The sequence below is a fragment of the Somniosus microcephalus genome, chromosome 31 (assembly GCF_052327205.1).
Source record: "Somniosus microcephalus isolate GS21.2 chromosome 31, FLI_Smic_1.0, whole genome shotgun sequence".
Classification (NCBI taxonomy): domain Eukaryota; kingdom Metazoa; phylum Chordata; class Chondrichthyes; order Squaliformes; family Somniosidae; genus Somniosus; species Somniosus microcephalus.
In genome coordinates, this window is record NC_141017.1 from 14,796,465 (window position 1) to 14,868,553 (window position 72,089).

Genomic DNA, 72,089 nt, shown 5'->3' on the forward strand with positions numbered 1-72,089 from the left:
AGGCCCGCTTACAGTCATTGCTCCATTTCCATGCCACTCCCGTTCGTAATAGGGCGTTCAGTGGGTGCAGAATTGTGGACAAATTCGGTAAAAACTTATGGTAGTAATTTACCAATCCGAGGAATGACCTCAGTTGCGACACATTTTCAGGCGCTGGGGCCTTAACAACCGCTTCAATTTTGTCCGGGGACTTATGTAACCCCTCTTCATCAATCACGTGGCCACAATATGATATCTGTTTCTTAAAAAACTTGCACTTGGGGCGGTTGGCTCGTAGCCCATGTTCCCGTAGTCTAGTGAGCACCTGTTCTAGGTTGTTAAGGTGTTCACTGTCATCTTCACCTGTCACTAGGATGTCGTCCAAGTAACACTGAGTCCCCGGAATCCCTTGCAGGACTTGTTCCATCGCTCTTTGCCATATCGCCGGAGCTGATGCTACTCCGAATACCAGTCGATTATACTGGTAAAGACCTTTGTGAGTGTTTATCGTGAGATACTTCCTAGAGGATTCTTCAACCTCCATCTGCAAATATGCTTGTGCTAGGTCAATTTTAGTAAAACGCTTCCCTCCAGATAGCAAGGCGAAGATATCTTCTATCCTTGGAAGAGGATATTGTACTGTGTGAAGGACAGGGTTCACCGTCACCTTGAAGTCCCCACAAATGCGAACCTTCCTTGGCTCCTCAGACTTAATGTTTAACGTTTTCTTCATGACAGGAACAATGGGTGTCGCCCACTCGCTCCAGTCTACCTTAGATAACACGCCTGCCGTCTCCAGATTCTCCAGCTCTGCCTCGACGGCTGGGCGAATTGCATATGGTACCGGTCTTGTTTTGAAAAACTTGGGAATTGCATTCGCCTCTATTTTTATCGAGGCGGTTACGCCTTTAAGAGTGCCCAGTTCTTGTTGAAAAACCTCTTCGGCGTCAGCTAAGATTGTTGATAATTGTCCAGGAGTGACATCGTCATCCTTTTTACCAGCCACCGTCAGTGCCTGAATGGAGTGCCAGTCTAAACTTATCTTTCTGATCCATTCACGTCCTAATAACGGTGGTCCACCATCTTGCAGAATGTAGAGATACAATTTCCGTATTTTCTTGCCGTTGTATTCGACAGGCACCCTTATTTTCCCTCTGGGGTATACTTTTTGCCCCGTATACGTCCTCAAGACAATGGATGTCTCTCTCAAAGGTATGTGTGAGAATAGTCGCCCGTAGTCTCGTCGATTCATGACGGTTAGCGCTGATCCTGTATCCAATTCCATTTTGACTTGAGACCCTGCTATCGTGAGGGTGACCCAAATGGTTCGGTGATCCTCTTTTGCGATTACGTTGTGAAGTTTGAGACAGCTTAGTCTCTTGTTCCCGGATTCACTATCGCTCATCTGGTCTTCGGAACAACTGTCCGTCAGCTTTTGTACTTTCCTGTACGGTTCCTTAGTAGCCTTTTTGTTGTCGTTGGTCTTCTTCCCAGACCTGCAAACTCGTGCAATGTGTCCCATCTTTCCGCATTGCCTGCATATTTTGTCCTTGGACCAGCAGTCCTTCTGGTCATGGTTAGTTCTGCCGCAGCGATAACATTTTGCAAATTCCCGTGTCATTTCGTGGGTGCCGTATTCCTGTGGCTTTTGTTGTATTTCCGCAGCTCCCCTGGCTGCTGCTTCGTATGATACTGCCACGCTGAAAGCCTTATCTAGCGTTAGCTCTTTCTCTGAGAGTAACCTCTTCTGGGTTCCTTCACTCAGGAGTCCACAGACAAATTTGTCCCGTAGTGTATCGGCCAGTCCTGCTCCAAACTGGCAGTGCTTTGCTAGCTTGCGTAGTTCCGTAAGGTACTCAGCATTGCTCTCATCTTTATGCTGAGTTCTCCTGTGGAATTTAAATCTTTCTGCTATCAGCAGCGGTGCAGGGCTTAGGTGTTCCTGTAGGACAGCAACAATTTCGTTAAAACTCTTCGCCTTCGGTTTGGCTGGAGTAATCAGGTCCCGCAATAGGCCGTACGTTCTAGCGCCCATTAAGTTTAGCAATACCGATGCCTTTTTCTGATCGGCTATTTCGTTTGCCTCGCAATATACCTCGACTCTTTCCACATACGTGGTCCAGTCCTCCATTGTATTATCAAAGGCAGTGATACAGCCAGTCTTCGGCATCTTGAAAATCTAAAATGGCGCCTCCCGCGCTTTGCCTTCTTCCCCGATTTAACAAAATGGCGCCTCTGGCGCTTTGCCTTCTTCCCCGCTGATTAAGATGGCGCCTCCCGCGCTTTGCCTTCTTCCCCGCTGTTGCTAGCGCTGCTTTCCGCTGTTTCCGTTGTAGCCTGCAGCTCCTCGCGGTTCCCTGCGCGTTTAATATTTCTTTTTTTTATTATTTTCCCATCGCGGAACAACCCTGTGGGACTCTAGCCTCCCTCTTCTCGGGTCCGTACACTGCCCGGCTTCGTAGCTCCACCCTCTCTCTCTCTCCTCTTCCCGACAACGCTGCTCGGCCCCGTTGCAAGCCACCCGCTCGAGTTCGCGACCGCCGCAGCCCAGGAAGGATCAGTGTACTACCTGCCACCAGCCCGATTAGCTGAAGCACCGTCGGCAGGAACCAGGCCCCGCTCTCGACAGCTTCTCCAGCAATCTTCAACTCCGCTGACTCAGGGGCGGATGCCCACGGTCGACGCCCGTTTCTACTGCTTCTTTCTTCCTTCTGGCCTCGACCTCTGCTCACTTCGCTTCAGGAATGGATCCCAGGAGGTGGTGCAGACTGTAGGTAAGTTCGTATCTGCTCGTTGCCAATATTATGTCCGTGTATGATTGAGACACGGACAGCAGGAGTTGAACAAAACAAGTCTTTACTGAATGGAGTCAATCGGGAAACTGAAACCACAGAAGATTGCTAGCGCCTTTTATACAGGGGTGGTCACTGCCGGTACTGCAGTCTGAGACCAGTTATTCCCTTAAAGGTACATACACAACAAAACCCCTTACACATCACAAGAGAGAATGATTTCTTTCTCTGCATTGTAGTGAACCAGCACATCCGAGGACAGCATCACTTTCTTGGACTGTTCAAATGAAACCCTCAGTTCCTCTTCCCACTGCCACTGTGTCTCCTTGCACAGACATTTGTGAAGAGGTGCTAACACTGTTGACAAATTTGGTAAAAACCTGTTATAATAGTTTAGCAGTCCCAGGTAAGCTTTTAACTCCGTCCCATTGGTAGGAGCTGGGGCCTCCTGCAGTGCTTGTACCTTCTCCTTGATTGGATGGAGCCCGGTGGTGTCCACTCTGTGTCCCAGGAACACGTCCTCATTCCCCAGGAAAGTGTACTTACTCCTCTTGAGCCGTAACCCAGCCTTATCCAATCTTTGTAGTACCTCTCTCAGAGTGCTCAGATGCTCCTGGTCGGTTTTTCCCGTCAACAGAATGTCATCCAGATAGATTGAAACATGTGGGATCCCTTGCAGTACACCCTCAATAGTCCTCTGGAAAATAGCTGGACTAGATGAGACACTGAATGGTAAGCGGTTATAGGTAAACAAACCCTTGTGTGTATTTATGGTTACATACTTCTTGGATTCCTCATCGAGTGTAATCTGCAAGTATGCATGACTCATATCCAGCTTCGTGAATTTCTTCCCTCCAGCCAGGTTTGCAAAGAGATCCTCTGTTTTGGGAATAGGATACTGTTCTAGTTTAGACACCCTATTTACTGTCAATTTATAATCTCCACAGAGTCTTACCGAATTGTCTGGTTTTAAAACAGGTACAATGGGAGCTGCCCATTCTGAACATTTCACGGGTTCCAGAATGTTCTCTCTCAAAAGACGGTCAAGCTCAGCCTCTACCTTCAGTTTCATGGCATACGGCACAGGTCGTTGTTTAAAAAACCTTGGCAGTGCCTCCTTGTCTACATAAATCTTAGCTGGGGGGCCATTAAATGTGCCAAGTTCTTCCTTGAACACGTTCTCATGTTCAATCAACACTTCTTGCAAAGACAACTGTTTGCCTCCCTCTATTTGATTTATTGCTCCCCAATCTAATTTAAGTTCTTGTATCCAGCCCCGACCTAACAGGTTTGGTCCGGAACCTGATACTACAACTACAGGTAGCTGTTCCACGGTGTCCCTGTGTTGCACAGTTACAGTAGCTGTACCCAATGTCGCCACTCGTTCACCGGTATATGTTTTAAGCTGCATAGAGCAAGACTTTAACTCTGGAACTTTTGCACGGTTCCACAATTTTGAGTACGCCTCCCTGTTCATAATGGTTATGCCGCATCTTGTATCCAGTTCAAAGTTGACCTTAGAGTCATTTACTGTCAGTTGCAAAGTGAGAGGATCCACTTTTGGAATGTTCCCTACCATACTATGCATTATGAACATGTCGTCTTCTTTCTCAGCTTCTCCGCTGATGTGATGTGCTCCCTGTTTTTTCACTTCTCTTCCTAGGTTTTGCTTTCCTCCCCCTTTTGGTTTGTATTCCTCCACGGTTGCTTTTGCCCTGCATGCACATTTTATGTGTCCTTTTTTCCCACACTTGTGGCACTTTTCCTCCAGAAACCTGCATTCCCTCGCCAGGTGATCGCCATTGCATCTATAACATGCCTTTACATGCTCACGTTGTGGTTTCTGACGCATGTTTAACTTGTGCACAACAACCTGACCTCCAACTTGCTTTTTAGTAGCCCAGTCTGAACCTTGTATTTCTTTTACATCTCGGTTCGCTGTCTCTATGGCTTGAGCCAGTTCCAACGCTTTCTCATATGTAAGCCCAGTCTCGGACAATAATCTCCGCTGCATTCGATCATCCATTATCCCGCAAACTAGCCTATCTCTCAGCATGTCTTTCAGGTTGCTGCCGTAATTGCAATCGTGTGCCAATTTCCTCAACACCGCTACATAATCCAATACAGTCTCTCCCGGTTTTCTGTTCCGTGAATTAAATTTGAAACGCTGTACAATCTCACTCGGTCTGGGATTGAAATGGTCCTTCAGCAAGGCCACTAAGTTAGCAAATGATCTGTCTCCAGGCTTTTCAGGACTGCATAAGTTTGTCATTAAACTATACGTCTAACTTCCCACGGAAGTGAGCAAAATAGCTCTCCTTTTTCCGACATCATTTATATCATTTGCTTCAAAGAAATGCATCAGCAACTCGCAGTACTCATCCCAGGTCTGCGTCTGAACATCAAAAGCAGAGATCTTTCCTACCGTAGCAGCCATGATCCGTTATTCAGTGTTCCTTTTCTTTTTATTTCTTCGTCAAGATGTGATCTGTTGATCCTCATCGCCAATATGTGATATCCGAGTGGTAAGGTCAGAAACTGAGAGAAGCGAGATATTAGGAACAAAACCCAACTGTTTATTACACGGTGTAGCAGTGAAACATCTCTTACAGGCTGCAAGCAAAACACACAATTCTTACTGCACGATGGCAAGATGGAGGATTCACCTCTGAGTCATACCCATAATGCAATGCCACATTACCGTATAAACTGGTGTATCAGGACATTGAATACATGACCCATTACCTTAAAAACTGGTGAATGTGAACCCTTAATATTTGGCTGCATCTGGTGGATAACTTAAACATTACGTCCCAGATTAATATAGGGCCACACCTGAAATGTTAATCTATCTTTCTCTCGTTCAGATGCAAGTCAACTTGCCGTGCATTTCCAGCATTTTCTGTTTCTATTTTAGACACTAATGGATCCTTTTTGCCTTTTTGGTCTTTGCCCTCCTTCCAAATTCCGTCACTTCCAACCTAGTGTCTTTCCCTTGTAAAACAACCCGAGTCATTCATTTAAGTGAGGAGACCTTTATATAAATATATTCCTGTTGTTGCTTGTGGATTTGTTTCGATCAGCTTTTTACCTCTAATGTTGATGGCTGGAACAAATGTGCATTGTTTTAATATATAGTGCCTCGAACAGTGCGGTTGAAGCCTGGAAATGAGAGGGACATTATAGCGTGACACACGGGTAAGTAAGGTTAGAGTGCAATGGCAACTGTGTCCCTTCTTCAAGCCGTATCTCATTTGTTGTAGAGCGTGATTGGTGAATCAGAAAACTCAGCTAGTTTCTTTTGGTGGAATGCGATTGGTTGCTTTTGTGAAATGCGAATGATGAGATAACCAATTACAAAGCGGAAAAAAACCACACAGACATTAATCAACTAGAAATTTTGTCGACAGAGCAACATTTGTTATTGTAGAGATTATAAAACCGCTGTAGAAATATAGCGCCTTTCACGACTTCTGGTTGTCCCAAACTGCTTTACAGCCAAAGAGCTACTTTTGGAGTGTAGTCACTGTTGTAATGTAGAAAACGCAGCAGCCAATTTGTGCACAGCAAGCTCCCACAGACAGTGGGGAGACCAAACGCAGATTGGGTGACCGCTTTGCGGAACACCTCCGTTCAGTCCGTAAGGGTGATCCCGAGCTTCTGGTCGCCTGTCTCTTTAATTCTCCGCTCCACTCCCACTCTGACCTCTCCGTCCTCAGCCTCTTACACTGTTCCAGTGAAGCTCAACGTAAACTCAAGGAACGGCACCTCGGGCTAAAAATTGAGTAGCTGGGGCGCTAACTTCGCCGGGGCGCTAAAAGTAGCACCCCGGAAAAATTAGCGTCCCCGCGCCGGAAATTGAGTGGTTGTGCCCCAAGAGGGAAGTGGGGTGCTACTGGAAGCGCCCCGCATCCCTCTTGGGGCGCTGTGAGTCAATATTGCGGCGTTATGTGCTGCAGCACCACACGCTGCGGCACGTCGCGCCGCGGTATTGCAGGCCTTCCTCCCCTTCTTAAAGGGGAGGGGCCTTGTGCAGCACGACCTGGGGCCCAGCTGGGCCCCCCGGGGATCGGGAGTGCAGGCAAAAGAGCCTGGCACTCAAAAGAAGTGCTGGGCTCTTGGACCGCAGCCAGCACTCCGTGGGGGGGTGGGGGGGGGTTTCAGGAGGTCTGGGATGGGAGCGCAGGCAGGTGCTAGCAGGTGGCCAGCAACAAAAATGGCCGCCCCGCACCTCGCCTTTAAATTGCGCCTCCCCGGCCGCAGGTACGCCCCCATGACCCCGTCAGACATAGTGTCTGGCGGTAAGTCAGGGGCGCTCCCGAAGATTGTGGCCAGGGCGTGAGCAGGGCGCTGCGCACGCCAATGATGTCATCGCCAGCGCCGCAGGGCGCTACCGGTTACCGCCACCACTAACCTCCCGCTGAATTTTGCACTGGAGTGTCAGCCGAGCGTTTATGCTCAAGTCTCTGAAGTGGGACATGAGCCCACCTCCTTCAAAACTCAGAGGCGAGAGTGAATCACAATCACAAGAATCACAAACCCCACAGTGCAGATAGAGGCCATTTCGGCCCATCGAGCCTGCACCGAAACATATCCCACCCGATCCCCGTAACCCCTACACCAACACATATCCCACCCTATCCCCGTAACCCCACGTATTTAATCCCCCTAACACTAAAGGTCAATTTATCATAGCCAATCAACCTAACCCGCACATCTTTGGACTGTGGGAGGAAACCGGAGCACCCGGAGGAAACCCACGCAAACACGGGGAGAATGTACAAACTCCACACAGGCAGTCACCCGAGGCCGGATTCGAACCCGGGTCCCTGGCGCTGTGAGGCAACAGTGCTAACCACTATGCCACCGTGCACCTACCCACTGAGCCACGGAAGTGTGCACCAATCCTTCTGTGCTCCAGCAGTTGCACTGGCCTGAATTTTAATAGGGAGGTGGGTTGGGAGCTGGGGGGATGCGGGGGGTGGTGGGGAGGGGGACTCTGAAGCGGTAGGGAAACCCGGGAGAAGAGTATGATTTGGACAGGTTGGGTGATTGGGCAGATGCATGGCAGATGCTGTATAATGTGGATAAATGCGAGGTTTGGTGGCAAAAACAGGAAGGCAGATCATTATCTGAACGGCAATAGATTGGGAGAAGGGGAAGTGCAACGAGACCTGGGCGTCCTTGTGCACCAGTCGCTGAAGGTAAGCATGCAGGTGCAGCAGGCGGTTAAGAAGGCAAATGGTATGTTGGCCTTCGTAGCGAGAGGGTTTGAGTACAGGAACAAGGATGTGTTGCTGCAGTTGTACAGGGCCTTGGTGAGACCACACCTTGAGTATTGTGTGCAGTTTTGGTCACCTTATCTGAGGAACGATGTTCTTGCCATGGAGGGAGTGCAGCGAAGATTCACCAGACTGATACCTGGGATGGCAGGAATGATGTATGAGGAGAGATTGGGTCGATTGGGCTTGTACTCGCTGGAGTTTAGAAGAATGAGAGGAGATCTCATTGAAACTTATAAAATTCTAACAGGACTAGACAGACTAGATGCAGGAAGGATGTTCCCGATGGCGGGGGAGTCCAGAACCAGGGGTCACAGCCTAAGGATAAGGGGTAAGCCATTTAGGACAGAGATGAGAAGGAATTTCTTCACCCAGGGAGTGGTGAACCTGTGGAATTCTCTACCACAGAAGGCAGTAGAGGCCAATTCATTAAATATATTCAAGAAGGAATTAGATATATTTCTTAAGGCTAAAGGGATCAAGGGATATGGGGAGAAAGCAGGGACAGGGTACTGAGTTTGGATGATCAGCCACGATCGCATTGAATGGCGGAGCAGGCTCGAGGGGCCGAATGGCCTACTCCTGCTCCTATCTTCTATGTTTCTATGAGAACGGGTTTCCCGCAGGCCTGCCAAATTTCACAGCAGGGCCTGATTTGCATGGCTCTGTTATCCTCCAGTATCCTGGCCAGTATTTATCCCTCAACCCACATCACTAAAAAACTGGTGAATTACATCATTGCTGTTTGTGGGATCGTACTGTATGCAAATTGGCTGCCGCATTTCCTACATTACACTTGGGGGAAAAAAAGAAGCACTTTATTAGCTGTAAAGCACTTTGGGACGTCCTGAGGTTGTGAATGGCGCTATATAAATGCAAGTCTTTCTGTCTTCAATGTTGGTGCAGAGTAGAGGAAGCTGTGCTGTACTTGTTCTGGGAATGCTGGCACTTGGTGCCTGAAATTTAAAAACGCATCCTGTTCCCCAGCACCAACAACCCGAACTTAATGAGCACTAAATGCATTAAAAAATCATTTAAAATGTTAATTAACCGTAGCTGTTGAATTCAGGCAGACCTATTTCCTGCACAGAGTGCTCTCGAGGCATGGATTAAATTATTAGGGAAAAGCACTAAAGCCAAGAGTATTAATGGATTTCAAGACAACTAAAACGTTTTTGGCGAGATGATTGAGGGATATAGTGACAGGGGAGGTAAATGATGTTGTAATCAATAAAAATACACAACCTTGTGTTCCAAATGGCCTCTTCCAGTTTCTAGAATATCCCTACCCAAGGTCCTGAATCCCATAATTCCTCCTCCGCACTTCACCAAAATTGTCATTCACTGAAGGTGATGCTTCATCAGTTGAAGTGACCGATCACGCTTTCAGAAAACAAGATGAAATTAAAGGGTGAGATTATCAGATGAACAAGCTCATAAAATAAGTCCATCAGTGAGTCTCCTCAGTGACACTTCCCTTGGACAGTCCATTGATGAGTCTCCTCAGTGACAATCTCCTTTAGACTGTCCATCAGTGAGTCTCCTCAGTGACACTTCCTTTGGACTGTCCATCAATGAGTCTCCTCAGTGACACTTCCCTTGGACAATCCATCGATGAGCCTGAACAATGACACTTCCTTTGGACAGTCCATCAGTGAGTCTCCTCAGTGACACTTCCTTTGGACAGTCTATCAGTGAGCCTCCACAGTGACACTTCCTTTGGACAGTCCATCAGCGAGTCTCCTCAGTGACACTTCCTTTGGACAGCGCATCAGTGAGTCTCCTCAGTGACACTTCCTTTGGACAGTCCATCAGTGAGTCTCCTCAGTGACACTTCCTTTGGACAATCCATCAGTGAGTCTCCTCAGTGACACTTCCTTTGGACAATCCATCAGTGTGTCTCCTCAGTGACACTTCCTTTGGACAGTCCATCAGTGAGTCTCCTCAGTGACACTTCCTTTGGACAATCCATCAGTGTGTCTCCTCAGTGACACTTCCTTTGGACAGTCCATCAGTGAGTCTCCTCAGTGACACTTCCTTTGGACAGTCCATCAGTGAGTCTCCTCAGTGACACTTCCTTTGGACAGTCCATCAGCGAGTCTCCTCAGTGACACTTCCTTTGGACTGTCGATCAGTGAGTCTCCTCAGTGACACTTCCTTTGGACAGCGCATCAGTGAGTCTCCTCAGTGGCACTCCCTTTGGACAGTCCATCAGTGAGTCTCCTCAGTGGCACTCCCTTTGGACAGTCCATCAGCAAGTCTCCTCAGTGACACTCCCTTTGGACAGTCCATCAGTGAGTCTCCTCAGTGACACTTCCTTTGGACTGTCCATCAGTGAGTCTCCTCAGTGACACTTCCTTTGGACTGTCCATCAGCGAGTCTCCTCAGTGACACTCCCTTTGGACTGTCCATCAGTGAGTCTCCTCAGTGACACTTCCTTTGGACTGTCCATCAGTGAGTCTCCTCAGTGACACTCCCTCTGGACAGTCCTTCAGTGAGTCTCCTCAGTGACACTTCCTTTGGACAGTCCATCAGTGAGTCTCCTCAGTGACACTTCCTTTGGACTGTCCATCAGTGAGTCTCCTCAGTGACACTTCCTTTGGACTGTCCATCAGTGAGTCTCCTCAGTGACACTTCCTTTGGACAGTCCATCAGTGAGTCTCCTTAGTGACAATCCCTTTGGACAGTCCATCAGTGAGTCTCCTCTGTGACACTTCCTTTGGACAGTCCATCAGTGATTCTCCTTAGTGACAATCCCTTTGGACAGTCCATCAGTGAGTCTCCTCTGTGACACTTCCTTTGGACAGTCCATCAGTGAGTCTCCTCAGTGACACTTCCTTTGGACAATCCATCAGTGAGTCTCCTCGGTGACACTTCCTTTGGACAATCCATCAGTGAGTCTCCTCAGTGACACTCCCTTTGGACTGTCCATCAGTGAGTCTCCTCAGCAACACTTCCTTTGGACTCTCCATCAGTGAGTCTCCTCAGTAACACTTCCTTTGGACAGTCCATCAGTGAGTCTCCTCAGTGACACTCCATTTGGACAGTCCATCAGTGAGTCTCCTCAGTGACAATCCCTTTGGTCATTCCATCAGTGTGTCTCCTCAGTGACACATCCTTTGGACTGTCCATCAGTGAGTCTCCTCAGCGACACTTTCTTTGGAACGTCCATCAGTGAGTCTCCTCAGTGACACTTCCTTTGGACAGTCCATCAGTGAGTCTCCTCAGTGACACTCCCTTTGGCCAGTCCATCAGTGAGTCTCCTCAGTGACACTTCCGTTGGACAATCCATCAGTGAGTCTCCTCAGTGACACTTCCTTTGGACAGTCCATCAGTGAGTCTCCTCAGTGACACTCCCTTTGGCCAGTCCATCAGTGAGTCTCCTCAGTGACACTCCCTTTGGTCATTCCATCAGTGAGTCTCCTCAGTGACACTTCCTTTGGACAGTCCATCAGTGGGTCTCCTCAGTGACACACCCTTTGGACAGTCCATCAGTGAGTCTACTCAGTGATACTTCCTTTGGACTGTCCATCAGCGAGTCTCCTCTGTGACACTTCCTTTGGACAGTCCATCAGTGAGTCTCCTCAGTGACACTTCCTTTGGACAGTCCATCAGTGAGTCTCCTCAGTCACACTCCCTTTGGTCATTCTATCAGTGTGTCTCCTCAGTGACACATCCTTTGGACTGTCCATCAGTGAGTCTCCTCAGTGACACTCCCTTTGGCCAGTCCATCAGTGAGTCTCCTCAGTGACACTTCCTTTGGACTGTCCATCAGTGAGTCTCCTCAGTGACACTTCCTTTGGACAGTCCATCAGTGGGTCTCCTCAGTGACACACCCTTTGGACAGTCCATCAGTGAGTCTACTCAGTGATACTTCCTTTGGACTGTCCATCAGCGAGTCTCCTCTGTGACACTTCCTTTGGACAGTCCATCAGTGAGTCTACTCAGTGATACTTCCTTTGGATTGTCCATCAGCGAGTCTCCTCAGTGACACTCCCTTTGGACTGTCCATCAGTGAGTCTCCTCAGTGACACTTCCTTTGGACAGTCCATCAGTGGGTCTCCTCAGTGACACTCCCTTTGGACAGTCCATCAGTGAGTCTACTCAGTGATACTTCCTTTGGACTGTCCATCAGCGAGTCTCCTCAGTGACAATCCCTTTGGACTGTCCATCAGTGGGTCTCCTCAGTGATGCTCCCTTTGGACTGTCCATCAGTGAGTCTCCTCAGTGTCACTTCCCTTCGACAGTCCATCAGTGAGTCTCCTCAGTGACAGTCTCTTTGGACAGTCCATCAGTGAGTCTCCTCAGTGACACTTCCTTTGGACAGTCCATCAGTGAGTCTCCTCAGTGACACTCCCTTTGGACAGTCCATCAGTGAGTCTCCTCAGTGACACTTCCGTTGGACAATCCATCAGTGAGTCTCCTTAGTGACACTTCCTTTGGACAGTCCATCAGTGAGTCTCCTCAGTGACACTCCCTTTGGCCAGTCCATCAGTGAGTCTCCTCAGTGACACTCCCTTTGGTCATTCCATCAGTGTGTCTCCTCAGTGACACTTCCTTTGGACAGTCCATCAGTGAGTCTCCTCAGTGACACTCCCTTTGGTCATTCCATCAGTGTGTCTCCTCAGTGACACTCCCTTTGGACTGTCCATCAGTGAGTCTCCTCAGTGACACTCCCTTTGGCCAGTCCATCAGTGAGTCTCCTCAGTGACACTTCCTTTGGACAGTCCATCAGTGGGTCTCCTCAGTGACACACCCTTTGGACAGTCCATCAGTGAGTCTACTCAGTGATACTTCCTTTGGACTGTCCATCAGCGAGTCTCCTCTGTGACACTTCCTTTGGACAGTCCATCAGTGAGTCTCCTCAGTGACACTTCCTTTGGACAGTCCATCAGTGAGTCTCCTCAGTCACACTCCCTTTGGTCATTCCATCAGTGTGTCTCCTCAGTGACACATCCTTTGGACTGTCCATCAGTGAGTCTCCTCAGTGACACATCCTTTGGACTGTCCATCAGTGAGTCTCCTCAGTGACACTCCCTTTGGCCAGTCCATCAGTGAGTCTCCTCAGTGACACTTCCTTTGGACTGTCCATCAGTGAGTCTCCTCAGTGACACTTCCTTTGGACAGTCCATCAGTGGGTCTCCTCAGTGACACACCCTTTGGACAGTCCATCAGTGAGTCTACTCAGTGATACTTCCTTTGGACTGTCCATCAGCGAGTCTCCTCTGTGACACTTCCTTTGGACAGTCCATCAGTGAGTCTACTCAGTGATACTTCCTTTGGATTGTCCATCAGCGAGTCTCCTCAGTGACACTCCCTTTGGACTGTCCATCAGTGAGTCTCCTCAGTGACACTTCCTTTGGACAGTCCATCAGTGGGTCTCCTCAGTGACACTCCCTTTGGACAGTCCATCAGTGAGTCTACTCAGTGATACTTCCTTTGGACTGTCCATCAGCGAGTCTCCTCAGTGACAATCCCTTTGGACTGTCCATCAGTGGGTCTCCTCAGTGATGCTCCCTTTGGACTGTCCATCAGTGAGTCTCCTCAGTGTCACTTCCCTTCGACAGTCCATCAGTGAGTCTCCTCAGTGACAGTCTCTTTGGACAGTCCATCAGTGAGTCTCCTCCGTGACACTTCCTTTGGACAGTCCATCAGTGAGTCTCCTCAGTGACACTCCCTTTGGCCAGTCCATCAGTGAGTCTCCTCAGTGACACTTCCTTTGGACTGTCCATCAGTGAGTCTCCTCAGTGACACTTCCTTTGGACAGTCCATCAGTGAGTCTCCTCAGTGACACTCCCTTTGGACAGTCCATCAGTGGGTCTCCTCAGTGACCGTCCCTTTGGACAGTCCATCAGTGAGTCTCCTCAGTGACAATCCCTTTGGACAGTCCATCAGTGAGTCTCCTCAGTGACACTTCCTTTGGACAGTCCATCAGTGAGTCTCCTCAGTGACACTCCCTTTGGACAGTCCATCAGTGGGTCTCCTCAGTGACCGTCCCTTTGGGCAGTCCATCAGTGTGTCTCCTCAGTGACACTCCCTTTGGACAGTCCATCAGTGAGTCTACTCAGTGATACTTCCTTTGGACTGTCCATCAGCGAGTCTCCTCAGTGACAATCCCTTTGGACTGTCCATCAGTGGGTCTCCTCAGTGATGCTCCCTTTGGACTGTCCATCAGTGAGTCTCCTCAGTGTCACTTCCCTTCGACAGTCCATCAGTGAGTCTCCTCAGTGACAGTCTCTTTGGACAGTCCATCAGTGAGTCTCCTCCGTGACACTTCCTTTGGACAGTCCATCAGTGAGTCTCCTCAGTGACACTCCCTTTGGACAGTCCATCAGTGGGTCTCCTCAGTGACACTCCCTTTGGACAGTCCATCAGTGAGTCTCCTCAGTGACACTCCCTTTGGCCAGTCCATCAGTGAGTCTCCTCAGTGACACTTCCTTTGGACTGTCCATCAGTGAGTCTCCTCAGTGACACTCCCTTTGGACAGTCCATCAGTGGGTCTCCTCAGTGACCGTCCCTTTGGACAGTCCATCAGTGAGTCTCCTCAGTGACACTCCCTTTGGACAGTCCATCAGTGGGTCTCCTCAGTGACCGTCCCTTTGGACAGTCCATCAGTGAGTCTCATCAGCGACACTTCCTTTGGACAGTCCATCAGTGAGTCTCCTCAGTGACCGTCCCTTTGGACAGTCCATCAGTGAGTCTCCTCAGTGACAATCCCTTTGGACAGTCCATCAGTGAGTCTCCTCAGTGACCGTCCCTTTGGACAGTCCATCAGTGAGTCTCCTCAGTGACACTTCCTTTGGACAGTCCATCAGTGAGTCTCCTCAGTGACAATCCCTTTGGACTGTCCATCAGTGAGTCTCCTCAGTGACCGTCCCTTTGGACAGTCCATCAGTGTGGCTCCTCAGTGACACTTCCTTTGGACAGTCCATCAGTGTGGCTCCTCAGTGACACTTCCTTTGGACTGTCCATCAGTGAGTCTCCTCAGTGACCGTCCCTTTGGACAGTCCATCAGTGAGTCTCCTCAGTGACACTCCCTTTGGACAGGCCATCAGTGAGTCTCCTCAGTGACCGTCCCTTTGGACAGTCCATCAGTGTGGCTCCTCAGTGACACTTCCTTTGGACTGTCCATCAGTGAGTCTCCTCAGTGACCGTCCCTTTGGACAGTCCATCAGTGAGTCTCCTCAGTGACTGTCCCTTTGAACTGTCCATCAGTGAGTCTCCTCAGTGACCGTCCCTTTGGACAGTCCATCAGTGAGTCTCCTCAGTGACACTTCCTTTGGACTGTCCATCAGTGAGTCTCCTCAGTGACACTTCCTTTGGACTGTCTATCAGTGAGTCTCCTCAGTGACACTCGCGCTGGTCAATCTTCTCTCTTGACGAGTTCCGCACTTGCCAGCTCTGGACGGTCACTGTGTTGCAGTTACAATCAGTTTCATTGAATGGTCACAAGCAAAGCCACACATTATAAACACAAAGATCTAAAAAAAAAGTGCATATTGCAAATTTAATTGATGCAAAAAAAATGTGGAGTCACCTTGGGAGGAATATGAACCCCAAAAAACAGGTGGTTGGGGTCCGGTGGGAGGTTAAACGTCAGAAATCTGAATCCCAACCCACCTGCAACTCGCCCGCTTCCGGTCATTTTGAAGCATCATTTTAACGGGCGCGGGCGGCAAACTCGCTCCCAGGCGGCGTGTTAAATTTTATAAAGAGGCTGCGTGCCTCATTTGGAAGCACAATTTCAAATTGATCTCTGGGCAGCCGGGTTTCCTGGGCCTCGGGAAACCTGGCAGCTAAAGGAAGGTGTACCTACCTCGCCAACCCCCTGCGAGCGGACAACCCCTTTCCCCAGACCCTTCCTATCTCCCCGACCTCACCCACGAGGCCTCCAACCTCCCCAACGAGGCTTCCGATCTCCCACTGCCGGCCTCTGCTCCCCCCATCCCCCCATTCCCCCCGGCCTCCGACCCCCCCATCCCCACGAAGCTTCGGATCTCCTCCCTCCTCTCTGCTCCCTGGCTGTGGCCGAGTGTCTCAGGCCTACCCGCCCGACAGCCAGCCAGCCAGCCTCTCAATCTGGCTGGCAGCGGTCAGGGAACAGAGAAAAAAAATGTTAATCAGGCCCTGCCGTTAAAGTTGACAGGGCCTGAGGGAAACCCGTTCTCCCAGGTTTCCCAACCACAATCCAGCTCCGCCGCTCCCTCACCGCCTCTGAGTTAAAATCCTCCCCAAGCCTCAGCACTGTGGTATTTTTGAGAACTTGAACACACAGAATCGGTTTAGCAGGAGTAACACACTCCATTGTCGACAGAACTGTGATAAGTCTAGATACACCAGTACTACTTGTTTATCAGTGTTAATAATGGGGGTTATCCTGGCTTGTACCAACTGTGGCTAAATTTGTTCTATTTGGATCAATTCATAAGAGTGTGGTCGTTGGGATTGGTCTGGTTAGTGATTGAATGTGGGTGAGCCGGGCTGAGCACTTGCTAAGAACAAAGGGGGTAAAGTTGGTTGCTTTGCACCTCCCGTTAGCACCCCAAGGCAAAGCAACTAGCGCCCGGGCACGGCGTTGCTAACGCCGCCCACGAAATTCAGCGGGAAGTTAGCGGCGGCGGTATCGCCCCGCAGTGCTGTGGCTCCGGCGATGATGTCATCGCTGTGCGCAGCACCTCGCTCGCGCCCAGGCCACAAACATGGCTCGCGCCCCCTGACCTACCGCCGGACGCTATGTCCGACAGGGTCGGGGGGGGCGCTTTTGCAGCTGGGGTGGCGATAATTAAAGGGCAGGTGCCGGGCGGCCATTTTTTATTGGGCCACCTGCCAGCCTCCTCTGGCCTCCTGCTGCAGGGTGACGGCCGTGATCCGTCAGCCTGGCACTCCTCGTGAGTGCCGAGCTCTTTTTACCTGCACCCCGCTCCCTGGTGGGCCAGCAAGGCCTTCAATCAGGGGAGGAAGGCCTTCAGTACCGCGGCGCTACGTAGTGCTGCGATATTCACTGGGAGCGCCCCAAGAGCGACTTGGGGTGCTACCATTGAATTTCGGGCGCGGAGCGCTAACTTTTTCGGAACGCTAAAAGTAGCGCCCCGACCAAGGTATCGCCCCAAAAGCGCGAGCCAATTCTCCCCCCAAACCCTTTACCCAAGTTTCACAATAGAAGCCGGCCTCCCACCTTGCAGCCTCCCTTAACTTGAGTTCATCCAAAACTCTGCTGCCCGTATCCTAACTTGTACCAAGTCCCGTTCACCCATCACCCCTGTGCTCACTGACCTGCATTAGCTCCTGGTCTGGCAATGCCTCGGTTTTAAAATTCTCATCCTTGTTTTCAAATTCCTCCATGGCCTCGCCCCTCTGTAATCTCCTCCAGCCCTACAACCCTCTGAGGTCTCTGCGTTCCTCCAATCCTGGCCTCTTGCACATCCCTAATTGCCGGCCGTGCCTTCAGCTGCCAAGGCCCTAAGCTCTGGAATTCTCTCTCTAAACCTCTCCGCCTCTCTCTCTCCTCCTTTAAGACGCTCCTTAAAAGCTACCTCTTTGACCTGTCCTAATATCTCCTTATGTGGCTTGGTGTCAAATTTTGTTTGATATCGCTCCTGTTAAAGGCGCTATATAAATGCGAGATATTGGGGGTGATTTTGCCAGCCCCGGGGAGGCGGGTATGGAGGCGGGACTGCCGGGAAAATGGCAGAATCTGGGGGCGGGTACCCATCCCGCCCCATCCCGCCCCAGTGCCATCTTCCCAGGAGGCGGGTACCCGACCCGTGCTGGGAGCTGCCTCCTCGAGGCGGGAAGGGGATTAGTGCCTGTTAACAGGTAGTTAACGGGCAGTTTTTTTGCTAATCCCTATTTTGAGCCCTAAAGTGTGGGCTTCCCGATGGCTCCGAACCTCGCCAGGGTCAGCGAGGCGAGCCGTGGGTCTGCAGGGGTCGGAGGGGCCGAGACGTCTGGTGTGCAGGTGAGTGATGGGTGCATGTGCACAGAGGTAAGTGTGTGAGGTGAGCGTTGAGTGTTTTAAAAGCTTTACTTACCTTTGCTTCTTCCTGCAGGCTTCATCCCTTCAGGTCTCGGGAGTCCCTCAGCTCACCGGCAGAGAAAGCAGAATGGCCGCCTCATTCTCAAATGCATCAGCCTTCTGCTCAGGAAGGTTTTCTAACTGAGTCTTGAGCAAAGACTCAACTTAGAAGACAGATTGTCAGTGTTTGACAGCTTCACAGAGCCGTCAAACGATGACAATTCATCTGTCAAAAGCTCTTGACAGATGAAACGTCACTCACTGACGTCACCAGTAACCGGCTTTCCCTTAATTGGCCTGCTAGGCCCACTGGGCGGGCTTAACAAGGTGAATCAAAAGAAAATAGCGTGGGTTGGCCACAAGTCGATGGAGGCGGGACTAAAACCTGACAAGTGGGAGTCCCGCCTCCAAACGCTCCCCATTGAGAAAATCCAGCCCCTTGTTGTTGTTGAAACAGTGCAGTCCCTGGGCCTCACTGCACACAATCCTTCTGCATCTTTCCTCCAAAGTTTATTTGGAGGAAGGGACCAAGTGCAACGTATCCAAGTTTGCTGATGATACAAAGATGGGAGGGAAAGCAGTAAGTGAGGAGGACATAAAAAACCTGCAAAAGGACATAGACAGGCTAAGTGAGTGGGCAGAAATTTGGCAGATGGAATATAATGTTGGAAAGTGTAAGGTTATGCACTTTGGCAGAAAAAATCAAAGAGCAAGTTATTATCTAAATGGAAAGAAACTGCAAAGTGCTACAGTACAAAGGGATCTGGGGGTCCTGGTGCATGAAACACAGAAGGTTAGTATGCAGGTACAGCAGGTGATCAGGAAGGCCAATGTTGCAAGGGGGCTGGAGTATAAAAGCAGGGAAGTCTTGCTGCAGTTATACAGGGTACTGGTGAGGCCACACCTGGAATACTGCGTACAGTTTTGGTTTCCATATTTAAGAAATGGTATACTTGCTCTCGAGGCAGTTCAGAGAAGGTTCACTCGGTTGATTCCGGAGATGAGGGGGTTGACTTATGAGGAAAGGTTGAGTAGGTTGTGTAGTGTATGTAACCGTCTACCTTTAAGAGACTATTGTATGTAACCGTTCACCTTTAAGAGAACTATTTTAGGTGTGGCACTACTTGTTTGGCTTCTGTATACGGTAATACCGACGGTGACCACACCGGTATATAAGTGCTGTGGCATGATTTATAGGGCAGATTCGCCCTGACCTTCGAATAGTAAAGTCCTGTTGTATGTTACTCCTGAAGTCTGTGTCATAATTAACTGCACAACCCACAGACTTTACAGGTTGGGCCTCTACTCATTGGAATTCAGAAGAATGAGAGGCGATCTTATTGAAACATATAAGATTGTGAGGGGGCTTGATCGGGTGGATGCGGTGAGGATGTTTCCACTGATGGGTGAGACTAGAACTAGAGGGCATAATCTTAGAATAAGGGGCTGCCCTTTCAAAACTGAGATGAGGAGAAACTTCTTCACTCAGAGGGTAGTAAATCTATGGAATTTGCTACCTCAAAGAGCTGTGGAAGCTGCGACACTAAATAAATTTAAAACGGAGATAGTTTCCTAGCTGATAAGGGAATTAGGGGTTACGGGGAGAGGGCAGGGAAGTGGACGTGAGTCTAGGTTCGGATCAGCCATGATCTTATTGAATGGCGGAGCAGGCCCGAGGGGCCGTATGGCCTACTCCTGCTCCTACTTCTTATGTTCTTATGTTTATCGAAGTGGTCTCTTGCTCCCGACAACTGTCTCTGCACAGACCAGATGGGTGCTTTTACTGGCCAGGCTTCACTGCAGTTGAAAAATAAAATTTCAACACATTGAGAAGTGTGGATGAGTCAGTTCCTTGTGGAAGAGGCAATTTTCCTGTGATTTCTCTCATTCGGGCTGGCTCGTCACTTCCTGGGATTAATTAACATCGCTGCTGTGAATTTCTCACCCTTCTTCCTGCAGCTTGTTCTCTGTCCATGAGATGGAGACAAAGGTCCACTGGTGGAACCTGGCACTCGTTGTTCAGAACCTTCTCCACAGCTTCTCCTCTTTTACATAGTTACATAAGCCCGGATGTTGCGGTGGTAATGATTCCGAAACTGTCAGCGTTCGCCGTCATTACCTCTCTGAAACGGACGGTAACCTCAGGATGTAGCGCATGCGCAGATAAACGCAGAAATCCTGAAGTTGCGGTCATTCACTCCCTGCTCCGCCAAAGGCTGCGCTGTGAAACTCCCCATAGCCAGCAATCAGTGAAATCACTTGACCTGACACACACTTCCCCTTTTCCACTTTAAAAAGCTAAGCCCTGTTGGAATCGGTGTAACTGGGGTTTTAACCGACTAGTGACTGCTGAGCAACCGTTCTAGTCCTAAAAAACTCACGTCATACTCGTGGAATGTCAAATTTCCCTTTTATGATAATAATTGCTAGATCGGAGGCTGGGGAGGGGGATCGGAGGAGGGGGAGGGGGATCGGAGGCTGGGGAGGGGGATCGGAGGAGGGGGAGGGGGATCGGAGGCTGGGGAGGGGGATCGGAGGCTGGGGAGGGGGATCGGAGGCTGGGGAGGGGGATCGGAGGAGGGGGAGGGGGATCGGAGGAGGGGGAGGGGGATCGGAGGAGGGGGAGGGGGATCGGAGGCTGGGGAGGGGGATCGGAGGCTGGGGAGGGGGATCGGAGGAGGGGGAGGGGGATCGGAGGCTGGGGAGGGGGATCGGAGGAGGGGGAGGGGGATCGGAGGCTGGGGAGGGGGATCGGAGGCTGGGGAGGGGGATCAGACACTGGGGAGGGGGATCGGAGGAGGGGGAGGGGGATCGGAGGAGGGGGAGGGGGATCGGAGGCTGGGGAGGGGGATCGGAGGCTGGGGAGGGGGATCGGAGGAGGGGGAGGGGGATCGGAGGCTGGGGAGGGGGATCGGAGGAGGGGGAGGGGGATCGGAGGCTGGGGAGGGGGATCGGAGGCTGGGGAGGGGGATCGGAGGAGGGGGAGGGGGATCGGAGGCTGGGGAGGGGGATCGGAGGAGGGGGAGGGGGATCGGCGGCTGGGGAGGGGGATCGGAGGCTGGGGAGGGGGATCGGAGGAGGGGGAGGGGGATCAGAGGCTGGGGAGGGGGATCGGAGGAGGGGGAGGGGGATCAGACACTGGGGAGGGGGATCGGAGGTCGGGGAGGGGGATCGGAGACTGGGGAGGGGGATCGGAGGCTGGGGAGGGGGATCGGAGGAGGGGGAGGGGGATCAGACACTGGGGAGGGGGATCGGAGGTCGGGGAGGGGGATCGGAGACTGGGGAGGGGGATCGGAGGAGGGGGAGGGGATCAGACACTGGGGAGGGGGATCGGAGGTCGGGGAGGGGGATTGGAGGCTGAGGAGGGGGGTCGGAGGCTGGGCCGAGAACGAGGGGGATCGGAGGTCGGGGAGGGGGAGCGGTGGTCGGGGAGGGGGATCGGAGGTCGGGGAGGGGGGTCGGAGGCTGGGCCGAGAAGGAGGGGGATCGGTGGTCGGGGAGAGGGATCGGAGGTCGGGGAGGAGGATCGGAGACTGGGGAGGGGGATTGGAGGAGGGGAAGCGGGATCGGAGACTGGGGAGGGGGAATGAAGGCTGGGGAGGGGGATCAGAAGAGGGGAGGAGGGGGATCGGAGGTCGTGGAGGGGGATCGGAGGACAGGGAGGGTAATCGTAGGACGGGGTGGAGGGGGACCGGTGGGCGGGGAGGGGCGGGGGAAGCACTTTCAATCGGGGGAAGGGCAATAGTGGCCAGCATTCTTTAAATGTGGGGTCAGGAGGGTCACTCCTCCTCCCGGCTCCACATTGAGGTAAGGACATTCCAAAAACTTGCCATATAGGTCACACGGTCTGGTTTTACTGAGTGTAGCCGGGCAAACCATGCAGCGGGGGCCTCAAACATGCTCCTTATTCAGATATGCAAAGGGCCTAATGTCTGTTTCAGGTGTGGGCACTGGAACATCAATATTTTTTCCTTTTCCAATATGGCGAGTGGCGCATTTCCAGCTGGGAACGACCGAGCGCTTGCTGCTCAATATACTGGGGGCCTTAGCAGGCCGGTTAGCGCCCGAAAAAATCAGATGCCGCCCGGCCAAATTTAAAGTGCCTGTAAATCTAACAACCGGCCTACACGAGGGCAAGAGGAGCAGATGGCATTTCAATTCAGCCCTAATCTATAAGACTGCCTCTACTGTGTCAGCTGGAAGCAGTCCAGTCGTAGCTTCTGCTCTGATAATGTTTGGGTTTGGTGCAGCCTGATGTCGCTGTGAGGGGGCCTTCCAAGTGAATGGTCATGAGGTAAGAATTGGATGGGCGCCTGTAAAAATGGGGAAGAGAGGAGAAAGTGATAATGTTTCTGACGGGGTGAAGTGGCGGAGAGGGAAACGGCTCTAGAAGTCCTCTCATTAAATCTACTCTACAGGATCCAATAAAAGCCAAAACTCCTGTTGCCCAAACAGACAGTGTTTAGACTGTTCCCAGCACTTCAGAACAAAGGACGCAAGGCCACCGCGCTGGCAAGGCAAGTTCAGAAGCTGTGTGCATGATTCCTGCAATCCAGGTTAAGTCGGGACAGCTGTAGACAGATCCAAGTCAAATTAACACACCGTTCCCTGTAGTTAGAAGCTTTCTTTTTCCATACACAATGAGTTACTGGAGCTTGGAACGCTTTGCTTTTGAGGCAGAGGCTGTAACATCATTTCAAAGGGTATTGGAGAAGTACCTGAAAAAGGAAGAATATAAAAGGGTAGGAGGGAGTGGCAGGGAAATGAGATGAGGTAGCTCTCGTTGATTAGTGCCCTGGCCAATATTTATCTGTCAGATAACATCACTAAAACAGATTATCTGGCCATTATCTCATTGCTGTTTGTGGGAGCTTGCTGTGCGCAAAATTGGCTGCTGTGTTTCCTGTTATGAATCTTATGATCCATGAAGAAAGACTCATGAAATAACACTGGATGGCCAGCTGGTGGCGCCGTCCAAGGAGTATAAATACTCGGGCGTGGGCCCAGCTTGCCCAGGGCATTGCGTAAATAGGAACTAGTGAAAGATAACTAGACCTCCATGTTTTGAAACAAGTTGATTAAAGCCTTGCTTTATACTCGAACCAAGTGCGTAGTGAGTTTTATTACGTCATTTCTGTTGTGTCTGTACCTTTCTACCTAGGCACAATTAGGACTCAGAACTCAGAGATTCAAACATGAGGTGTTTTATTCCAAAAAGAAGGTTCTGGAGAGTACCGAACAAAGAGAACTAAAACTTAACCAAGAGAACAACCCCAACCATTTATCTGCTGTGACAGCGCCACCGCAGGTGGGAGGAGAACACACAATACATAACATATTCCTCCCCTCTTAAATGAAAGGTCCACATTATTCCTCAACAGGTAAGTTACTTTCAATGCACTCAACTAACCAAGGGTAGAGGTAGACTGCCTCAAACCCTGACTTTACCCTGGGGTTTATTCTGCCCCAGTCTTGTGGGTAAGACACTAAGCCTACAGATACAAGCGTCTTGGAGGCCGCCGCTCTCTGATAGGATACTGGCGGTCATCGCTGGCTTCCACAGCAGTAGGCATTCACACAGGCCTAGATAGAGAAGGTGCCTGTGTCAGTTGAAAGTCAGGAGTTTGCACAGGTGGAACAGTCTCTTTGACTTCCTGTGTTGGAGAAGAGCACTGTGGCAAAGGATGCTGGTTTGCGGTATCACCTGTAAACAGTTCAGGCCAACCAGCCATTGGAGCCTCTGTGGCTGTCTCTGCTCCTAGCAACAGTTGATCTGTGTGTCTTCTCCAGACGACATGCTCAGCAGTCTCAACCGTGTAAGACACAGGGCCCGTCTGCGCGATCACCGTAGCAGGAACCCATTTCGGTCCAGTGTTGTAGTTTCGAGCTAGGACGTGCTCTCCAGGATGAAACCGTCTCTCCTTGGCTCTTTTCTCTCTCTTTTCCACTTGAGCTTGTTGTTGACGATGGACAACCTGCTCTGCCCTTGGAGGTTTGAGTAAGTCAAAACATGTCCGCAACTGCCTCTTCATCATGAGCGAAGCGGGAGAAGTTTTGTTTGTGGCATGCGGCTCGTTCCTGCAGGACAACAGGAAGCTGTTCAGACATTGGTGGATTGAGCCCTGACCTTGCGATGCCTTCAAGGCGTGCTTCAAAGTTTGCACGAACCTTTCTGCCAGGCCGTTAGTAGAGGGATGATAGGGCGCAGACCTGATGTGTTGGACACCATTCACATGCAGGAAGGTTGCAAACTCCTGTGATACAAATTGTGGACCATTGTCACTTACGAGTTGTTCCGGTGAGCCATAACGGCTGAACATCTCACCAAGTTTCTCAATTGTTTTCTCTGCCATGGTAGACCTCATCACAGCGACCTCTGGCCACTTGCTATGAGCGTCCATAACCACCATAAACATCTTCTCTTCGAAAAGACCGGCGAAGTCCACATGTACTCGCTGCCACACTTCTTCAGGCCAATCCCAGGGGTGTAGGGTTGCCAGCTGTGGAACATTCCCGACCCTTTGACATGGGGAACATGTTTTGGCTTTCTCCTCAATATTTCCATCGAGACCTGGCCACCAGAAGTAGCTTCTTGCCATTTCCTTCATCCGAACCGTCCCACTGTGGCCTGTATGAAGTTGTTGCAGTATTGGTTCCCTCAGAGGTGGCGGAATGATGACACGGCGTCCCCAAAGAAGACAACCTGCCTGGTCGGAGAGCTCATTTCTTTTTGAAACGTAAGGTTTCAAACTAGGAGAATCTCTTATAGCTCTCCCTCGAATGACATTGTCCATTATCTCAGACAGGACTGGATCATTGCGGGTGTACCTTTGCACCTGAACTGCAGTGACAGGTGCTCCCTCCACTTGTCTAAAGTAGAAGATGTCTATCTGATGAGGCTCTGGGGAAGTAACAGGCAAGGGCAGCCTCGAGAGACCGTCTGCGTTGCCGTGCAAGTTTGATTTGCGATATTTGATGTCGTATGTGTGTCCTGACAACAGTAAAGCCCACCTTTGCATCCTGCTTGCAGCAAGAGACGGAATTCCGGTGTGGGGCCCGAAGATTGAAGTCAATGGACGGTGGTCCGTCAGGAGTGTGAACCTTCTCCCAAACAGGTACTGATGAAATTTTTGAATTCCAAAAACGATTCCCAAGGCCTCGCGCTCAATCTGCGCATAGTTACTCTCGGCCTTGTTCAAGGTGTGTGATGCGAAGGCGATAGGTTTCTCTTCCCCAGAAGGCATGATGTGGGATATGACTGCTCCCACACAGAAATCACAGAAATCACAGAAACCCCACAGTGCAGATAGAGGCCATTTCGGCCCATCGAGCCTGCACTGACACATATCCCACCCGATCCCCGTAACCCCTACACCAACACATATCCCACCCTATCCCCGTAACCCCACGTATTTAATCCCCTTAACACTAAGGGTCAATTTATCATAGCCAATCAACCTAACCCGCACATCTTTGGATTGTGGGAGGAAACCGGAGCACCCGGAGAAAACCCACGCAAACACGGGGAGAATGTGCATCACATGCTAGCTGCATGGGTAGCTTTGGGTCGAAGTGTGTCAGGACCTCCGACTTCAGCTATGCTTTCTTTGCTTGGGCAAAAGCTTCGTTGCACAGTTCAGTCCATTTCCATGTTTTGCCTTGACATAGCAACTGATGTAACAGCTTCAGCAATGTTGCTAAGTCTGGAATAAACTTCCCATAGTAGCTAAGTAGCCCCAGAAATGAACGTAACTGGCTCACATTCTTGGGTGCTGGGGCCTCCACGATCGCCTTGTCCTTTGACGGCGCCTTATGCAGGCCAGTAGTGTCAATCACATGCCCCAGGTACTCAACTGAAGACTGAAAGAATTCACATTTGTCCTTACGAACTCTGAGTCCTTACTCTTTCAGTCGCTGTAGTGTCGCATCCAAGTTCAGAAGATGATCCTCCTCATTTGTCCCAGTGACAAGGATGTCGTCCAGGTAGCACTGGACTCCTGGCAGTCCACTCAAAATCTGATCCATTGCCCTTTGGAATAGAGCAGGGGCCGACGTAATTCCAAACGGAAGGCAGCAGTACCTGTATAGCCCCTTGTGTGTCACAATTGTCAGCAGTTCTTTTGATTTGTCATCGACATGCATTTGTAGATAAGCCTGGCATAAGTCTATTTTGCTGAACTTTTGCCCTCCGCCCAGGCCCGTAAAAAGATCACCAATGAGGGGAAGAGGGTACTGTTCCGCAGACAGCACCGGGTTAATAATCACTTTAAAATCCCCGCAGATTCGAACAGATCCATCCTTTTTCAGGACAGGAACAATGGGTGTGGCCCATTTGCTCACGCTCACAGGCTCCAGGACTCCATTCTCGACTAAGGCCTCCAAGTTAGCCTCAACTTTTGGCCTAATTGCATAGGGTACAGTTCGGGCTTTGTGAAACTTCGGCTTGCTGTCAGGTTTAATGTCCAGTCTCACGCTGATCTTTTTCATGCTCCCAAGTTCACCATTGAAGAGTTCTGCAGGTTTGTTTAAAACTGCAGTCAGACCTGACTCCCCTTTTGACATCATGCGGACTGCAGGCCAGTCCAGCGTGATTTTCTCTAGCCACGCACGTCCCAGTAGAGATGGCTAATTTCCCTTTACCACATATAGTGGCAGTTTCGCAGTCTGTCTGTTCAATTTAACTGTCACCTCAATGGCGCCTCTCATGGCCACAGGTTCGCCAGTATATGTCTTTAGCACAATGTTTGTTGGCTGAAGGGTAAGATGCTTCAGCATTTTGTTGTAGACAGTGTCTGAAACAAGGGACACAGCCGTGCCTGTGTCCACCTCCATCCGCACTGATTGTCCCTCCACCAGTGGTGACACCCAGTAGCCATTTGAATCACCTGCAACCATCAGTATGTGCACCTCTTCCTCCTCAGAGGTGTCGCTCCCCTCTGTTTTGCTTGTTCCATCAGACTGCACTGAATGAACACTCTTTTTCTTCTCTTGTCCAAATACAGACATTTTGCTTTCATGCTTCCCAGCTCTGTCTGTTCTTTTTCACCTCCACAGCCACAATTTTGGCATTCCAGCTCCGCACACCAGCAGTCATTAGCATGATGGCCCATTTTCCCACAACGGTAACATGTGCCGTTCCGTGCACCTTTAGGCTCAGACGACACCTTGTGAACTCTCCCTGTTGAACTCAACTGGTGAGCCTCCTTTTCCGCCATCTCCATGGAGACACTAACTTCAATGGCCTTTTCAGGAGTAAGGTTGTCCTCTGTAAGAAGGCGCTTCTGTGTGGCTGCACTTAGCAGACCACACACAAGTCTGTCTCTAATGGTGTCATTCAGCACCCCCTTGAAGTCGCAGTGTTCTGACAACCTTTTAAAGCAGCAATAAACATCGTCACTGATTCCCCCCTCCTCTTGATTCCGTTTGTGAAATCTAAATCTCTCAGCAATAACCAGAGGTTTTGGTGAAAAATATGCTCCAAGAATTTCCACTAGTTGTTTATATGTTTTAGTTCCTGGCTTATCTGGCTGTACAAGGCTGCGAAGTAAATTGAATGTTTTTGCCCCCATTATACTCAAAAAGGTAGGCACAACCTTTTCGTTTGCCATCGCATTTGCCAAAACAAAATAGTCAAAACGTTCCATATAAGCGCTCCATTGCTCCACATTTTCATCAAAATCACCGATGTTTCCTAATATAGTAGCCATCTCACGTTTCAAATTTTAATTTCTGTTTACTCACTGCACCCGTAACGTCAATGTGATGCTGCAATCTCTGTTCCGAGTGTTTTGTAGTCGAAAACAAGAAAGTTCCCACAACGCAGATTCATCCGATCCTCGTCGCCACTTTGTTGTGTCTGTACCTTTCTACCTAGACACAATTAGGACTCAGAACTCAGAGATTCAAACATGAGGTGCTCTATTCCAAAAAGAAGGTTCTGGAGAGTACCAAACAAAGAGAACTAAAACTTAACCAAGAGAACAACCCCAACCATTTATCTGCTGTGACAGCGCCACCGCAGGTGGGAGGAGAACACACAATACATAACAATTTCCTACATTACAACAGTGCCTACACTTCAAAAGTACTTCATTAGATGTAAAGTGCTTTACGATGTCCTGAGGTTTTGAAAGGTGCAAGTTCTTTCTTTTTTTCATCAGTTGGCACAGAAAGGCACAGGTGCAGTGGGCTGAACATAGGAACAGGTGGAGGCCATTCAGCCCCTCGAGCCTGTACCGCCATCTAATTAGATCATGGCTGATCTATATCATAACTCTGTTTACCTGCCTTGGTTCCATAACCCTTAATACCCTTGCCTAACACAAATCTATCAATCTCAGTTTTGAAATTTTCAATTGACCCCCAGCCTCAACAGCTTTTTGGGGGAGAGAGTTCCAGATTTCCACCACCCAATGTGTGAAGAAGTGCTTCCTGACATCACCCCTGAATGGCCTGGCTCTAATTTTAAGGTTATGCCCCTTTGTTCTGGACTCCCACCACCAGAGGAAATAGTTTCTCTCTATCTACCCTGTCGTATGAACCTCCTTCTTCTTCTTAGGCAGTCCCTTGGAACTTGCTTCCACATTAAAAATGAGTTCTCCGGTGACTGATGAGTCCAATGCGGGACCTACAGTCTCTGTCACAGGTGGGGCAGACGGTGGTTGAAGGGGCGGGTGGGTGGGGTGCTTGGGTTGACGTGCGCTCCTTGCACAGGCCAGAAGGGGCCAGCGCTTGCAAGTGGCTTGAGAGCACCTTGCTGCACATCAGGGGGGCCATGGGGACCCGTATCTGCATTGGCAGTCCTACTCAGAAGGACTTCCATGAAGGTCTGGTTTCTCTGTTCAATAGATGCCCATCGCTCCTCAAAAGATGTCATTCTATTATGAACACTCACCATGTTTTCCATACCCTGGCGACTTATCTCCTCCATGGAGGTTGCCATCCTTTCCATGGTGATGCATTCATGCGCCAATGACTCCACAGAGGCTCTGCTCATGTTTGCGATGGACTCCTCCATTCGCTCCACACTCGCAGCTACCCTGGAGACAAAACCTGCCAGAGACTCCTGCATCTGTTCCTGGAGTTCCAGCACCGCTGATCTTATGGATGGACCCAGAGGCAGAGGGTCGACGTGCAGCTGAGCCGAGCTGGCAGAGTCCTGCGCGTTCCGACTAGGACTCCCCACTGCTATCCCTGTCTCCACAATCTGCTGATGCTCACTTGTGAGCTGTGATACACCAGGTGACAACAGTACTCTATGTCCGAAGGTCCCACCGAGGTGTGAGTGTCTGCGCTGTTGCTGGGTGCGCTGAATTCTGATGACGCTGCGCCCTCAGAGGTTGCAGATTCCTCTGAGGAGTCTGGAAGCTCAGGCTCTTCCTCCTGGACAGTGGGGACGGGGGCTCTCAATGGTCCTGTGGGGGAGTGAAGGAAAGAGTTGGAGATGTGCGGTCAAGGTTACATAAACATTGCATATTGCAGATGATCATAGGTCCATCTGTTATAGCTTCAGAATCATTATCAGCGACTCATGCAATGTCAATGAGAGAGATGGCAAACTATTCTGCCACCAGCTTGCTGTGATGCACCCGTCTGTCCGTCCCCAACTTGCGCCTCATCCTCCAGTCCTACGACCTCCAGGATCGCCTCCTCCCAGGTGGTGAGGTGGGCTACTGATGGTGGCCCTCCTCCTGTCCTCGCTTGTTCTCTTTTATTGTGAGCTCTCTTTTCCTGCACTGCAACCACGTTCTTCGTATGAGCCCCAAGGAGTTAACTTGACCTGCCACCTGTAGCCACACAGCATTGGTCTGACTGGGAGGCCTTTTTCTCCCTGAAGAAGGGAACAGGACATCCCTGTGGGCCCTAGCACCATCCAGTAATGCCTGCAGTGAAGCCTCATCAAATTTGGGGCAGATCTGGCCCTCCCGCTGGCCGTTGCTCCTGCAGGCTCCTGTGCCATCTTAATGGTGAAAGGGGCAGATCTGGCCCTCCCGCTGGCCGTTGCTCCTGCAGGCTCCTGTGCCATCTTAATGGTGAAATTTGGGGGCCTGCAGAGGAAGCAAGGCTTGCTGTGGACCTTAGAAACAGCAGCAATGATGACATCATATTCTGCGACTTACTGACTGGAAATACTCAATTGCCAAGGCTTCCCACACGCTGGAAATCAATTGGCCAATTGTGTTAAATTTGCATCAATCTCATAGACCCATTTAGAATCGTGTGGGAATCACTAAATTCGGGGAACCCGCCAATTCCCTGCACCTGAACTAAAATCGACCCCGAGGTGTTCGGCGCCTTCCCGAATGCTTCTCCTCCACTTTGTGCGGTCTGGGGCCAGGGATTCCCAGGTGTTGGTGGGGATGTTGCACTTTTTCAAGGAGGCTTTGAGGGTGTCCTTGAAGCGTTTCCTCTGCCCACCTGGAGCTCTCTTACCGTGTCGGAGCTCCGAGTAGAGTGCTTGTTTTGGGATTCTCGTATCGGGCATGTGGACAATGTGACCCGTCCATCGGAGCTGATCGAGCGTGGTCAAATCTTGGATGCTGGGGATGTTGGCCTGAGCAAGAACACCGACGTTGGTGCGTCTATCCTGCCAATGGATTTGCAGGAACCTCCTTCATTGCTGTAATGTCAATGATTTTATGTCTATCAATTTTGATGCACTCTTTTAACATGCTCAGAAACGTGGAAAAAGGACATGAAGTCAGTGCCCATAAAAAGTTCCAGGGACTCAGAGCACCACAATTGAGTGCTATCAAAAGTTCCTTCTGAAGGTAGGTCCTCATTGAAGGCAGCATGTAATCAAATGTTTTCAAAATTTGAATTATCTTCTTCCCGGTGAAACTTTAATCTCAGTCTTCGTCAAGAAGATTAAGGATATTAAAGCAAAATACTGCTGATGTTGGAAATCTGAAATAAAAACAGAAAATGCTGGAAATACTCAGCAGGTCAGGCAGCATCTGTGGAGAGAGAAACAGAGTTAACGTTTCAGGTCGATGACCTTTCGTCAGAGTAAGGATATTATTCTGTGTGGGAGCTACAGGCCTTAATAAGATTCTTAGGGGGAAAAATCGAGTCGCGCCCCCCTTGGGGTGCTAACTTTGCCGGGGCACTACTTTTAGCTCCCCGAAAAATATTAGCGTCCCTGCGGCCAAAATTGAGTGGTAGCACCCCAAGAGGGAAGCGGGCCGCTACTGGAAGCGCCCCGACTTTCTCTTGGGGCGTTGCGAGGGAGTATCACAGCACGCTGCGCCACAGGACTGCAGGCCTTTCTCCCCTTCTTAAAGGGGAGGGGCCTTGCGCAGCGCGACGTGGGGCCCAGCCGGGCACCGGGGATCAGAGTGCCGGCAAAAGAGGGAAAAGTGTCACTAAGTGTCGGGACTGCACTCGGGTTGAGTGGCAGTGCCTGTTCCTGGAGAAGTTTGGCTTTACCCTGGATCAGATCCAATAGGTAGCTTGGGTCGGGTGGGAGGTTAAAGAGTTAAAAATCTGAATCCCGCCTCCAACCCGCCCACGTCTGGTATTAATATAGGCGGGGTGGGGGGGGGGGCAGACAATCAGCTCGCAGGAGGCAGGTTAGCACTCTACATGTTATAATGAGGCTCCGTGCCTCATTTGGAAACACCATTTTAAAATTAACTCTGGCTGGCCAGGTCTCCCAGGCCCCAGGGAGCCCGTCAGCTAGAGTAGGGTGAGGACTGCTGGATCCAGGAGGTAAATGCCTTTCCATTTACCTGCTGGATCTAACGTTCCTGCCTCGCCGTCTCCCCGCGATCGGGCCCCCCACCGACCTTTCCTATCTCCCCCCCGGCCTCCCCCCACTGACCTTTCCTATCTCCCCCCGGCCTCCCCCCACTGACCTTTCCTATCTCCCCCCCGGCCTCCCCCCACTGACCTTTCCTATCTCCCCCCGGCCTCCCCCCACTGACCTTTCCTATCTCCCCCCGTCCTCCCCCCACTGACCTTTCCTATCTCCGCCCGGCCTACCCCCACTGACCTTTCCTATCTCCCCCCGGCCTCCCCCCACTGACCTTTCCTATCTCCCCCCGGCCTCCCCCCACTGACCTTTCCTATCTCCCCCCGGCCTCCCCCCACTGACCTTTCCTATCTCCCCCCGTCCTCCCCCCACTGACCTTTCCTATCTCCCCCCGTCCTCCCCCCACTGACCTTTCCTATCTCCCCCCCGGCCTCCCCCCACCGAGCCTTTCGACCCATCCCCACCACGAGGCCTCCGATCCCCGATCCAGCCTCAGAGCCGCCCTCTAACCTCCAGCGCCCGACCTAGCCAACAATCTGCTGTCCCCGACCCCCCCCAACAATCCAACCCCCGACCCCCCCTCCAACAATCTGCTGTCCCCGACCCCACCCAACAATCCAACCCCCGACCCCCCCCAACAATCTGCTGTCCCCGACCCCCCCCAACAATCCAACCCCCGACCCCCCCCAACAATCTGCTGTCCCCGAACCCCCCCAACAATCCAACCCCCGACCCCCCCCAACAATCCAACCCCCGACCCCCCCTCCAACAATCCAACCCCCGACCCCCCCAACAATCCAACCCCCGAACCCCCCTCCAACAATCCAACCCCCGACCCCCCCAACAATCAACCCCCGACCCCCCCTCCAACAATCCAATCCCCGACCCCCCCTCCAACAATCCAACCCCCGACCCCCCCTCCAACAATCCAACCCCCGACCCCCCCCAACAATCCAACCCCCGACCCCCCTCCAACGATCCAATCCCCGACCCCCCCTCCAACAATCCAATCCCCGACCCCCCCTCCAACAATCCAACCCCCGACCCCCCCTCCAACAATCCAACCCCCGACCCCCCCTCCAACAATCCAACCCCCGACCCCCCCCCCAACAATCCAACCCCTGACCCCCCCTCCAACAATCCAACCCCCGACCCCCCCTCCAACAATCCAACCCCCGACCCCCCCTCCAACAATCCAACCCCCGACCCCCCCTCCAACAATCCAACCCCTGACCCCCCCTCCAACAATCCAACCCCTGACCCCCCCTCCAACAATCCAACCCCCGAACCCCCCTCCAACAATCCAACCCCCGACCCCCCTCCAACGATCCAACCCCCGACCCCCCCTCCAACAATCCAACCCCCGACCCCCCTCCAACGATCCAACCCCCGACCCCCCTCCAACGATCCAACCCCCGACCCCCCCAACAATCCAACCCCCGACCCCCCCTCCAACAATCCAACCCCCGACCCCCCCCAACAATCCAACCCCCGACCCCCCCTCCAACAATCCAACCCCCGACCCCCCCAACAATCCAACCCCCGACCCCCCCAACAATCCAACCCCCGACCCCCTCCAACAATCCAACCCCCGACCCCCCTCCAACAATCCAACCCCCGACCCCCCCTCCAACAATCCAACCCCCGACCCCCCCTCCAACAATCCAACCCCCGACCCTCCTCCAACAATCCAACCCCCGACCCCCCCTCCAACAATCCAACCCCCGACCCCCCCTCCAACAATCCAACCCCCGACCCCCCCCAACAATCCAACCCCCGACCCCCCCCTCCAACAATCCAACCCCCGACCCCCCTCCAACAATCCAACCCCCGACCCCCCCTCCAACAATCCAACCCCCTACCCCGCCCAATGATCCAACCCCCGACCCCCCCTCCAACAATCCAACCCCCGACCCTCCTCCAACAATCCAACCCCCGACCCCCCCTCCAACAATCCAACCCCCGACCCCCCCCAACAATCCAACCCCCGACCCCCCTCCAACAATCCAACCCCCGACCCCCCCTCCAACAATCCAACACCCGACCCCCCCTCCAACAATCCAACCCCCGACCCCCCCTCCAACAATCCAAACCCCAACCCCCCCTCCAACAATCCAACCCCTGACCCCCCCTCCATCAATCCAACCCCCGACCCCCCCTCCAACAATCCAACACCCGACCCCCCCTCCAACAATCCAACCCCAACCCCCCCTCCAACAATCCAACCCCCGACCCCCCCTCCAACAATCCAACCCCTGACCCCCCCCAACAATCCAACCCCCGACCCCCCCTCCAACAATCCAACCCCTGACCCCCCCTCCAACAATCCAACCCCCGACCCCCCCTCCAACAATCCAACCCCTGACACCCCCTCCAACAATCCAACCCCTGACCCCCCCTCCAACAATCCAACCCCTGACCCCCCCAACAATCCAACCCCGACCCCCCCTCCAACAATCCAACCCCTGACCCCCCCTCCAACAATCCAACCCCAACACCCCCTCCAAGAATCCAACCCCTGACCCCCCCCAACGATGCAACCCCCGACCCCCCCTCCAACAATCCAACCCCTGACACCCCCTCCAACAATCCAACCCCTGACCCCCCCTCCAACAATCCAACCCCTGACCCCCCCAACAATCCAACCCCGACCCCCCCTCCAACAATCCAACCCCCGACCCCCCCTCCAACTATCCAACCCCTGACACCCCCTCCAACAATCCAACCCCTGACCCCCCTCCAACAATCCAACCCCTGACACCCCCTCCAACAATCCAACCCCTGACCCCCCCTCCAACAATCCAACCCCTGACCCCCCCAACAATCCAACACCGACCCCCCCTCCAACAATCCAACCCCTGACCCCCCCTCCAACAATCCAACCCCAACACCCCCTCCAACAATCCAACCCCTGACCCCCCCCAACGATGCAACCCCCGACCCCCCTCCAACAATCCAACCCCTGACCCCCCTCCAACAATCCAACCCCAACCCCCCCTCCAACAATCCAACCCCTGACCCCCCCCAATGATCCAACCCCTGACCCCCCTCCAACAATCCAACCCCAACCCCCCTCCAACAATCCAACCCCTGAACCCCCTCCAACAATCCAACCCCAACCCCCCCTCCAACAATCCAACCCCTGACCCCCCCAATGATCCAACCCCTGACCCCCCCCAACAATTCGACCCCCGACCCCCCCTCCAACAATCCAACCCCCGACCCCCCCTCCAACAATCCAACCCCTGACCCCCCCCAACAATCCAACCCCCGACCCTCCCTCCAACAATCCAACCCCCGACCCCCCCTCCAACAATCCAACCCCCGACCCCCCCTCCAACAATCCAACCCCTGACCCCCCCTCCAACAATCTGCTGTCCCCGACCCCCCCTCCAACAATCCAACCCCTGACCCCCCCTCCAACAATCCAACCCCTGACCCCCCCTCCAACAATCCAACCCCAACCCCCCTCCAACAATCCAACCCCTGACCCCCCCTCCAACAATTCGACCCCCGACCCCCCCCAACAATCCAACCCCCGACCTCCCCTCCAACAATCCAACCCCTGACCCCCCTCCAACAATCCAACCCCTGACCCCCCCTCCAACAATCCAACCCCTGACCCCCCCTCCAACAATCCAACCCCTGACCCCCCTCCAACAATTCGACCCCCGACCCCCCCTCCAACAATCCAACCCCCGACCTCCCCTCCAACAATCCAACCCCCGACCCCCCCTCCAACAATCCAACCCCTGACCCCCCCTCCAACAATCCAACCCCTGACCCCCCCTCCAACAATCCAACCCCAACCCCCCCGCCAACAATCCAACCCCTGACCCCCCCTCCAACAATCTCCAACCCCCGACCCCCCCTCCAACAATCCAACCCCTGACCTCCCCTCCAACAATCTCCAACCCCCGACCCCCCCTCCAACAATCTCCAACCCCCGACCCCCTCCAACCCCTGACCCCCCTCCAACAATCTCCAACCCCCGACCCCCCCAACAATCTCCAGCCCCGACCCCCCCTCCAACAATTCAACCCCGACCCCCCCTCCAACAATCCAACCCCCGACCCCCCCTCCAACAATCCAACCCCCGACCCCCCCTCCAACAATCCAACCCCCGACCCCCCCTCCAACAATCTCCAACCCCCGACCCCCCCAACAATCTCCAACCCCGACCCCCCCTCCAACAATTCAACCCCGACCCCCCCTCCAACAATCCAACCCCCGACCCCCCCTCCAACAATCCAACCCCCGACCCCCCCTCCAACAATCCAACCCCCGACCCCCCCTCCAACAATCTCCAACCCCGACCCCCCCTCCAACAATTCAACCCCCGACCCCCCCTCCAACAATCCAACCCCCGACCCCCCCCTCCAGCAATCTCCAACCCCTGACCTCCCCTCCAATGGTTCAGCCCTCGACCTCGCCGATGATCCCCGGTCTTCCGACCCCTCATTCCCCGATCCCTCCCTCCCTCCTCTCTGTGGCCTGGTGCCGCAGGCCTACCCGCCCGCCTGACAGCCAGCCAGCCTCTCCATCTGGCTGGCTGCGGGCGGGCAACAAAGAATCAAAATGCTAATCAGGCCCTGCGGTTAAATTCAGCAGGGCCCGAGGGAATCCCTTTCTCCCGGGTTCCCCCCCCGCTCCCTACCCGCCTCCAAATTAAAATTCCAGCTAATGGGTCAGGAGCTCGTGTGAGGTTTCTGTGGCTTCAGCTACTCTGAATAACATGGATTCCCTTCCCTTTGGGTTTGGGTAGAGTAACATGACAAGGATGGCCCTTGTTCTTCCTACTGTTTTTGATTGTGTCGGAGTGTTTGCCATTAAATCTTATGTCTTTACACGAGGGTCATGAATATAACATTTATTCGCTGCCTGATGCTTCAGAATCATAAACCTTTGTCTCTTTTTTTTTCAAATTCATACTGACTTATGTAAAATCTTAGGACACAGCAAATCTTTTGGTATTACTGGGGAAAAGAACTGCTCTTATTGCTATGTATGGTGAAATTATAAGAATGCTCTCACGGTGTCAGTCGTGGCTCAGTAGGCAGTACTCTTGCTTCTGAGTCAGAAGGCTGTGGGTTCAGGTCCCACTCCAGTGATTTAAACACAAAATCTTGACTGACACTTCAGTGCAGTACCAGAGTAGTGCTGTGCTGTCTTTCAGTTGAGACATTAAACCGAGGCTCTGTCTGCCCTCACAGGCGGATGTAAAAGAGCCCATGGCACTATTTGAAGAAGAACAGTGGAGTTATCCCCAGCATTCTGTCCAATTCCTCAACCAAAAACAGATTATCTGGTCATTATCCCATTGCTGTTTGTGGGAGCTTGCTGTGCACAAATTGGCTGCTGTATTTTCTACATTACAACCGTGACCACACTTCACAAAAAAATGTACTGAATTGGCTTTGGGACGTCCGGTGGTCGTGAAAGGTGCTACAGAAATGCAAGTCTTTCTTTCTTTTAACATTCCTCCCTCAACCAAGAAGGAACCGATTAATTGACTAACAATCTCATTAATAATAAATAAAAACAGAAAATGCTGGAAATACTCAGCAGGTCAGGCAGCATCTGTGGAGAGAGAAAGAGAGTTAACGTTTCAGATCGATGACCCTTTGTCAAAACTGGAAAAAGTTAGGGATGTAACAGGTTCTAAGCAAGTGCAGAGTTAGGGAAAGGAGGGAGGGGAGGAAAGAACAAAAGGGAAGGTCTGTGATTGGGTGGAAGGCGGGAGAGATTAAATGACAAAAGGGAGGATGGTGCAAGGTGAACGGAGGTGGTAATGGAACAAGTAAAGAAAGAAAAGATGGGTCTAGTGGAGCTGTAAATGGCAACAGCAGAATCATCAACAGCTGCTGTCTGGAAAAAATGGGAGCAGTGGTTATGGTCTGAAATTGTTGAACTCAATGTTGAGTCTGGCAGGCTGTAAAGTGCCTTATCGAAAGATGAGGTGCTGTTCCTCGCGCTTCCATTGAGCTTCATTGGAACAGTGTAGGGGGCCGAGAACAGGGAGGTCAGAGTGGGAGTGGGGCCGAGAATTAAAATAACAAGCGACCGGAAGCTCAGGGTCACGCTTGTGGACCAAACAGAGGTATTCCACAAAGCGATCATCCAATCTGCCTTTGGTCTCCTCAACGTAGAGGAGACCCCATCGTGAGCAGTGAATACGGGAATGGTAGCGTAGTGGTAATGTCGCTGGGCTAGTAATCCAGCGGCCCGTACTAATGATCCAGAGACATGAAATCAAATCCCACCACGGCAGCTGGGAAATTTAAATTCAGTTAATTAAAATAAATCTGGAATAAAAAACTAGTATCAGCAATGGTGACCATGACACTATCAGATTGTCGTAAAAACCCATCTGGTTCACTAATGATCTTTAGGGAAGGAAATCTGCTGTCCTTACCCGGTCTGGCCTATATGTGACTCCAGACCCACAGCAATGGGGTTGACTCTTAACTGCCCTCTGAAATGGCCCAGCAAGTCACTCAGTTGTAACAAAGCGCTACGAAACACAATAATAAGAATGAAATTGGACGGACCACCCGGCATCGGCTACGGACACGACAACGGCACACCCAGCCCAGTCGGCCCTGCAAAGTCCTCATCACCAACATCTGGGGACTTGTGCCAAAATTGGGAGAGCTGTCCCACAGACTAGTCAAGCAACAGCCTGACATAGTCATACTCACAGAATCATACCTTTCAGCCAATGCCCCAAACTCCTCCATCACCATCCCTGGGTATGTCCTTTCCCACTGGCAGGACAGACCCACCAAGGTTGGCGGCACAGTGGTATACAATCGGGAAGGAGTGGCCCTGGGAGTCCTCAACATTGACTCTGGATCCCATGAAGTCTCATGGCTTCAGGTCAAGCATGGGCAAGGAAACCTCCTGCTGATTACCACCTACCGCCCTCCCTCAACTGATGAATCAGCTCTCCTCCATGTTGAACACCACTTGGAAGAAGCAGCGAGAGTAGCAACAGCACAGAATGTACACTGGGTGGAGGATTTCAATGTCCATCACCAAGAGTGGCTCGGCATCCCACAAATGACAGCTGGCCAAGACCTGAAGGACATAACTGCCAGTCGGGGCCTGCGGCAGGTGGTGAGAGAACCAACACAAGGGAAAAATTTACTTGACCTCGTCCTCACAAATCTCCCTGTCGCAGGTGCATCTGTCCATGACAGCATTGGTAGCAGTAACCACCGAACAGTCATTGTGGAGACAAAGTCCCATCTTCACACGGAGGACACCCTCCATCATGTTGTGTAGCACTACCACTGTGCTAAATGCGATAGATTCAGAACAGATCTAGCAGCTCAAAACTGAGCACCCAAGCGGCACTGTGGGCCATCAGCAGCAGCAGAATTGTATTCTGCCACAATCTGTAACCTCATGGCCCGGCATAACCCTCATTCTACCATTACCACCAAGCCAGGGGACCAACCCTGGTTCAATGAGGAGTGTAGAAGAGCATGCCAGGAGCAGCATCAGGCGTACCTAAAAATGAGGTGCCAACCTGGGGAAGCTGCAACACAGGGCTATATGCATGCTAAAAAGCGGAAGCAGCATGCTATAGACAGGGCTAAGAGATCTCACAATCAACGGATCAGATCAAAGCTCTGCAGTCCTGCCACATCCAGTCGTGAATGGTGGTGGACCATTAAACAACTAACTGGAGGAGGCTCCATGAATATCCCCATCCTCAATGATGGTGGAGCCCAGCACGTGAGTGCAAAAGACAAGGCTGAAGCGTTTGCAACCATCTTCAGCCAGAAGTGCTGAGTGGATGATCCATATTGGCTTACTCCCGAGGTCCCCACCATCACAGAAGCCAGTCTTCAGCCAATTCGATTTACTCCACGTGATATCAAGAAACGGCTGAGTGCACTGGATACAGCAAAGGCTGTGGGCCCCGATAATATCCCGGCTATTGTGCTGAAGACTTGTGCTCCATAACTAGCCGCGCCTCTAGCCAAGCTGTTCCAGTACAGCTACAACACTGGAATCTATCCGACAATGTGGAAATCTGCCCAGGTATGCCCTGTCTACAAAAAGCAGGACAAATCCAACCCGGCCAATTACCGCCCCATCAGCTCTCAATCATCAGCAAAGTGATGGAAGGTGTCATCGACAGTGCTATCAAGTGGCACTTACTCACCAAAAACCTGCTCACTGATGCCCAGTTTGGGTTCCGCCAGGACCACTCGGCTCCAGACCTCATTACAGCCTTGGTCCAAACATGGACAAAGGAGCTGAATTCCAGAGGTGAGGTGAGGTGAGAGTGACTGCCCTTGACATCAAGGCAGCACGTGACCGAGTGTGGAATCAAGGAGCCCTAGTAAAACTGAAGTCAATGAGAATCAGGGGAAAACGCTCCACTGGCTGGAGTCATACCTTGCACAAAGTTAGATAAAGAAAGAAAGAAAGACTTGCATTTCTATAGCGCCTTTCGCGATCACCAGACATCTGAAAGCGCTTTACAGTCAATGAAGTACTTTTTCTAAGTGGAGTCACTGTTGTAATGTGGGAAACGCGGCAGCCAATTTGCGCACAGCAAGCTCCCACAAACAGCGATGTGATAATGACCATAATCTGTTTTTGTTATGTTGGTTGAGAGATAAACATTGGCCACGACACCGGGGAGAACTCCCCTGCTCTTCAAAATAGTGCCATGGGATCTTTTACCTCCACCTGAGAGAGCAGACAGAGCCTTGGTTTAACGTCTCATCCAAAAGACTTCACCTCCAATAGAGCAGCACTCCCTCAGCACTGCACTGGGAGTGTCCGCCTAGCTTTATGTGCTCAAGTCCCTGAAGTGGGACTTGAACCTACAACCTTCTGACTCAGAGGCGAGTGTGCTACCACCTGAGCCACAGCTGACATGGTTGGTTGAGCCAAGATGTTTGTGATGGTTGAAGGTCAATCATCACAGCCTCAGGACATCGCTACAGGAGTTCCTCAGGGCGGTGTCCTAGGCCCAACCATCTTCAGCTGCTTCATCAATGACCTTCCCTCCAACATAAGGTCAGAAATGGGTATGTTCGCTGATGACTACACGGTGTTCAGCTTGGGCTGATAAGTGGCAGATAACATTCGCGCCACAGAAGTGCCAGGCAATGACTATCTCCAACAAGCGAGAGTCTAACCACCTCCCCTTGATATTCCACGGCATTACCATCGCCGAATCCCCCACCATCAACAACCAGGGGTGTCACCATTGACCAGAAACTTAACCAAACCAGCCACATAAATACTGCGGCAACAAGAGCAGGTCAGAGGCTAGGTATTCTGCGGTGAGTGTCTCACCTCCTGACTCCCCAAAGCCTTTCCACCATCTACAAGGCACAAGAAAGGATAGTGCCTGGATGAGTGCAGCTCCAACAACACTCAAGAAGCTCGACACCATCCAGGACAAAGCAGTCCGCTTGATTGGCACCCCATCCACCACCTTAAACATTCACTCCCTCCACCACCGGCGCACCGTGGCTGCAGTGTGTACCATCTACAAGATGCACTGCAGCAACTTGCCAAGGCTTCTTCGGCAGCACCTCCCAAACCCACGACCTCTTCCACCTAGAAGGACAAGGGCAGCAGGTGCACGGGAACACCACCACCTCCAAGTTCCCGTCCAAGTCATACATCATCCTGACTTAGAAGTATATCACCGATCCTTCATCGTCGCTGGGTCAAAATCCTGGAACTCCCTCCCTAACAGCACTGTGGGAGTACCTTCACCACACGGACTGCAGTGGTTCAAGAAGGCGGCTCACCAACACCTTCTCAAGGGCAACTAGGGATGGCCAATAAATGCTGGCCTTGCCAGCGACGTCCACATCCCATAAACGAATAAAAAAATATCTAGTATACTGCAGAAGGTGCAAACAAGATTTATAAAGATGATACCAGAACTGAGAGGTTATACCTATCAGGAAAGATTGAACAAGCTGAGGGTCTTTGGCTGAAGGGTAATCTTTAAGATTATGAAGTAGTTTGCTAGGTTAGACATAGAGAAGATGTTTCCATTTGCGGGGAATCCAAAACTAGAGGGCATAAATATTAGATAGTCATTAATAAATCCAATAAGGAATTCAGGAGAAACTTCTTTACCCAGAAAGTGGTGAGAATGTGGAACTCGCTACCACAGGGAGTGATTGAGGCGAATAGCAGAGATGCCTTTAAGGGGAATCTAGATAAACACATGTGGGAGAAAGGAATAGAGGGTTATGCTGATGGAGTTAGATGAAGAAGGATGGGAGGAGGCTCGTGTGAAGCATAAACACCGGCATGGGCCAGTTGGGCTGAATGGCCTGTTTCCGTGCTGTACATTATGTAATCATTATACAGATGAAAGGGTCCTATTTTTGATAAAGATTAATGTAAAATAGAGATGGTATTTGCCTGTTTGATTATGATGCCTTACCAGCATGTTTGCATGTATTGATTGCTTGTGCCTGACCAGCAGAGGGCATGTGACAGAGACAAGCAAGGCAGTTTAGTTTGGTTTCAGTTTCGTTCTAGATGCATCACTAGCATGATGTCTCCTGTAAATGCTGTATAAAGAGTTGAACAGACTTTAGATGAAAAGACATTGGCCTAGAAATTCATTAAGGCGCCGGCAGCTTTGTGGCCAGTTACCGCCTAAAGAGGGCTTCTGCGCCAATACAGGAGTTTGCGCTGATATTCAGCGCAGCGGTAATGGCGTCGGTAGCCGTTAGCGCTGCGCCGGCACCGATGACGTCATCGGTGTGCGCAGTGCCCCGGTTCCGCCCCAATATCGGCCCGATCCCCATATTTAGTTGCGGCCGCCTCTTCTGCAGCGGCCGCAAACAGCGACCAGAAAACGGGGCCGTACTGTAGCCTTAGTGGGGCGCTTTAAGGTGGAGGTGCGGCCGGCCGCTTTTTCGGCGGCCGCCTGCCTGCACCTCCTTCCCCGGCCTCCTCCACCCCCCCCCGCGGCATTGCCGGCTGCTTTCCGCGAACCCGGCACTTCTCCGTGGTGCCGGGCTCATTTGCCGGCACAATCCAGCGGCAATCTCCCCGTGGCAGGCACCTCCCCCTTAAGAGAAGGAGGAGGCCTGCAGTACCGCAGCCTGCCGCTCTGCAGCAGGTGGCGCAGTGGCGCCTAGAGCGCTGAAATTCAGTTTCAGCGCCCCAAGCGGGGGCGGGCACACCCTGGAATAGCGCCCGGTTCCGACTTGGGGCACAAAAACTGAATATCTGACGGTCGCAACTGGCTCCGCACCCAGCGCTAACTTTTGGGCGCTAGCCAGCTGGCGGGGCCATAGTGAATTTCTAGGCCAAACTCTTTCATAAATGTCTCGTCATTGAACCCACAAAGAAATCAATACATGGTGTCAGAAGTGATTGAAAGAGATGAAGAGAAAAAATCTGAAGTTAATCAGCTCTCCACAAATTAGCAAGCCAAAAGAGAACATCGTTGCTTACCATTGGAGAATAGCTAACGAAGTGAAAAAATGGAAGGTTTACACCCACCGGCGACGCTTCAGTTGACAGGTAATGTGGCTGAAAATTGGAGGAGGTTCAAACAACGTTTGGGGTTGTATTTATCAGCAATCGGAGCTGACGAGAAAGGTGATAAAATGAAAGCGTCACTGTTCTTACATGTCGTGGGTGATGAAGCGCTGGAGGTGTATAATAACTTCACATTCGCTGCTGATGGAGACAAAATGAAGCTAGATAAAATAATGGAACAGTTTGAGGCCTACTGCATACCTAAACGTAACGTGATGTTTGAGAGGCACAGATTTTTCACATGTGTACAGAAAACGGGTGAGACTATTGATCAGTATGTGACTGAACTGAGAAACAGAAGCAAAACATGTGAATTTGGGGGACTGACAGACTCGCTGATAAAAGACAGACTGGTGTGTGGTATTCCAGATAATGGTCGAAGGGAAAGACTGCTAAGAGAGCAAGATCTAGACCTGGGAAAAGCCATAGCACTGTGTAGGGCTACAGAGACTGTGAAGTCACAGGCAAAGGAGCTGTTCAGTGACAATAGCTGCAACGTGGATGCAGTGAGAAAGAACGGATACAAACCGTTTAACAAAACGAGCGCCAATGTGAAAAAAGAGGCGTGGCCAGCGAACGGAAATGAAAGGGACAATCGAAATTCATGTAGTCGATTCGGTACACAGCATCCACCAAGAAAGTGTCCAGCATATGGTAAAACATGCAATAGTTGCAACAAGAACAACCATTATGCCCGTTGCTGTAAGAACCAAGCGCAACAAAGCAAGGTCCATACAGTAGATGAAAGCGAGATAGAGGAGTTCTATGTAGATGTTGTGTCTGAAAACAAAAAAGAAGAAAGAGACTGGATGTTGACACTAAAAGTGAATGACATACACATTCCATTTAAATTGGATACTGGAGCACAAGTTAATGTGATATCAGAGACTGATTTTAAGAAAATTAGACCCAGACCAAAGATACATGGAATAAAAGTGAAAGTGGCAGGATACTCAGGTACTGATATACCAGTGAAAGGAAGATGCATTGTCAAAGTAACACAAAAGGACAGAGAGCACACGCTAGCATTAATCGTGGTGCCAAAGGATGTGCAAGCCATACTAGGTTTAATAGCCTGTGAGAGACTGAACCTGGTAAAGAGAGTCCTCGTTGTGGAAAGCGAAGGAGAGACAGTCTATGATGAACTCATGAAAGAGTACAAAGACCTATTTAAGGGTCTAGGCTGCATTCCAGGAGAACACACGATCAGAGTAGATAAAAGTATGACACCGGTCATACATCCTTGCAGAAAAGTTCCGTTTGCTCTTCAAAAGCAACTGAAGGCAGAGTTGGACAGGATGGAAAGCCTGAACATGATTCGGAAGATAGATGAGCCAACTGAGTGGGTGAGTTCCCTCGTCGTAGTGGACAAAAAGAATGGAAAGCTCAGAATTTGCCTGGATCCAAGAGATCTAAACAGAGCAATAAAGAGAGAGCACTTCAAGCTTCCTACACGTGAGGAAATCATGGCAGGGTTTGCAAATGCAAAGTATTTCAGCAAGTTAGATGCATCATCAGGATTTTGGCAGATGAAGCTGGACGAGGCAAGTTCAAGACTGTGCACGTTCAACAGTCCATTTGGCAGATACAGATTCCTAAGGTTACCATTTGGCATTGCCTCAGCTCCTGAAGTGTATCACAAGACTATCCATATGATCTATGAGCACCTGGAGGGAGTTGATACATCAATGGATGACATCATAGTATGGGGAACCACGAGAACTGAGCATGACGAGAGACTGAAAAAAGTGCTGGAAGCAACAAGGAAAACAAACCTGAAACTGAATAGAGAGAAATGCCAGCTCGGGGTGACAGAACTGACATTCGTGGGAGATATCCTTAGCAGTGAGGGCATCAGACCAGATCCCAGAAAGGTGTCCGCCATTGAGAATATACCAAAGCCACAATGCAAAAAGGACGTGCAGAGGTTTAATGGAATGATCAACTACATGGGTAAATTCATATCCAACCTCTCAGAAAAGATGGCGCCACTGAGAAGACTAACTGAAAAGAACATAGAATGGGAATGGAATCATGAGCATGAGAAGTCATGGAGCGAGCTAAAGAAACTGCTCACAGAGGAACCAGTTCTGAGGCTTTATGACCCAGCGAGACCCATCAAGATATCATCAGATGCATCACAGAGTGGGCTCGGTGCCGTTCTTCTGCAAAAATATGACTACTGGCAACCTATTGCATATGCATCGTGCTCAATGACAGACGCGGAGACGCGATATGCTCAAATAGAAAAGGAGCTGCTCAGCATCACATACGCCTGTGAAAGATTTCACCAGTGTGTGGCAGGACAAGCAATCAGTGTAGAGACTGACCATAAGCCCTTGATTGCATTGTTCCAAAAGCCACTAAATAGCTGTCCGCTTAGAATACAAAGAATGATGATCAGGCTGCAACGCTATACACTGAATGTTGCGTACACACCGGGTAAGCTGATGTATACAGCAGACACGTTGTCCAGAGCTGTTGACCCAAGTGAGCCCGCAAACACCACAATGGATGAAAAAGTGCACGCCTACGTGGACATGATCACAAGTGCACTGCCCATAGCAGATGCAAAAATGGAGCTCATAAAGACTGAGACAAACAAAGATGAAACAATGAGACGACTGAGGAAAAGCATCTTGGATGGATGGCCCAACATGAAGCAAGACTGCTCACCTGACATGGCAGAGTACTGGAACTGCAGGGCGGAACTATCAGTGGTCGAAGACATCATCTACAAAGGAAGTAAAATAGTTATCCCAAAGAGTCTGAGAAAAGAGATGTTAAAAAAGATCCATGGAGGACATCTGGGAATCGAAAAGTGTAAGAAAAGAGCACGAGAGGTGATGTACCGGCCACGAATCAACCAAGATGTGACAAATGAGGTGTCAAACTGCACAATATGCCTGAAATATCGAGCAAGCAATCCGGTAGAACCACTAAAGCCACACCCAGCACCAGACAGACCTTACCAGAAGGTAGGCGCTGACCTATTCGTATGTCAAGGGAAGGACTATCTTGTAGTCACAGACTATTACTCCCTGTATCCAGAGGTTTGTAGGCTGTACACTGCCACTGCAGATGCTGTGATAACATGTATGAAAGCCATATTCTCCAGACATGGCGTGGCAAGCGAGGTCTTCACAGACAACGGACCTCAGTTTTACAATGTGAGTTTCCGACACTTTGCCAAAGAGTGGGACTTTGTCCACACAACGTCAAGTCCTCACTATCCACAGTCCAATGGACTAGTGGAAAAATTGGTCCAGACAGTGAAAAGACTGATGTACAAGGCAAAAGACAGTGGAACTGACTTCTACCAGAGCATGCTTGTATACCGCACAACGCCGCTCGAGTGTGGCATGTCACCAGCCCAACTCCTTATGGGATGTCGGCTAAGGTCAAACCTACCCATCCCGGAGAACCTCCTGAAAACAAAAGAGGAGGAGAAAGTGAGGAAGTTCAAAGAACAACAGAAAGAAAAGCAAAAGTACTACTATGACAGAGGAACACAAAACCTACCTGAACTCCACACTGGTGACCAAGTAAGGTTCAAAGACAAAACAAACACATGGACTCAGAAGGGAACTGTCCTGAGTGAAGTCCAACCAAGATCATACACCATTCAGACCGATGAGGGTGCTGTTCTGAGAAGAAATCGTCGGGATCTTCTCATGGGACCAGCCACAGCAGGTCAAGAGACTGATACTGTTGAACAACCTGATCACACAGCTGAGAACCAATCATCTGAGGCAACAACTCAGATTCAAGGACAATCAATCAGAAAATCCTCAAGACACATGAAGCCTCCTGAGAGACTCATTGAGCAAATTTAAGGACTATTGTTATAGAAGGAAGTAATGTTATCTTATTCTTTCTTCAAGTTCTAGTGTATTGACATATTTCATGTGAACACACAAAGCAAGGTTAAATAACCTTGATCATGATAATGATAATGTAAGTTCATTAAGTGTTACAGTTAAAATGCAGATTAATACAAAGAAAACATGTTGTTAGTTAAAAGTAAAATACTTTTGTTTTAAGAAAAGGAGATGTAATGATATCAGCAAATAGAGATGGTATTTGCCTGTTTGATTATGATGCCTTACCAGCATGTTTGCATGTATTGATTGCTTGTGCCTGACCAGCAGAGGGCATGTGACAGAGACAAGCAAGGCAGTTTAGTTTGGTTTCAGTTTCGTTCTAGATGCATCACTAGCATGATGTCTCCTGTAAATGCTGTATAAAGAGTTGAACAGACTTTAGATTAAAAGACATTCTCTTTCATAAATGTCTCGTCATTGAACCCACAAAGAAATCAATACAATTAACCCCTTCAGTCCAGGCTGGGTTTGAATCTAGGGGCTAGATTTTAACTTAGAGGCGGGTTGGAGTCGGGTTGTGTGGTGGGCGGGTTCAGGAGCCGCTCCCGGCGGGATCAGCTGCAGATGTCCGATTTTGATTCAACGAGCTTGTTAATTTCAATGAGGCACACTGGCCGGTCAATGAGTGGGATTGGGTCAGCTGGCCGCCTCTGATGATGTCATCATAGCAGCTGCTTTTAAAGCTGCCATTCAGCCTGAGCCTTTCGCTTGTGGTTTCCTGGACTTGATTTAAACGCTATGACTCCTTCCAGAGGCAAGGCTGCTCCTCGTTTTAATGATGAGCCCCTCCAAGTTCTTGTGGACGCTGTCAGAGGGTGCAGGGAGATTCTCTTCCCTCCTGATGGCCGGAGGAAACCTCCCCAGCAGACCAAGGCAGCCTGGCTGCGCATTGCTCAGGAGGTCAGTGCAACGTCCATTTATGCACGCTCATGGATCCAGTGCCGAAAAAGGTTTAATGATCTTGTGCGAACATCAAAAGTGAGTATCCCATCTCACTTACCTTCAATCTGCTTCCCTTCTCTTCTCATCACCGGCACTCTGCGTTGTAAGCCTCCTCCTTCACATCCCACCTTACTCTTACTTCCCTTGCACCCTTCCCTATCCATCTTTGTCTCTGCACTGAATCACTTCAGCATCCTGCCTATGCACCCCTTAGACTCGCTCTCACTGTCATGCAGTGACAACAACTAACAGCGCACAGGGAGCTAGCTTCCTCTTGGCACCTTACCCCATCTTCGTCTCCCTCAAAGCTTCTATGGCAGGGATTATTCACACTCACTCCATCACTGTGGCTGAAACACTGCTTGTGTCCCTCTTTGCAGGAAAAGATAGCCCACAATAAGAGGGAGAGAGCACTGACTGGAGGAGGAACACCTACCCTAGCTGTACTGACCAGTGCTGAGGAGGCTGCATACGGGATTGTTGGAGATGGCGAGGACCTGGAAGTGGGCGATGGAGGGATGGGCACACTAGAGGAAGCTGGTGACATAATAGAGTTTCATCCCTCTCAGAATGCAATGGAATATGATGTTCATAGAGAATCACGTTGTATCATCTGTTCAAAAGGATGTGTCAGCCACATCAATATCAGATGTCTAAATCACGCCTTTACCCTCACACAGGACCATCGAGTGCCCCCCTCCCCACGATCCAAGACAAAGAGCCGGACAACTCCTCAGAGGAACCTGAAGCCTCTGAGGGAGCAGCGTCACCAGGATTCAGTGCACCCAGCACCAGCGCAGCAACGCATACCTCGGGAGGGCCATCGCGAGTTAGAGTAGTGTTGCCACCTGGTCTATCACAGCACACAAGTGAGCATCAGCAGATGGTGGAGACAGCGACAGCAGTGGAGAGTCTGCTGCAGAGGTTGCAGGATTCTCCTAGCTCTGCTGAGCTGCATGCAGACGCTGTACCTCGAACCATCCAGAAAAAGAGCATCTCGGGAAATACAGGAACAAGTGCAGGTGTCTCTGGAAGGGTTTGCCTCCAGGGTTAGTGCGAGTGGAGAGAATGGAGGAGTCCATCTCTAACATCAGCACTGCCGTGGTGGAGGCAATGGCGCATGAACGCACCACCATGGATAGGATGGCAACCTTCATGGAATGGATGGCTACCTCAGTGGAAAGGATGGCTATGGCCATGGAGGAAATAAGTCGCCAGAGTCAGGAAAACATGGTGACTGTTCAGAATAGAATGACATCTCTGGAGGAGCAATGGGCAGCTATTGAACAGAGAGACTAGAGCTTCATGGGAATCCTTTTGAGGAGGACTGCCAGTGCAGATACGGGTCCTCATGGTCCCCCTGAAGTGCAGCAAGGTACTCTTCAGCCACTTGCTAGCACTGAGGTGTGGCTGACCCATGAGAGGGATGTTGTTGGCAGGACAGAAGGAAGTGCGGGCTCCTCTCAAAGCGCTCACATGACCATGCCACCGCGGAGCCCTCGGTCAGAGACCCACTTTGCAGAGACAACTGAGATGGCCATTTCAGCCCCTGCACAGCCGCAGGAAGAGCAGACTGTTGAAGAGCCCTCCCAGGCTCCCAAACCCAGAGGACGCCCGCCAAAGGCGTCTAAGCAGGCGCTGCATACTAGTCAGCAAGGTGCCTCTACATCTGCTGAAGCCACAGGGGAAGCACCACGTAGAAGCACGCGTAAGAGAAAGATGAAGCACTGATAGTCACAAGGGGAGTCATTTGGGTGATGTTTCTTTTTTTTCTGACTCTTGCTGGTTTATTATCCTTTTGTCATGTGTTAAAGATAAATTATGTCAAACGGTTGATTGTGTGGCCTATGTGTTCTGGGAAATGGCAAAAGTGCTCAGGACGATTTGCTAATGGTAAAAGTGATAGGAAATAACAGGGTATAGCAGAGATGATGTATGATGTTGGACAAGTGTCACCTGCAATTACAGAGCCATATGGTAGCCACCTATGGTTGAAGAGTAAGCTTATGCTAATGTGGCATTGGAGTGTGCATACCCTGGTTGACGGACAGCAGTGAACTGGAGGGATGCTGCATTGGTCACAACAGGGCATGCAAGGCGTCCCTCGTCCTCCTCCTACTCCTCTTCCCAGGAATATCTGCGCTGAGCCACATGACTGCCACTCCGATGATGAGGACCAGGATGAGAGGGCATAAATATATTCCATCCCCTTGCTATAGATTTTATTTGAGGCAACAATCTTGCAAGCGTGCAGTCGAAGTGACCTGAAATTATTCCATTCATGTCACACTGCAGATGGGTGTCAGCTTGAACAGTCACAAGGTCAGTAGATGTGCAAAATGTTATCCCATACCTACAATAGCAAAGTTGTTGCATTTGAATGTCAGCCATGTTGCAGGGGTGCTTTTAAAGCACTCCACCAATGCATACAAATCATGTCCTCCAGCAACTCGTCTCCTTGAACCCGGCCTGTTTCTGGCAAGTCGGGAAACAGGAGCCAGAAGCACGAAAATGGGAAACCACTATGAAAATAGGATTAGCAAGGCAGTTAACAGGCTGCTAATTGCCTTAACTACCTGTCCCACTGGTTCCAGACAGGTCAGTTTGGGAGCGGCTAAACAGACACTCACGAAAATCGGGTGGGGGCGGGATGGAGGAGGGTTGGGTGCCTGAAGCCATTTTTTCCGATTTTCCCAACAGACCCGCCTCCAAACCCGCCTCCTCAGGGCTATTAAAATCGAGCCCTAGGTTTCAGAGGGACACTTGTAAAATTCACTGTGTTACCCACTGCCGAAACTCTGATCCACACTTTTATCACACCAAAGATCAGTTTCTCGAATCATCTCCTCACGGTCCTTCCCCTCCTTTACTCTTCACAAACTTCATCTAATCCAGATGAGATCGGGCGCACCCACAGCACTGTGACCATAAACAACAACTCTGCTGCTACACCCTGGTATCAAAACACAGGACCCTATCAATCTTCAGCTTAATGCTCTCCCAACTGAGCTCCCATGGCTGCTGCACATAAGATGTTAGGGGTCTCCAGTGGCAGAGGTGGAAAAGGAAAAGAATTTGGAAGCGATGATCGATCCTCGTGTGTAAGTTACTCCTCAAAATAATAAAATGTCAGTTGTTAATGGATTTATTAAGCATACAATAAACATAGAAACATAGAAGATAGGAACAGGAGTAGGCCATTCAGCCCCTCGAGCCTGTTCCACCATTTAATGAGATCATGGCTGATCATCCAAATTCAGTACCCTGTCCCTGCTTTCTCCCCATATCCCTTGATCCCTTTAGCCTTAAGAAATATATCTGACTCCTTCTTGAATATATTTAATGAATTGGCCTCAACTGCCATCTGTGGTAGAGACTTCCACAGGTTCACCACTCTCTGGGTGAAGAAATTCCTCCTCATCTCAGTCCTAAATGGCTTACCCCTTATCCTTAGACTGTGACCCCTGTGTTGTGTATGTACCTTTAAGAGAGAACTGCTTTTATACTGTAGTACTGGCAGTGACCACACCTGTATATAAAGCCGTAGCAGGCTTCTGTACTTTCAGTTCCAGCTTACCCTCTGTTCAGTAAACACCTGTTATTACCGCTCTCCTGCAGTCTGTGTGTTATTGATATGCGGACACTACAGTGGCGATGAGCAGGTTCGAACTCACCTGCAGTACTGCATCACCTCACGGGGATCCATCCCTGAAAAGAAGCTTCTTGGAGGTCGAAGCCAGAGCAACGGGCGTCGACCGTGGGCAACCACCCAGTGATCCATCGGAGTTCAGTGAATCGCAGGGGAAGCTGTGGAGAGCTGGGTTTGGCTCCCCAGTCAAGGTGTTCCAGCAAATCGTGCTGGTAGCAGGTAGTGCACTGACCCTTCTGGACTGCGGCGGGCTTGAGCTCGATCGAGCGGCTCTACAAGGGGGCCGTGCAGCATCGTCAGGAAGGAAAAGAGAGAGAGAGGGTGGAGCGCACAGGGCGCGGTCGGTGCTCAAGAGCTGGGCAGCGTTAGAGAAAATAGAAGAGGGGAAGGAAAAGAGACGCGCAGTGGACAGCGTCGAAGAAGAATAAAACTAAGGAAATTTAACTAACAAAAGAGAGACGCGCCGAAGCCACGGGGCGCCGCCATTACTATTTAGAATGCTAGGAGCAGCATTGGCAGCAAGGGGAAGAAGGAAAAGCGCGGGAGGCGCCATTTTAATCCATTGGGGAAGAAGGAAAAGCGAGGGAGGCGCCATTTTAAACCACCCAAGATGCCGAAGAGTGGCAGTATCACTGCTTTCTACAACAAAATAGAAGACTGGACCACGTATGTGGAAAGAATTGAAGTGTACTGCAAGGCAAATGGGGTGGCCGATGAAAAGAAGGCGTCGGTATTATTAAATTTGATGGGTGCGAGAACATACGGCCTATTGCGGAATTTAATTACCCCAGCTAAACCAATGGAGAAAAGTTTTGAAGAGATTGTCAATATCTTACAGGAACATCTAAACCCTACATCGCTGCTGATAGCAGAAAGATTCAAGTTCCATAAAAGAAACCAGCACAAAGATGAGAGTAATGCTGGCTATCTTACGTAACTACGCAAGTTATCGAAGCACTGCCAGTTCGGAGCAGGACTGGCAGATACCTTAAGGGATAAATTTATCTGCGGGCTCCAGAGTGAAGGAACCCAGAAATGACTACTTTCGGAAAAGGACCTTACGCTAGAAAAGGCTTTCAGCGTGGCAGTATCCTACGAAGCAGCAGCACGGGGAGCTGCAGAAATACAACAGAAACCGCAAGAATATAGCACCAACGAAATGGCATATGGAGCAGAAAAGTGCTATCGCTGCGGCAGAACAACCCATGACCAGAAGGACTGCTGGTTTAAGGACAAAGTATGCAGGCAATGTGGAAAAGTGGGACACAGAGCACGAGTCTGCAGGTCGGGAAAGAAAACCAACACTAAAAGAACTACGAAGGAAAAGTACAAGAAAGTAAAAAAAATGACAGACAGTAGTTCAGAAGATCAGGAGAGTGATAATGACTCCGGAAGCAGGAGACTAAGTTGTCTAAAGTTACACAACGTGATCGCAAAGGAGGATCACCGAACCATTTGGGTCACCCTCATGATAGCAGGGTCCCAAGTAAAGATGGAATTGGACACAGGATCAGCCCTAACAGTCATGAATCGACGAGACTATGAGCGGCTATTCTCACACATACCCTTGAAGGACACGTCCATTGTATTGAAGACATATACGGGGCAAAAAGTCTACCCCAGAGGAAAAATAAAGGTGCCCGTTAAATACAATGGCAAGGAAACACAGAAACTGTATCTATATATACTACAAGATGGAGGACCACCATTATTGGGACGTGAATGGATCCGAAAAATACAATTGGATTGGCATTCCATTCAGGCGCTAACTGTGGCTGACAAAAAGGATGACGACGTCACACCCGGCCGACTGTCAAAAATTCTAGCTGACGCAAAAGAGGTGTTCCAGCAAGGACTTGGGACTCTAAAAGGAGTAACGGCAATGATAAAAATTGAAGATAACGCAACCCCAAAATTTTTTAAGGCCAGACCGGTACCGTACGCGATCCGCCCAGCCGTCGAAGCAGAGCTGGAGAGTCTGGAGCGTTCGGGTGTGCTGTCCAAGGTGGACTGGAGTGACTGGGCCACACCCATCGTTCCTGTAATGAAGAAATCATTGAGCAGCACGCCTGGGGAGCCGAAGAAGGTTCGCATCTGTCGGGACTTTAAGGTAACTGTGAACCCAATCCTGCACACAGTACAATATCCACTTCCGCGGATAGAAGATATTTTTGCCTCACTATCTGGAGGGAAACGCTTTACGAAGATTGATCTGGCCCAAGTGTATCTACAAATGGAGGTAGAAGAAGCATCTAGAAAATGCCTCACGATAAACACTCACAAAGGTCTTTACCAGTACAACCGACTGGTATTCGGGGTAACATCAGCTCCGGCTATTTGGCAGAGGGCAATGGAACAAGTCCTGCAAGGGATCCCGGGGACCCAGTGTTATTTGGACGACATCCTGGTTACGGGCGAAAATGACAGTGAACACCTTGTCAACCTGGAGCAGGTGCTCACTAGATTACAAGAATATGGGCTACGAGCCAACCGCCCCAAATGTGAGTTTTTCAGGAAACAAATCTCGTATTGTGGCCACATGATTGATGAGGAGGGGTTACATAAGTCCCCAGACAAGATTGAGGCAGTAGTCAAGGCTCCAGCACCAGAAAATGCGTCGCAACTGAGGTCGTTCCTCGGGTTGGTGAACTACTACCATAAGTTCTTGCCAAATTTATCTACAATTCTGCACCCACTGAATGCCCTGCTGCAAACTGGAGTAGCATGGAAATGGAGTGATGAGTGTAAGCGTGCCTTTCAGAAATGTAAATGCCTAATCACTTCAAAAGAAGTATTGGCCCACTACAATCCAACACTACCGATTCGGTTGGCATGTGATGTGTCTCCCTATGGCATTGGAGCGGTGCTGTCACACAAAATCCTTGACGGTTCAGAGAGGCCAATAGCCTTTGCGTCGCGCTCGTTAACCTCAGCCGAGCATAACTACACCCAGATTGACAGGGAGGCCCTCAGCCTGGTGTGGGGGGTGAAGAAGTTCAATCACTATCTGCACGGGCAGAAATTCACCCTACTGACTGATCACCAGCCTCTTGTCTCCATTTTTAACCCAAAGAAGGGCGTTCCGGTGATGATGGCGCAACGGCTGCAAAGATGGTCCCTTTTTCTAGGGGCTCATCAATACGACATAGAGTACAAGGGTACGAAACAGCATGGAAACGCTGATGGGCTGTCGCGCCTGCTGTTGCCTACGGTGGAGATGCACAGGATGCCAGAAAGTCCAAAACGCTCCACCACAGGCCCCGCTACACCCATGGGAGTGGCCCTCATCTCCATGGCAACGGGTACACATTGATTTTGCTGGTCCATTTATGGGCTCAATGTTTTTAATCGCCGTGGATGCACATTCGAAATGGCCAGAGGTCATCAAAATGTCCTCCACCACCACGGAGAAAACGATTGCAGTCCTACGGACCATCTTCGCCAGGAATGGTTTGCCAGAACAGATTTGCTCCGACAATGGACCACAATTTGTGTCCGAGGATTTCCGGAGGTTTTTGAGGAATAATGGGGTAAAACATTACACATCTGCCCCATATCATCCAGCCACAAATGGATTGGCTGAGAGGTTTGTTCAGACCTTTAAAAAAGCAATAAAGGCGATGTATAACGACAACATACCACTACAACACAAGGTGGATAATTTCTTGTTTGCTTACCGGAATGCGACACATGCAGTCACCAACCAAGCTCCAGCCATAATGTTCTTTAACCGAAGGTTAAGATGTCACCTGGATTTGCTCAAACCAAACATAAGACGAGATGTTGAGGATAAGCAATTCCAGCACATCAATGAGAAGCCAACCAGGAGCTTCAAGATAGGGCAACCAGTCTTGGCCCGCGACTACCGAACAGAAAAATGGCAGCTAGGAACGATATGCACACAGCAGGGACCACTAATGTACACAGTGGACGTTGGAGAGAGCATCGTGAGACGCCATGCTGACCAGATTCTAGAGTCACAGGAACAAGTCAAACCCATACCACGAGCATGCGCACCTGGTGATGAACCCGAAGTACAGATTGCGTCTACCTCAGAATCAGTGGTATTGGAAGCTGACGAGCCAACCAATGACAATGAGCCAGAATCGACTCCGCCGCAAGAACAGGATACTCGAGAAAGGCTCTATCCAGACAGGATCAGGAAGCCTCCTCAAAGACTGAATTTATAAATGATTACTTCAGTTGATGTATATAGTACAGAGAAAATTGTAATTGTAATTAGTTATTATTTAATTGTTAAATGAATGTTATGTACTGTTTATCTAAAAGGGGAGGAATTGTTGTGTATGTACCTTTAAGAGAGAACTGCTTTTATACTGCAGTACCGGCAGTGACCACACCTGTATATAAAGCCGTAGCAGGCTTCTGTACTTTCAGTTCCAGCATACCCTCTGTTCAGTAAACACCTGTTATTACCGTTCTCCTGCAGTCCATGTGTTATTGATACGCGGACACTACACCCTGGTTCTGGACTCGCCTGCCATCGGGAACATCCTTCCTGCATCTAGTCTGTCTAATCCTGTTAGAATTTTATAAGTTTCAATGAGATCCCCTCTCATTCTTCTAAACTCTAGCGAATACAAGCCCAATCGACCCAATCTCCATACGTCATTCCTGCCATCCCAGGTATCAATCTGGTGAATCTTCGCTGCACTCCCTCCATGGCAAGAACATCCTTCCTCAGATAAGGTGACCAAAACTGCACACAGTACTCAAGGTGTGGTCTCACCAAGGCCCTGTACAACTGCAGCAAGACATCCTTGCTCCTGTACTCGAATCCTCTCGCTATGAAGGCCAACATACCATTTGCCTTCTTAACCGCCTGCTGCACCTACATGCTTACCTTCAGCAACTGGTGCACAAGGACACCCAGGTCTCATTGCACTTCACCTTTTCCCAATCTATTGCCATTCAGATAATAATCTGTCTTCCTGTTTTTGCCACCAAAGTGGATAACCTCACATTTATCCACATTATACTGCATCTGCCATGCATCTGCCCAATCACCCAACCTGTCCAAATCATACTGGGGTTTCTCTGTATCCTCCTCACAGCACACACGCCCACCCAGCTTTGTGTCATCTGCAAACTTGGAGATATTACATCTAGTTCCCTCGTCTAGATCATTAATACATATAGTGAATAGCTGGGGTCCTAGCACTGATCCCTGCGGTACCCCACTAGTCACTGCCTGCCACTCGGAAAAAGACCCGTTTATTCCAACTCTTTGCTTCCTGTCTGCCAACCAGTTCTCTATCCAAGTCAGTACCTTACCCCCAGTCCCATGTGCCTTAATTTTACACGCTAATCTCTTACGCGGGACCTTATTGAAAGCCTTCTGAAAATCCAAATACACCACATCCACTGGTTCTCCCTTATCTATCCTACTAGTTACATCCTCAAAAAATGCCACTTAACAGCCAATACGTATGACATAAAACCTTGCGATTTTTAGCCAGAGAATTCAAACACTTTACAATTCCCAGCTCAGTGTACAGATAGTTCAGAACTTAATCGAATTCCAAATGACCTGTTCCAACACCCACTTTTTATATCCTTTCCCGCCCTTTCTACGTGACAAAGCATATGTTACTGCATTACCTAATACAACTCCATATAAGGTGAATATTTTTAAAAATTCATTCACGAGATGTGGGCGTCGCTGGCAAGGCCAGCATTTATTGCCCATTCCTAATTGCCCTTGAGAAGGTGGTGAGCCTTCTTAAACCGTAGCCCATGTCCTGAACGTCTTTTTCAACTGAGTTACTTTGCTAGGCCATTTCAGAGGACAGTTAAGAATCAACCATATTGCTGTGGAACTGGAGTCACATATCGGCCAGATCGGGTGAGGACGGCAGATTTCCTTTCCTAAAGGACATTAGTGAACCGGATGGGTTTTTACAACAACCCAGTAGTTTCATTGTTGCCATTACTGAGTTATTTAATTAACTTAATTTGAACTCATGTCTTGGATCATTAGTCCAGGCCTAACATAACCTATGCCGCCGTACCTGTGATTTAATGAGCTTCTTCCCTTGTCCCTTATCCCTTATCAATAACTTTGGTTTTAACTAGTTTTTTTTCCATAGACCAGTACAGCTCCCCTACTTGATTATACCTCCTAACTTTCCAGATCTATGATCTTTCTCAGGCAGGTTCTTATCTTCAAGGCCTCACTTCTAATGAATGAACAAAGGAAGCTTTTCTGCCTGTAAATAGTAACTGGAATGTCTGTTAATTAGGTTTATTGTCTAACCTGACCATTGCTTAAAGGTCAGTCTTAATTCAACAGTTCAGCAGTCACTGAATCTAATTTGACTTATACTTCCTCACTCAAGAGGCCAAAGCTAAAGCATAATATTCCTACAACATGAAGCAAAATCAATAGCAGTATAACATTAACAGACTTCAAGACAGTCTGATTAACCCATTTTCTTATGATACGCTGAATGGTCAACGTGATCAGTCATCAATAAAGGAAATCAGGTTTCTGGGGGAGTGACAGCTGGAGGGTATTGAATTACTGTCTGATCAAGTAATAATGACATTCTACAGATAGTCGGAGAGGCCAGTTTTGGAGTTCAGTGTGATCGGTTATGGTAACTTACCTCAAAAAGGGATTGGTAGAAATCAAGATCGAGAGCTAAAGGAGTCCATTTTGTAAGCAATTCCATTTTAGATTAAGCTCTAAACGTTAAAAGGCCCGAAGAGCTTTGCAGTCTCTGGACATAGGTCAGAAACAGTCTGCTTTCTAGGCCAAGTTACACATGGTTAAATTCAGGCCTAACTATCACTGTTCCTGTAGGGCTAGAGGCCAACTTATCCGGAGCAAAGCCAAAGTATAATACATTCTATGCTTTGCTAGAACCTAAATCCCTGCGAGCCTTGGGACCAGAGATGTGAGATAGAGATAGCAAAATACTGCAGATGCTGGAAATCTGAAATAACAACAGAAAATGCTGGAAAAACTCAGCAGGCCAGGCAACATGCATGGAGAGAAAATAGAGTCGACGTTTCGGGTCTAACTTTTTCAGTTTTTGTAACGTCCGTGTGTAATTGAGACACGGACTGCAGAAGTTGGTTATAACAGGTGTTTACTGAATGAAGGCAAAACTGGAACTACTATACAAAGTTACTACACAGGCTTATATACAGGGGTGGTCACGACTGGTACTGCAGTGTACAGGGGCTGCAGAATATAGTTCCTTCTTCAAGGTACATACACTATAATTCCTCCCCTTTTAGCTAAACAGTACATAACATTCGATTAATAATTAAATAACATATTTACAATTACAGTTGCTATATACATTAGCTGAAATTAATCAATTATAAATTCAGTCTTTGAGGAGGCTTCCTGATTCTGTCCGGATAACGCCTCTTTGGGGTATCAGGTTCTTCTGGCAAAGTTGATTCGGGATCAACGTCGTTGTTTGGTTCGTCTGCCTCCAATATCACCGATTCTGAGGTAGATGCAATTGGTACTTCGGTTTCATCACCAGGTGTATAGGATCGTGGTGTAGATTTGACGTTTTCCAGTGACTCTAGAATCTGGTCAGCATGGCGTCTTACAATGCTCTCTCCAACGTCCACGGTATACATTACAGGTCCTTGCCGTGTGCAGGTCGTTCCTGGCTGCCATTTCTCTGTGCGGTAGTCCCGGGCCAAAACTGGTTGACCTATCTTGAAACTCCTGGTTGGCCTTTCATTCATATTCTGAAACTATCTGTTCTCCACATCTCTTCTGATGTTTGGCTTAACCAAATCCAAGCGGCATCTTAGTCTTCGATTGAAGAACATCATGGCTGGAGTTTGGTTGGTAACCGCATGTGTCGCATTCCGGTAGGCAAACAAGAAGTTATCCACCTTGTGTTGTAGGGGTATGTCTTCATTACACATTGCCTTGATAGCCTTCTTGAATGTTTGAACAAACCTCTCAGCCAATCCATTGGTGGCTGGATGATATGGGGCGGATGTGTAATGCTTAACACCATTGTTCTTTAAGAACCTTCGGAACTCTTCAGACACAAACTGTGGTCCATTGTCGGAGCAAATCTGTTCAGGCAGCCCATTTCTGGCGAATATGGTTCGTAAGACTGTGATAGTTTTTTCTGTGGTGGTTGAGGACATTTTTATTACCTCTGGCTACTTTGAATGTGCATCCACCGCAATTAAAAACATCTAGTCCATAAATGGACCAGCAAAATCAATGTGTACCCTTTGCCATGGAGATGAGGGCCACTCCCATGGATGTAGAGGAGCTTGTGGTGGGGCGTTTTGGACCTTCTGGCATCCTGTACAGCTCTTGGTCATCTCTTCGATTTCTCTATCGATTCCCGGCCACCACACAAATGCTCTGGCTAAGTTCTTCATTTTCACCCCTCCCAGATGACCCTCATGAAGCTCATTGAGCACTCTATCCTTCAATTTGGTTGGAATTACTACTCTGGATCCACACATCAAGGTTCCTCGGCACACTGACAGCTGTTCTCTTCTCGGCGAGAATGCTGGCAACAGTGGTTCGCCATGTGCTGGCCATCCCTTCACCGTTAAATCATAGACCCTGGAGAGTGTCGGGTCATTTCGTGTTTCCTTTTCTATGTTTGCATTCGTCACAGGGAGACATTCGACTATGGTCGAGTGGAATATCTCCACAGGATCCACTGCAGGTGCTTCTTCCACCGTCGGCAACGGTAGGCGCGACAATCCATCAGCATTCCCATGCTGTTTAGTTTCTTTGTACTCGATGTCATATTGGTGTGCCCCTAGGAAAAGGGACCACCTCTGTAGCCGTTGTGCTGTCATTATCGGGACGCCCTTCTTAGGGTTGAAAATGGAGACAAGAGGTTGATGATCAGTTAGTAGAGTAAATTTCTGTCCGTGCAGGTAGTGATTGAACTTCTTCACCCCCCACACCAGGCTGAGGGCCTCTCTGTCAATCTGGGCATAGTTACGCTCAGCTGCAGTTAACGAGCGTGACGCAAAAGCTATCGGCCTCTTTGAACCATCAAGGGATTTATGTGACAGTACCGCTCGAACGCCGTAGGGAGACGCATCACACGCCAGTCTTATCGGTAGTGATGGGTTGTAGTGAGCCAATACTTCTCTTGAAGTGATCAGGCCTTTACACTTCTGAAAGGCCTGCTTACATTCATCGCTCCATTTCCATGCTACTCCAGTTTGTAGCAGGGCATTCAGTGGGTGCAGAATTGTGGACAAATTCGGCAAAAACTTATGGTAGTAATTCACCAATCCAAGGAATGACCTCAGTTGCGACACATTTTCAGGCGCTGGAGCCTTAACTACCGCTTCAATTTTGTCAGGGGACTTATGTAACCCCTCTTCATCAATCACGTGGCCACAATACGATATTTGTTTCTTAAAAAACTCGCACTTGGGGCGATTGGCTCGTAGCCCATGTTCTCTTAGTCTAGTGAGCACCTGCTCTAGGTTGGCAAGGTGTTCACTGTCATTTTCACCTGTCACTAGGATGTCATCCAAGTAACACTGAGTCCCCGGAATCCCTTGCAGGACTTGTTCCATCGCTCTTTGCCATATAGCCGGAGCTGGTGCAACTCCGAATACCATTCGATTATACTGGTAAAGACCTTTGTGAGTGTTTATCGTGAGATATTTCCTAGAGGATTCTTCAACCTCCATCTGCAAATATGCTTGCGCTAGGTCAATTTTTGTAAAACGTTTCCCTCCAGATAGTGAGGCGAAAATATCTTCTATCCTCGGAAGAGGATACTGTACTGTGTGAAGGACTGGGTTCACAGTCACCTTGAAGTCCCCACAGATGCGAACCTTCCTTGGCTCCTCAGACTTATTGTTTAACGTTTTCTTCATGACAGGAACGATGAGTGTCGCCCACTCGCTCCAGTCTACCTTAGTTAACACGCCTGCATTCTCCAGATTCTCCAGCTCTGCCTCGACGGCTGGGCGAATTGCATACGGTACCGGTCTTACTTTGAAAAACTTGGGAATTGCATTCTCTTCTATTTTTATCGAGGCGGTTATGCCTTTAAGAGTTCCCAGTTCTTGTTGAAATACCTCTTTAGCGTTAGCCAAGATTTTTGACAATCGTCCAGGTGTGACGTCGTCATCCTTTTTACCAGCCACAGTCAGTGCCTGAATGGAGTGCCAGTCTAAACTTATCTTTCTGATCCATTCACGTCCCAATAACGGTGGTCCACCATCTTGCAGTATGCACAGATACAATTTCTGTATTTCCTTGCCGTTGTATTCGACAGGCACCCTTATTTTCCCTCTGGGGTATACTTTCTGCCCCGTATATGTCTTCAAGACAATGGATGTGTCTTTGAAGGGTATGTGTGAGAATAGCCGCTCGTAGTCTCGTCGATTCATGACGGTCACGGCTGATGCTGTATCCAATTCCATTTTGACTTGGGATCCTGCTATCGTGAGGGTGACCCAAATGGTTCGGTGATCCTCTTTTGTGATTACGTTGTGTAGTTTGAGACAGCTTAGTCTCTTGTTCCCGGATTCACTATCGTTCTTCTGGTCTTCGGAACTACTGCCCGTCATCTTTTGTACTTTCCTGTACTTTTCCTTAGTAGTCTTTTTGTTGTCGTTAGTCTTCTTCCCGGACCTGCAAACTCGTGCAATGTGTCCCATCTTTCCGCATTGCCTGCATGTTTTGTCCTTGGACCAGCAGTCCTTCTGGTCATGGGTTGTTCTGCCGCAGCGATAACATTTTTCAAATCCCCGTGTCATTTCATGGGTGCCGTATTCCTGTGGCTTTTGCTGTATTTCCGCAGCTCCCCTTGCTGCTGCTTCGTACGATACTGCCATGCTGAAAGCCTTATCTAGCGTCATTCTTTCTCTGAGAGTAACCTCTTCTGGGTTCCTTCACTCAGGAGTCCACAGACAAATTTGTCCCGTAGGGTATCTGCCAGTCCTGCTCCGAACTGGCAGTGCTTTGATAGCTTGCGTAGTTCCGTAAGGTAATCAGCATTGCTCTCATCTTTATGCTGATTTCTCTTGTGGAATTTAAATCTTTCTGCTATCAGCAGCGGTGTAGGATTTAGGTGTTCCTGTAAGATATCAACAATTTCGTTAAAACTCTTCTCCATCGGTTTGACTGGAGTGATCAGGTTCCGCAATAGGCCGTACGTTCTTGTGCCCATTAAGTTTAGTAGTACCGATGCCTTCTCCTCATCGGCTACTTCATTTGCCTTGCAATATACTTCGACTCTTTCCACATACGTGGTCCAGTCTTCTATTGCTTTATCGAAGGCAGTGATATTGCCAGTCTTCGGCATCTTAGAGATCTAAGATGGCACCTCCCGCGCTTTGCCTTCTTCCCCGATTGAACAAAATGGCGCCTCCCGCGCTTTGCCTTCTTCCCCGCTGGATTAAGATGGCGCCTCCCGCGCTTTCTGCCTTTTTCGCTGCTGCCAGCGCTGTTGCTGGCGTTTTTATGCCTTGATGGCGACGCCCTATGGTCTTCGCGCACTTCCCCCCGCGCTGCTGCCAATGCCGCTCTCCGCGGTCCCCGTGGCAAACTGCAGCTCCTCGCGGCTTTCTGCGCTTCTAATTTCTTTTATTTTAATTACTGTTCCCATCATCAGAGCAGACCCTATGGGACACTTTCCTCCCTCTTCTCGGGTCTGTACGCTGCCTGGCTTCATAGCACCGGCCGCGCCCTGTGTGCTCCACCCTCTCTCTCTCTCTCCTCTTCCCGACAACGCTGCTCGGCCCCGTTGAAAAGCCACCTGATCGAGCTCTAGCCCGCCGCAGCCCAGGAAGGATCAGTGTACTACCTGCCACCAGCCCGATTAGCTGGAACACCATAGACTGGATAACCAAGCCCTGTTCTCGACAGCCTCTCCTGCAAATCTTCGAATTCGATGAATCAGAGGGCGGTTGCCCACGGTTGACGCCCGTTTCTTCTGTTTGTTTTTTTTTCTTTTTGGATTTCTTCCTTCTGGCCTCAACCTCGAACAACTTCGCTTCAAGGATGGATCCCCGTGAGGTGGTGCAGAACTGTAGGTAAGTTCGGATCTGTTCGTCGCCAATGTAACGTCCGTGTGTAATTGAGACACGGACTGCAGAAGTTGGTTATAACAGGTGTTTACTGAATGGAGACAAAACTGGAACTACTATACAAAGTTACTACACAGGCTTATATACAGGGGTGGTCACTACTGGTACTGCAGTATACAGGGGCTGCAGAATATAGTTCCTTCTTCAAGGTACATACACTACAGTTTTGAAAAAGGGTTAGACCCGAAACGTCAACTCTATTTTCTCTCCACGGATGTTGCCTGGCCTGCTGAGTTTTTCCAGCATTTTCTGTTGTTATGTGAGATAGAGAGCCTTGGGTGATAGATGTTTAGAGAGCCTGGGACATATTAATAAAGACTGGTGGGAACTGGTGTAAAGTGCATCAAGATCATGAGAAATTAATGCAGTTAGAAGGATATAAAAATGGCAAAATTGTAACGTGAAGTTAGATGAAGTGGGTGAGAGAGAGAGGAGAGATGGTTGAGCTCAACAGGCTGCAACGTGTGTTCTTCTGTAGCAAAGCACCTTTTAACCCTTAATAAACCTGCAAGGGTTTGACTCCTGGGTGCGGCACCTTCATTTCTGGGATATGGACAAAAACCGCAGCCTCTGGTCTAGATTATTACAAAAACACATTCCAAGAAGAAGAAGATGGCTTGTAATCTACTGGGCATTTGTAAAGATGTGGGGATAGAAATTAGTCTCGGGCGTTAGCGCTACACGGGGCTGCATCGTATCTGACGCTCGCTATATCCCTCCACCCGATATTTCACTCCACTGACTTCAACAGAACTGAATATCGGGCAAGGCGTATAATGGGCGACAGATACGATACAGCTCATGTAGCGCTACCGCCCAAGATGAATTTACACCCCGTGCTGCCCCAACTTTGTACGTATGTATGTATGTATACTTTTTGTGTTATTTTGAGACTCAGGGCTCGATTTTGCCATTGGGGTCAGGCTGGGGTGTGTCAGGTGGTTTTTGTGTCAGGTGGTTTCCGACTCCGATGTGAAGTGGGAAAGAATTGCGATTTTCCCCTAATTGGGCACTTGATTTCCAGCGTGTGGGAACCCCTGGCCCAATTAGTCTTTCCATCCTGAAAGTTGCCTCCGATGACGTCATCAGTGCTGCTGGATTTAAGGCCTGCAAGCAGCCTTGCTTCTTCTGGAGACCGGAAATGCTTTGGACATTGTATGAAGGACTTCATTTACCGACCATGTCCACCAGCAAGCAAAAGTGTGCACCTTGCTTTGATGAGCCCTCCCTCCAAGCTCTGGTGCAGGGAGCAAGATCTAATAAGGAGGTGCTCGTCCCTTCCTCAGGGAGAAAAAAGCCTCCCCAGCAGACTAAAGCTGTGTGGCTGCAAGTGGCCCAGGAGGTCAATGCCATCTCTATGTGCTGCAGAACCTGGCTGCAGTGCAGGAAGAGGTTTCAGGACCTTCTCCGCACAGGAAAAGTGAGTATGACTTTCTCATCACCCTCAATCTCATCCCCATCGCCTCTCCTCACCAGCACTCTGCTTTGCCAACCTCTTCCTCCACATCCCATTTGACACTGACACCCCTGCACCCTTACCCATTCCCTTTCTCTCTATGGTCACATTCACTTAACTATTCGACCATGCAGCCCTCACACTCCCTATCACTGTGATGCAATGACAACAACTTACAACACACAGGGAGGGCCCTTTGTCTCCTTCTAAGCATCTATGCTATGGATTCTCTACACTCACTCCTTCATTCTCACTCAAACTCCACCTGTGTCCCTCATTGCAGGAAAAGAGAGCCCACAATAAGAGGGAAAGAGCGAGGACAGGAGGAGGGCCACCCTCAGTAGCCCAGCTCACCACCTCAGAGGAGGCGGCCCTGGAAATTGCTGGGATCGAGGAGGATTCCCAAGTGGGGGACAGACAGACGGGTGCATCACAGCTGGTGACAGAATATTTTGGCATCCCTCTCATTGACATTGCATGAGTGACTGATAATGATTCTGATGCTCCAACAGATTGACTTATGATCATCTGCACAATTCAATGTGCATGCAACCTTTACCTCACATCTCTAACTCTTTCCTTTACTCCCCCACAGGACCATCGAGAGCCCCCATCCCCACTGTCCAGGAGGAAGAGCCTGAACTTCCAGACTCCTTAGAGGAAGCTGCAACCTCTGAGGGCGCTCCGTCAGCAGTATTAAGTGCACCCAGCACCAGCGCAGACACTCACACCTCGGTGGGATCTTCCGGACATAGAGTAGTGTTGTCACCTGGTGTATCACAGCTCACAAGTGAGCATCAGCAGATGGTGGAGACAGGGACAGCAGTGGAGAGTCCTCGTCGCACTGGAGAGGACGCTCCCAGCTCGGCTCCGCTGCATGTCGACCCTCTGCCTCCGGGTCCATCCAGAAGTAGAGCGGTGCTGGAACTCCAGGAACAGTTGCAGGAGTCTGGCAGGTTTTGTCTCCAGGGTCGCTGCGAGTGTGGAGCGAATGGAGGAGTCCATCGCTAACATGAGCAGAGCCTTTGTGGAGGCATTGACGCATGAACGTATCACCACGGAAAGGATGGCAACCTCCTTGGAAAGGATGGCTACCTCCATGTTAATGCTGGCTACGGTAGAGGAGAGGATGGCTACGGTAGAGGAGAGGATGGCTACGTCCATGGAGGAGCTTAGTCGCCAGGGTATGGAAAACATGGTCATTGTTCAGAATAGACTGACATCTCTTGAGGAGCGATGGTCAACTATTGAGCAAACAAACCAGACCTTCATACAAGTCCTCTGGAGTAGGACTTCCAGTGCAGAAACGGGTCCTCATGGCCCCCCTGCAGTGCAGCAAGGTGCTGTCCAGCCACTTGCTAGCTCTGAAGTGGGGCTGACCCATGAGAGGGATGTCGGTGGCAGACAACAAGGAAGTGGGGGCTCCTTTCCAAGCACTCACACGACCATGCCACTGCAGAGCCCTCGGTCAGAGCCTCACCAGAGTCCCCACCCAACTGAAATCGGCGTCTCAACCCCTGCACAGCCGCAGGAGCAGCAGACTGTTGCCGAGTCCTCACAGGTTCGCAACCCCAGAGGACGGCCGCCAAAGGTGTTGAGACAGGGGCAGCAAGAAAGTGAGCAAGGGGCCTCCACATCTGCTGAAGCCACAGGGGAAGCACCACGTAGGAGCACGCATAAGAGGAAGATAATGCACAAGTAGTCACAAGGGTAGTCACTTGGGTGTAATGTTGTGTTTAATTTTGAAAAGCCATCAGTTGCTTATTGTCATAAAAAATTCTGATGGCAAACTGTTGCAGTTGTGGCGTGTGTCATTTCGCAAATGGGACTTCCACATTGAGGGCTTAGGGCGACTTGCAATTATCAGTATGGTGGTCAGAGTGATAGGAGTCCGCAGGTTTTTGGCCATTGTCGATGATCTGATAAGAAGGTGCGAGGCAAAAGTGTTTGATTGTGCAGGCTAAGCAAATCTGGCCAAGATGAGTGCGTTCCTTGCATCCCGGGCAGCAATGTGGTTGCGCGCTGGCGCCTTCTGGTCTGTGCATCTTCAGGTAGGTGACTAGCAGCTTGGTGCTCCTGTTGATGTTCCTGCTGTTGGTGCTGCTGTTGTTCATGGTTCTGCTGCTGCCACGGCTGGTCTTTATCCGAATCTGATGTCTAGGAGGAAAGGAAATAAATGGTTCCCATGCTTCTGGTATATGCCTCAGTTGAGGAAGCGCTCAGCCAAGGTGGCGAGAGGGGTTTCCCAGGAGTTCACACTGGAGATGGGTGTCAGGCTCCAAACTTCCACAACAATGAGTAGGCCTGCTAAAAGTTCCCCCAGACCTGAGACAACAAAGTTCTGCCACCTGCAAATGATGATTGCTGAAACCTCCTTTTTAATGGTGGAGCTGCAGCTGTTAGTAAGCAATCCACTTGTGAGGCCGCCAGCATTCACTGGCGTGTTCCAGAGGAGACGTGAAGGACATGGGAAAAGTGGTAAAATCAGAAAGGCCTCTCAAAATGGGATTATAGAGGCAATGAAGTGGTTGTTAAGGGCCTTAAGGGCCTATCCCGCCTCTTGGAGGTGGGATGGAAATGGGGTCAGAAAACACGCATTTGGGAAAATTGCTCGGAGGCGGGATCTGGCCCGCCCGCCATTTTTTGCGATTTTACCACCTCACACGCCTCCAACCCCGCCTCCTCGGGCCTGGCAAAATCGAGCCCATTGACTCCTTCTGTTTTGGAGTCTACTGAATTGGAGTCATTGATGCTAACTGACCTGAGCTTACAGGCTCTCTGCAGGTGGTCACTGCAGGGAACTGGTTGAGTGAATACGTGAACAGTCCCTGGATAGGTGACACGGGATACTCACGTAACAATTGACACGTCTGATTTCATCACCCATAGCAGGGAATCAATAATTTAAGCTGCTTCAGAGTAAATAAGTAGTGACTGTTGTGTATAATTAAGGTAATGGGAATCATGTTAAGTATCGGAGAATGTAAATACAGTAGTTATCTAGGAAAACCTAATACAAGGCATTCATGAAATTATGTCTTTGAAGGGTTAGTACCAACTTAAAGTTGTGCCCCCAAAATCTTGAGAGATTGAAGGTGGTTCTACTTGTCTCATTTGTTTTGGTCAGTTTTTCAGGAAATTACAAGAGTTAATTAAGCCATGGCATGCTGGATTGAGTTTGGTAATGACGAGCATCGTTTGAAATACTGTGACCGACTGTGGTCCAAATAGACTCGAATCCAGGGAAACACCGGAGGGCCACATTCTTAAAAGTTGTAGCGGAGGGTCTCCCGCCATCTCCCATGGCAACAACTGGAGACATCTTGGGGCAGTAATTCCTCCCCAAACGCGTGAGTACGGAAGGGGTACTCACGCGTCTGGCCGGAGGAAATGCGGGTTTTCAGCATGCACAGCGCATGCGCTGAAAACCGGCATTTCCTCGCCTCTAACCCAAGAGGTGAAGAGGCTAACGCGTGCGCTGTAGGGGGCAGCGCGTGCGTCTTGGATTTCCTCTGTTTTGGGGGATTTGCGCATGTCTAAAGGCCTCCGGTCTTTACGCTTGTAAAAAGCACACGTAAGTATTTATTTTTACAGGTAAGTGGTGTTTTAGTGCAATTTAGAATTTTTTTTTCCACAGGTTTATTATTTTAAAGAATCTACAATAAGGTAAGTTTAGTTTTAGACCCTTTTTATTAAAAAATTATTTTTTTCAAAAAGAAAATTGTTTAAATTATTTTTTTAAACTTATTTATACTTAATTTAATGATTGGGATGTTTTTAAAATTTTTATTTAAAGTTTAAATAGTGTTTTGGGCCCCCGTAGTTTTCATGAGTTTGACAGTTCTTACTCTCAAACTCATGAATGAACCTTCCCCTCCCCTGATCGGCTGCACAGTGCTCACCTGATCCCAGCTGGCACATCGCACTAACTACGCCGCTGGATCAGGTAAGCACTGCGCGCTGACATCTGAACCGGGCCTGTGACAGGAAATGCAAGCAGGCCCAGGCTTCAGATATCAGTGCGCAGGGTGAGTGCAGATCGGGGGCTTGCACGCGCGGGAAGCCCCCGACACCAAGTTCTGGGCCATTGTGATTGGACTGTACTGATTGAATCCCCCAGGTCCAAACTACTTTACCCTCACTTATTGCATCGATTCTTTGGTTAATGAAGGGGTATTGAACACCTCTCAATTGCAAAACTGCGCTAAATTACTTAAACAAAAATTGGGGTTTAATCTGAAACATTTCTAGGTTATATCCTTCGTGTGCGTGTGACAGGGCTAGGAAACATTACCTTGCACTTTAAATAAGATGAACAAACTGACATTCTATCTTCCCCAACGAGATTAAGCCTCACAAGCTCACAGAAATATGAAGAGCGTGCAGTCAATCAACTAATTGTTTTTGCTTGTTTTATAAGACTTTCATTTCCTAAGGATGCAAGTTTTCCAATTTTTGAACCCAACTACTGATTTAGTTGTACATTGTACCTTTGGAACAATGTTAGGAATTGGGAAAAATGTTTGTGCCTTCACCAACAGTGTTTTGAATAGATTTTAAATTAAAGATGAATTGCGTAGACTCATTTAGGCTGACATTTATTTGGCAAAATGCATACACACTTGATTGGGAAAATCATATCCATGAGTTTAATTGTATCATAATCTTTACATTAAATTGATTGTAACAGATTTATAAATCTTCAGGATGCATTAGACTGTGGCAGAGCCACTAAGGGACTCCAGTCAATTGTATATAATTCCCTTTAATAATATGTTGGCTACAGCCTGAGTCTGTATCTTTGTTTTCACTGTTTACATGTACAGAGCGCGGTCACTTTAATAGCGCGGGTAAACGCGATGACGTCACGCCGTTCATCATGTGATCCCCCACCGGCGGGAAAAACGTGATGACGTCATGACATCAGCCACGGGACCGCCCTAGCAGTCCTCGTGGAGCCTCCGAACTGACTAGACCTATATTCGATGTTCTCCTGTAGTTATCTGTTAGACTCTGTTACTTTTCATTAAACCTCGTTTATTTGATCGCCTGAGTGGACCTCAGTCTTTTGGATAGGAACTAGACATTCCTACATTGGTGACCCCGACTTTTGAGAACAGTTTTCACAGGAGTTACTGAACATGGAGTCGAACGCCGTTGCTTTGAAGCTACCACAGTTCTGGGAGCAACAGCCAGCCGCGTGGTTCATCCAGGCTGAAGCCCAGTTCGCCATCAGGAACATCGCTGTGGATCAGACCTGTTACTATCACGTGGTCTCCGCCCTCGACAGCGCCACAGCCTCGCGGATCGTCAGCCTGCTTGGTAATCCACCAGAAGATCGCAAGTATGATACGATAAAGGCGCGGTCGTTACAGGTCTTCGGGCTCACGAAGTCGGAGCGCGCACGCCGGCTGCTCAATATGCCCGGCCTCGGGGACTCCAAACCGTCTGAGCTCATGAGCCAAATGCTCACGCTCCTGGGCTCCGAACCGGAATGCTTCCTCTTCAGGGAGCTATTCCTCAGCCAGCTACCGGAGCAAGTTCAGGCTGCCCTAGCCAGGTCGGAAGTCACAGACTGCGCAGAGCTGGCTGCCGATGCTGACAAGATCTTCACGGTGACACAGCAGTACTGCGCTGCCACGAGGCGCCCATCCCCCACAGATGCCGCTCCAGCCCCTCAACTTGCGGGGTTGTACTTCTACCATGCCCGTTTTGGCGCGAAAGCAAGATGCTGCCGCCCTCCCTGCAGTTTTTCGCTCTTAAAAAAAAAATAGCAGCCACCCTGTCGAAAGAGGACCGGTTATAACGAGCGCCCCACGGCTGCGATGGCAATCGGTAATTCGGGAAAACTCCTCTTCATCAACGACTCCCTATCTGGTTGACGTTTCCTTTGCGACACCGGGGCGCAGTGTAGCATCCTACCTGCGTCAGATCTTGATCTACAAGTCGGGGGGCACGGCCCCTCCCTCCAGGCGGCTAATGGCGGGGCCATTCGGACCTTTGGAAGCCGGCGGGTCCAGGTGTGTTTCGGCGGCCAGCAGTTTTATTGGGATTTCATCACGGCCAAAGTCTCTCAAGCCATCCTCGGGGCGGATTTTTTGTGTGCCAACGGCCTCCTGGTGGATGTACGGCACCGCCGGTTGATCAATGCGGCCACTTTTCACTCCATCCCGTGCTACCGCAGTAACACCGTGGCGCGCACTGTCTCCTGCACGTCCCCACCTCCGGTGTCAGGGTTGGTATCACCGGGCCGTGTAGACATGGGGCCGTGCTGTCCGGGCGAGGCTGGTTCTGGACCCAAGTGCAGACAGACGAGGCGAGAAGCAGATATGCAGTCTTAAATAACAATACTTTTCTAGAATCACACAGGTAAACAGTTGCAAAACATAAGAGCTCAAGACAAGCTACCACATAGGCAAACGACTAGTCAAGATAGGAACTCAAGACAAGCTACCGTGAGGCAACCGGCTTGTCAAGACTGAGCTCAAGACAAGCTACCACAGGGCAACCGGCTTGTCCAAAACTGAGCACCTAGTCAAGACAGAGCACCTAGTCAAGACAGAGCACCTTGTCAAGATTGACTCCCTTGTCAGGACTGAGCCCAGAGGGAAGAAACCACAGAGCTTAAATACAAGCAAAAACAGGTGAAACCAATGAACCTGATAAAAGGCAGTTAAGTAAACACTTAACAATTTAG